Source organism: Rhineura floridana, unplaced genomic scaffold (genome assembly GCF_030035675.1).
Source record: "Rhineura floridana isolate rRhiFlo1 unplaced genomic scaffold, rRhiFlo1.hap2 scaffold_18, whole genome shotgun sequence".
Taxonomy (NCBI): domain Eukaryota; kingdom Metazoa; phylum Chordata; class Lepidosauria; order Squamata; family Rhineuridae; genus Rhineura; species Rhineura floridana.
Genome location: NW_026902515.1, coordinates 216,446 through 287,260, shown reverse-complemented (window position 1 = coordinate 287,260; position 70,815 = coordinate 216,446).

Here is a 70,815-nt window from a genome sequence, read left to right as displayed (position 1 = left end):
CTCGGGCATCATATGACGCGAATTTGAGTCGCTTTGGATACTTTTCATTTTTTTGAAAAAATCCTGACCCGCGGGTCACACTTTTTTCCTGCTTTTTCTCTCCTGAGCTGCCCTCAGGTTTCTGCAGCTTGTTCAGAATCTAGAGCAGGGAAACAGGTTCCGCAAACTTTTTCTGCCCTTTCGGATCTCGGGCATCATATGATGCGAGTTTGAGACGCTTTGGATACTTTTCATTTTTTTGAAAAAATCCTGACCCGCGGGTCACACTTTTTGCCTGCTTTTTCTCTCCTGAGCTGCACTCAGGTTTCTGCAGCTTGTTCAGAATCTAGAGCAGCGAAACAGGTTCCGCAAACTTTTTCTGCCCTTTTGGATCTCGGGCATCATATGATGCGAGTTTGAGATGCTTTGGATACTTTTCATTTTTTTGAAAAAATCCTGACCCGCGGGTCACACTTTTTTCCTGCTTTTTCTCTCCTGAGCTGCACTCAGGTTTCTGCAGCTTGTTCAGAATCTAGAGCAGGGAAACAGGTTCCGCAAACTTTTTCTGCCCGTTCGGATCTCGGGCATCATATGACGCGAGATGCTTTGGATACTTTTCATTTTTTGGAAAAAATCCTGACCCGCGGGTCACAGTTTTTGCCTTCTTTTTCTCTCCTGAGCTGCACTCAGGTTTCTGCAGCTTGTTCAGAATCTAGAGCAGGGAAACAGGTTCTGCAAACTTTTTCTGGCCTTTCGGATCTCAGGCATCATATGACACGAGTATGAGACGCTCTGGATACTTCTCATTTTTTTGAAAAAATCCTGACCCGTGGGTCACAGTTTTTGCCTTCTTTTTCTCTCCTGAGCTGCACTCAGGTTTCTGCAGCTTGTTCAGAATCTAGAGCAGGGAAACAGGTTCTGCAAGCTTTTTCTGCCCTTTCGGATCTCGGGCATCATATGACGCGAGTTTGAGACGCTTTGGATACTTTTCATTTTTTTGAAAAAAATCCTGACCCGCGACACCTTTTGCCTTCTTTTTCTCTCCTGAGCTGCACTCAGGTTTCTGCAGCTTGTTCAGAATCTAGAGCAGGGAAACAGGTTTCGCAAACTTTTTCTGCCCTTTTGGATCTCGGGCATCATATGACGCACGTTTGAAACGCTTTGGGTACTTTTCATTTTTTTGAAAAAAATCCTGACCCGCGACACCTTTTGCCTTCTTTTTCTCTCTAGAGCTGCACTCAGGTTTCTGCAGCTTGTTCAGAATCTAGAGCAGGGAAACAGGTTTCACAAACTTTTTCTGCTCGTTCGGATCTCGGGCATCATATGACGCGAGTTTGAGACGCTTTGGATACTTTTCATTTTTTGGAAAAAATCCTGACCCGCGGGTCACAGTTTTGGCCTTCTTTTTTTCTGCTGAGCTGCACTCAGGTTTCTGCAGCTTGTTCAGAATCTAGAGCAGAGAAACAGGTTCTCTAAGCTTTTTCTGCCCTTCTGGATCTCGGGCATCATATGACACGAGTTTGAGACGCTTTGGATACTTTTCATTTTTTTGAAAAAATCCTGACCCGCGGGTCACAGTTTTTGCCTTCTTTTTCTCTCCTGAGCTGCACTCAGGTTTCTGCAGCTTGTTCAGAATCTAGAGCAGGGAAACAGGTTCCGCAAACTTTTTCTGCCCGTTTGGATCTCGGGCATCATATGACGCGAGTTTGAGACGCTTTGGATACTTTTCATTTTTTGGAAAAAATCCTGACCCACGGGTCACAGTTTTTGCCTTCTTTTTCTCTCCTGAGCTGCACTCAGGTTTCTGCAGCTTGTTCAGAATCTAGAGCAGGGAAACAGGTTCTGCAAACTTTTTCTGCCCTTTCGGATCTCGGGCATCATATGACGCGAGTTTGAGACGCATTGGATACTTTTCATTTTTTTGAAAAAATCCTGACCCGCGGGTCACACTTTTTGCCTGCTTTTTCTCTCCTGAGCTGCACTCAGGTTTCTGCAGCTTGTTCAGAATCTAGAGCAGGGAAACAGGTTCCGCAAACTTTTTCTGCCCTTTCGGATCTCGGGCATCATATGACGCGAGTTTGAGACGCTTTGGATACTTTTCATTTTTTTGAAAAAATCCTGACCCGCGGGTCACACTTTTTGCCTGCTTTTTCTCTCCTGAGCTGCACTCAGGTTTCTGCAGCTTGTTCAGAATCTAGAGCAGGGAAACAGGTTCCGCAAACTTTTTCTGCCCTTTCGGATCTCGGGCATCATATGACGCGAGTTTGAGACGCTTTGGATACTTTTCATTTTTTTGAAAAAATCCTGACCCGCGGGTCACACTTTTTGCCTTCTTTTTCTCTCCTGAGCTGCACTCAGGTTTCTGCAGCTTGTTCAGAATCTAGAGCAGGGAAACAGGTTCCGCAAACTTTTTCTGCCCTTTCGGATCTCGGGCATCATATGACGCGAGTTTGAGACGCTTTGGATACTTTTCATTTTTTGGAAAAAATCCTGACCCACGGGTCACAGTTTTTGCCTTCTTTTTCTCTCCTGAGCTGCACTCAGGTTTCTGCAGCTTGTTCAGAATCTAGAGCAGGGAAACAGGTTCTGCAAACTTTTTCTGCCCTTTTGGATCTCGGGCATCATATGACGCGAGTTTGAGACGCTTTGGATACTTTTCATTTTTTTGAAAAAATCCTGACCCGCGGGTCACACTTTTTGCCTTCTTTTTCTCTCCTGAGCTGCACTCAGGTTTCTGCAGCTTGTTCAGAATCTAGAGCAGGGGAACAGGTTCTGCAAACTTTTTCTGGCCTTTCGGATCTCAGGCATCATATGACACGAGTATGAGACGCTCTGGATACTTCTCATTTTTTTGAAAAAATCCTGACCCGCGGGTCACAGTTTTTGCCTTCTTTTTCTCTCCTGAGCTGCACTCAGGTTTCTGCAGCTTGTTCAGAATCTAGAGCAGGGAAACAGGTTCTGCAAGCTTTTTCTGCCCTTTCGGATCTCGGGCATCATATGACGCGAGTTTGAGACGCTTTGGATACTTTTCATTTTTTTGAAAAAAATCCTGACCCGCGACACCTTTTGCCTTCTTTTTCTCTCCTGAGCTGCACTCAGGTTTCTGCAGCTTGTTCAGAATCTAGAGCAGGGAAACAGGTTTCGCAAACTTTTTCTGCCCTTTTGGATCTCGGGCATCATATGACGCACGTTTGAAACGCTTTGGGTACTTTTCATTTTTTTGAAAAAAATCCTGACCCGCGACACCTTTTGCCTTCTTTTTCTCTCTAGAGCTGCACTCAGGTTTCTGCAGCTTGTTCAGAATCTAGAGCAGGGAAACAGGTTTCACAAACTTTTTCTGCTCGTTCGGATCTCGGGCATCATATGACGCGAGTTTGAGACGCTTTGGATACTTTTCATTTTTTGGAAAAAATCCTGACCCGCGGGTCACAGTTTTGGCCTTCTTTTTTTCTGCTGAGCTGCACTCAGGTTTCTGCAGCTTGTTCAGAATCTAGAGCAGAGAAACAGGTTCTCTAAGCTTTTTCTGCCCTTCTGGATCTCGGGCATCATATGACACGAGTTTGAGACGCTTTGGATACTTTTCATTTTTTTGAAAAAATCCTGACCCGCGGGTCACAGTTTTTGCCTTCTTTTTCTCTCCTGAGCTGCACTCAGGTTTCTGCAGCTTGTTCAGAATCTAGAGCAGGGAAACAGGTTCCGCAAACTTTTTCTGCCCGTTTGGATCTCGGGCATCATATGACGCGAGTTTGAGACGCTTTGGATACTTTTCATTTTTTGGAAAAAATCCTGACCCACGGGTCACAGTTTTTGCCTTCTTTTTCTCTCCTGAGCTGCACTCAGGTTTCTGCAGCTTGTTCAGAATCTAGAGCAGGGAAACAGGTTCTGCAAACTTTTTCTGCCCTTTCGGATCTCGGGCATCATATGACGCGAGTTTGAGACGCATTGGATACTTTTCATTTTTTTGAAAAAATCCTGACCCGCGGGTCACACTTTTTGCCTGCTTTTTCTCTCCTGAGCTGCACTCAGGTTTCTGCAGCTTGTTCAGAATCTAGAGCAGGGAAACAGGTTCCGCAAACTTTTTCTGCCCTTTCGGATCTCGGGCATCATATGACGCGAGTTTGAGACGCTTTGGATACTTTTCATTTTTTTGAAAAAATCCTGACCCGCGGGTCACACTTTTTGCCTGCTTTTTCTCTCCTGAGCTGCACTCAGGTTTCTGCAGCTTGTTCAGAATCTAGAGCAGGGAAACAGGTTCCGCAAACTTTTTCTGCCCTTTCGGATCTCGGGCATCATATGACGCGAGTTTGAGACGCTTTGGATACTTTTCATTTTTTTGAAAAAATCCTGACCCGCGGGTCACACTTTTTGCCTTCTTTTTCTCTCCTGAGCTGCACTCAGGTTTCTGCAGCTTGTTCAGAATCTAGAGCAGGGAAACAGGTTCCGCAAACTTTTTCTGCCCTTTCGGATCTCGGGCATCATATGACGCGAATTTGAGTCGCTTTGGATACTTTTCATTTTTTTGAAAAAATCCTGACCCGCGGGTCACACTTTTTTCCTGCTTTTTCTCTCCTGAGCTGCCCTCAGGTTTCTGCAGCTTGTTCAGAATCTAGAGCAGGGAAACAGGTTCCGCAAACTTTTTCTGCCCTTTCGGATCTCGGGCATCATATGATGCGAGTTTGAGACGCTTTGGATACTTTTCATTTTTTTGAAAAAATCCTGACCCGCGGGTCACACTTTTTGCCTGCTTTTTCTCTCCTGAGCTGCACTCAGGTTTCTGCAGCTTGTTCAGAATCTAGAGCAGCGAAACAGGTTCCGCAAACTTTTTCTGCCCTTTTGGATCTCGGGCATCATATGATGCGAGTTTGAGATGCTTTGGATACTTTTCATTTTTTTGAAAAAATCCTGACCCGCGGGTCACACTTTTTTCCTGCTTTTTCTCTCCTGAGCTGCACTCAGGTTTCTGCAGCTTGTTCAGAATCTAGAGCAGGGAAACAGGTTCCGCAAACTTTTTCTGCCCGTTCGGATCTCGGGCATCATATGACGCGAGATGCTTTGGATACTTTTCATTTTTTGGAAAAAATCCTGACCCGCGGGTCACAGTTTTTGCCTTCTTTTTCTCTCCTGAGCTGCACTCAGGTTTCTGCAGCTTGTTCAGAATCTAGAGCAGGGAAACAGGTTCTGCAAACTTTTTCTGGCCTTTCGGATCTCAGGCATCATATGACACGAGTATGAGACGCTCTGGATACTTCTCATTTTTTTGAAAAAATCCTGACCCGTGGGTCACAGTTTTTGCCTTCTTTTTCTCTCCTGAGCTGCACTCAGGTTTCTGCAGCTTGTTCAGAATCTAGAGCAGGGAAACAGGTTCTGCAAGCTTTTTCTGCCCTTTCGGATCTCGGGCATCATATGACGCGAGTTTGAGACGCTTTGGATACTTTTCATTTTTTTGAAAAAAATCCTGACCCGCGACACCTTTTGCCTTCTTTTTCTCTCCTGAGCTGCACTCAGGTTTCTGCAGCTTGTTCAGAATCTAGAGCAGGGAAACAGGTTTCGCAAACTTTTTCTGCCCTTTTGGATCTCGGGCATCATATGACGCACGTTTGAAACGCTTTGGGTACTTTTCATTTTTTTGAAAAAAATCCTGACCCGCGACACCTTTTGCCTTCTTTTTCTCTCTAGAGCTGCACTCAGGTTTCTGCAGCTTGTTCAGAATCTAGAGCAGGGAAACAGGTTTCACAAACTTTTTCTGCTCGTTCGGATCTCGGGCATCATATGACGCGAGTTTGAGACGCTTTGGATACTTTTCATTTTTTGGAAAAAATCCTGACCCGCGGGTCACAGTTTTGGCCTTCTTTTTTTCTGCTGAGCTGCACTCAGGTTTCTGCAGCTTGTTCAGAATCTAGAGCAGAGAAACAGGTTCTCTAAGCTTTTTCTGCCCTTCTGGATCTCGGGCATCATATGACACGAGTTTGAGACGCTTTGGATACTTTTCATTTTTTTGAAAAAATCCTGACCCGCGGGTCACAGTTTTTGCCTTCTTTTTCTCTCCTGAGCTGCACTCAGGTTTCTGCAGCTTGTTCAGAATCTAGAGCAGGGAAACAGGTTCCGCAAACTTTTTCTGCCCGTTTGGATCTCGGGCATCATATGACGCGAGTTTGAGACGCTTTGGATACTTTTCATTTTTTGGAAAAAATCCTGACCCACGGGTCACAGTTTTTGCCTTCTTTTTCTCTCCTGAGCTGCACTCAGGTTTCTGCAGCTTGTTCAGAATCTAGAGCAGGGAAACAGGTTCCGCAAGCTTTTTCTGCCCTTTCGGATCTCGGGCATCATATGACGCGAGTTTGAGACGCTTTGGATACTTTTCATTTTTTGGAAAAAATCCTGACCCGCGGGTCACAGTTTTTGCCTTCTTTTTCTCTGCTGAGCTGCACTCAGGTTTCTGCAGCTTGTTCAGAATCTAGAGCAGGGAAACAGGTTCCGCAAACTTTTTCTGCCCGTTCGGATCTCGGGCATCATATGACGCGAGATGCTTTGGATACTTTTCATTTTTTGGAAAAAATCCTGACCCGAGGGTCATAGTTTTTGCCTTCTTTTTCTCTCCTGAGCTGCACTCAGGTTTCTGCAGCTTGTTCAGAATCTAGAGCAGGGAAACAGGTTCCGCAAACTTTTTCTGCCCTTTCGGATCTCGGGCATCATATGACGCGAGTTTGAGACGCTTTGGATACTTTTCATTTTTTGGAAAAAATCCTGACCTGCGGGTCACAGTTTTGGCCTTCTTTTTCTCGGCTGAGCTGCACTCAGGTTTCTGCAGCTTGTTCAGAATCTAGAGCAGGGAAACAGGTTCTCTAAGCTTTTTCTGCCCTTTCGGATCTCGGGCATCATATGACGCGAGATGCTTTGAATACTTTTCAGTTTTTGGAAAAAATCCTGACCCGCGAAACCTTTTGCCTTCTTTTTCTCTCCTGAGCTGCACTCAGGTTTCTGCAGCTTGTTCAGAATCTAGAACAGGGAAACAGGTTCCGCAAACTTTTTCTGCTCTTTCGGATCTCAGGCATCATATGACGCGAGTTTGAGACGCTTTGGATACTTTTCATTTTTTGGAAAAAATCCTGACCCGCGGGTCACAGTTTTTGCTTTCTTTTTCTCTCCTGAGCTGCACTCAGGTTTCTGCAGCTTGTTCAGAATCTAGAGTAGGGAAACAGGTTCCGCAAACTTTTTCTGCCCGTTCGGATCTCGGGCATCATATGACGCGAGATGCTTTGGATACTTTTCATTTTTTGGAAAAAATCCTGACCCGCGGGTCACAGTTTTTGCCTTCTTTTTCTCTCCTGAGCTGCACTCAGGTTTCTGCAGCTTGTTCAGAATCTAGAGCAGGGAAACAGGTTCTGCAAACTTTTTCTGGCCTTTCGGATCTCAGGCATCATATGACACGAGTATGAGACGCTCTGGAAACTTCTCATTTTTTTGAAAAAATCCTGACCCGCGGGTCACAGTTTTTGCCTTCTTTTTCTCTCCTGAGCTGCACTCAGGTTTCTGCAGATTGTTCAGAATCTAGAGCAGGGAAACAGGTTCCGCAAACTTTTTCTGCCCTTTCGGATCTCGGGCATCATATGACGCGAGTTTGAGACGCTTTGGATACTTTTCATTTTTTGGAAAAAATCCTGACCCGCGGGTCACAGTTTTTGCCTTCTTTTCTCTCCTGAGCTGCACTCAGGTTTCTGCAGCTTGTTCAGAATCTAGAGCAGGGAAACAGGTTCTGCAAGCTTTTTCTGCCCTTTCGGATCTCGGGCATCATATGACGCGAGTTTGAGACGCTTTGGATACTTTTCATTTTTTTGAAAAAAATCCTGACCCGCGACACCTTTTGCCTTCTTTTTCTCTCCTGAGCTGCACTCAGGTTTCTACAGCCTGTTCAGAATCTAGAGCAGGGAAACAGGTTTCGCAAACTTTTTCTGCCCTTTTGGATCTCGGGCATCATATGACGCACGTTTGAAACGCTTTGGGTACTTTTCATTTTTTTGAAAAAAATCCTGACCCGCGACACCTTTTGCCTTCTTTTTCTCTCCAGAGCTGCACTCAGGTTTCTGTAGCTTGTTCAGAATCTAGAGCAGGGAAACAGGTTTCACAAACTTTTTCTGCTCGTTCGGATCTCGGGCATCATATGACGCGAGTTTGAGACGCTTTGGATACTTTTCATTTTTTGGAAAAAATCCTGACCCGCGGGTCACAGTTTTTGCCTTCTTTTTCTCTCCTGAGCTGCACTCAGGTTTCTGCAGCTTGTTCAGAATCTAGAGCAGGGAAACAGGTTCTGCAAGCTTTTTCTGCCCTTTCGGATCTCGGGCATCATATGACGCGAGTTTGAGACGCTTTGGATACTTTTCATTTTTTTGAAAAAAATCCTGACCCGCGACACCTTTTGCCTTCTTTTTCTCTCCTGAGCTGCACTCAGGTTTCTGCAGCTTGTTCAGAATCTAGAGCAGGGAAACAGGTTTCGCAAACTTTTTCTGCCCTTTTGGATCTCGGGCATCATATGACGCACGTTTGAAACGCTTTGGGTACTTTTCATTTTTTTGAAAAAAATCCTGACCCGCGACACCTTTTGCCTTCTTTTTCTCTCTAGAGCTGCACTCAGGTTTCTGCAGCTTTTTCAGAATCTAGAGCAGGGAAACAGGTTTCACAAACTTTTTCTGCTCGTTCGGATCTCGGGCATCATATGACGCCAGTTTGAGACGCTTTGGATACTTTTCATTTTTTGGAAAAAATCCTGACCCGCGGGTCACAGTTTTGGCCTTCTTTTTTTCTGCTGAGCTGCACTCAGGTTTCTGCAGCTTGTTCAGAATCTAGAGCAGAGAAACAGGTTCTCTAAGCTTTTTCTGCCCTTCCGGATCTCGGGCATCATATGACACGAGTTTGAGACGCTTTGGATACTTTTCATTTTTTGGAAAAAATCCTGACCCGCGGGTCACAGTTTTTGCCTTCTTTTTCTCTCCTGAGCTGCACTCAGGTGTCTGCAGCTTGTTCAGAATCTAGAGCAGGGAAACAGGTTCCGCAAACTTTTTCTGCCCGTTTGGATCTCGGGCATCATATGACGCGAGTTTGAGACGCTTTGGATACTTTTCATTTTTTGGAAAAAATCCTGACCCACGGGTCACAGTTTTTGCCTTCTTTTTCTCTCCTGAGCTGCACTCAGGTTTCTGCAGCTTGTTCAGAATCTAGAACAGGGAAACAGGTTCCGCAAGCTTTTTCTGCCCTTTCGGATCTCGGGCATCATATGACGCGAGTTTGAGACGCTTTGGATACTTTTCATTTTTTGGAAAAAATCCTGACCCGCGGGTCACAGTTTTTGCCTTCTTTTTCTCTGCTGAGCTGCACTCAGGTTTCTGCAGCTTGTTCAGAATCTAGAGCAGGGAAACAGGTTCCGCAAACTTTTTCTGCCCGTTCGGATCTCGGGCATCATATGACGCGAGATGCTTTGGATACTTTTCATTTTTTTGAAAAAATCCTGACCCGAGGGTCATAGTTTTTGCCTTCTTTTTCTCGGCTGAGCTGCACTCAGGTTTCTGCAGCTTGTTCAGAATCTAGAGCAGAGAAACAGGTTCTCTAAGCTTTTTCTGCCCTTTCGGATCTCGGGCATCATATGACGCGAGATGCTTTGAATACTTTTCAGTTTTTGGAAAAAATCCTGACCCGCGAAACCTTTTGCCTTCTTTTTCTCTCCTGAGCTGCACTCAGGTTTCTGCAGCTTGTTCAGAATCTAGAGCAGGGAAACAGGTTCCGCAAACTTTTTCTGCTCTTTCGGATCTCAGGCATCATATGACGCGAGTTTGAGACGCTTTGGATACTTTTCATTTTTTGGAAAAAATCCTGACCCGCGGGTCACAGTTTTTGCCTTCTTTTTCTCTCCTGAGCTGCACTCAGGTTTCTGCAGCTTGTTCAGAATCTAGAGCAGGGAAACAGGTTCCGCAAACTTTTTCTTCCCTTTCGGATCTCGGGCATCATATGACGCGAGTTTGAGACGCTTTGGATACTTTCCATTTTTTGGAAAAAATCCTGACCTGCGGGTCACAGTTTTTGCCTTCTTTTTCTCTCCTGAGCTGCACTCAGGTTTCTGCAGCTTGTTCAGAATCTAGAGCAGGGAAACAGGTTTCACAAACTTTTTCTGCTCGTTCGGATCTCGGGCATCATATGACGCGAGTTTGAGACGCTTTGGATACTTTTCATTTTTTGGAAAAAATCCTGACCCGCGGGTCACAGTTTTGGCCTTTTTTCTCTATTGAGCTGCACTCAGGTTTCTGCAGCTTGATCAGAATCTAGAGCAGAGAAACAGGTTCTCTAAGCTTTTTCTGCCCTTCCGGATCTCGGGCATCATATGACACGAGTTTGAGACGCTTTGGATACTTTTCATTTTTTTGAAAAAATCCTGACCCGCGGGTCACAGTTTTTGCCTTCTTTTTCTCTCCTGAGCTGCACTCAGGTTTCTGCAGCTTGTTCAGAATCTAGAGCAGGGAAACAGGTTCCGCAAACTTTTTCTGCCCGTTTGGATCTCGGGCATCATATGACGCGAGTTTGAGACGCTTTGGATACTTTTCATTTTTTGGAAAAAATCCTGACCCACGGGTCACAGTTTTTGCCTTCTTTTTCTCTCCTGAGCTGCACTCAGGTTTCTGCAGCTTGTTCAGAATCTAGAGCAGGGAAACAGGTTCCGCAAGCTTTTTCTGCCCTTTCGGATCTCGGGCATCATATGACGCGAGTTTGAGACGCTTTGGATACTTTTCATTTTTTGGAAAAAATCCTGACCCGCGGGTCACAGTTTTTGCCTTCTTTTTCTCTGCTGAGCTGCACTCAGGTTTCTGCAGCTTGTTCAGAATCTAGAGCAGGGAAACAGGTTCCGCAAACTTTTTCTGCCCGTTCGGATCTCGGGCATCATATGACGCGAGATGCTTTGGATACTTTTCATTTTTTGGAAAAAATCCTGACCCGAGGGTCATAGTTTTTGCCTTCTTTTTCTCTCCTGAGCTGCACTCAGGTTTCTGCAGCTTGTTCAGAATCTAGAGCAGGGAAACAGGTTCCGCAAACTTTTTCTGCCCTTTCGGATCTCGGGCATCATATGACGCGAGTTTGAGACGCTTTGGATACTTTTCATTTTTTTGAAAAAATCCTGACCCACGGGTCACAGTTTTTGCTTTCTTTTTCTCTCCTGAGCTGCACTCAGGTTTCTGCAGCTTGTTCAGAATCTAGAGTAGGGAAACAGGTTCCGCAAACTTTTTCTGCCCGTTCGGATCTCGGGCATCCTATGACGCGAGATGCTTTGGATACTTTTCATTTTTTGGAAAAAATCCTGACCCGCGGGTCACAGTTTTTGCCTTCTTTTTCTCTCCTGAGCTGCACTCAGGTTTCTGCAGCTTGTTCAGAATCTAGAGCAGGGAAACAGGTTCTGCAAACTTTTTCTGGCCTTTCGGATCTCAGGCATCATATGACACGAGTATGAGACGCTCTGGAAACTTCTCATTTTTTTGAAAAAATCCTGACCCGCGGGTCACAGTTTTTGCCTTCTTTTTCTCTCCTGAGCTGCACTCAGGTTTCTGCAGATTGTTCAGAATCTAGAGCAGGGAAACAGGTTCCGCAAACTTTTTCTGCCCTTTCGGATCTCGGGCATCATATGACGCGAGTTTGAGACGCTTTGGATACTTTTCATTTTTTGGAAAAAATCCTGACCCACGGGTCACAGTTTTTGCCTTCTTTTTCTCTCCTGAGCTGCACTCAGGTTTCTGCAGCTTGTTCAGAATCTAGAGCAGGGAAACAGGTTCCGCAAGCTATTTCTGCCCTTTCGGATCTCGGGCATCATATGACGTGAGTTTGAGACGCTTTGGATACTTTTCATTTTTTGGAAAAAATCCTGACCCGCGGGTCACAGTTTTTGCCTTCTTTTCTCTCCTGAGCTGCACTCAGGTTTCTGCAGCTTGTTCAGAATCTAGAGCAGGGAAACAGGTTCTGCAAGCTTTTTCTGCCCTTTCGGATCTCGGGCATCATATGACGCGAGTTTGAGACGCTTTGGATACTTTTCATTTTTTTGAAAAAAATCCTGACCCGCGACACCTTTTGCCTTCTTTTTCTCTCCTGAGCTGCACTCAGGTTTCTACAGCCTGTTCAGAATCTAGAGCAGGGAAACAGGTTTCGCAAACTTTTTCTGCCCTTTTGGATCTCGGGCATCATATGACGCACGTTTGAAATGCTTTGGGTACTTTTCATTTTTTTGAAAAAAATCCTGACCCGCGACACCTTTTGCCTTCTTTTTCTCTCCAGAGCTGCACTCAGGTTTCTGTAGCTTGTTCAGAATCTAGAGCAGGGAAACAGGTTTCACAAACTTTTTCTGCTCGTTCGGATCTCGGGCATCATATGACGCGAGTTTGAGACGCTTTGGATACTTTTCATTTTTTGGAAAAAATCCTGACCCGCGGGTCACAGTTTTTGCCTTCTTTTTCTCTCCTGAGCTGCACTCAGGTTTCTGCAGCTTGTTCAGAATCTAGAGCAGGGAAACAGGTTCTGCAAGCTTTTTCTGCCCTTTCGGATCTCGGGCATCATATGACGCGAGTTTGAGACGCTTTGGATACTTTTCATTTTTTTGAAAAAAATCCTGACCCGCGACACCTTTTGCCTTCTTTTTCTCTCCTGAGCTGCACTCAGGTTTCTGCAGCTTGTTCAGAATCTAGAGCAGGGAAACAGGTTTCGCAAACTTTTTCTGCCCTTTTGGATCTCGGGCATCATATGACGCACGTTTGAAACGCTTTGGGTACTTTTCATTTTTTTGAAAAAAATCCTGACCCGCGACACCTTTTGCCTTCTTTTTCTCTCTAGAGCTGCACTCAGGTTTCTGCAGCTTGTTCAGAATCTAGAGCAGGGAAACAGGTTTCACAAACTTTTTCTGCTCGTTCGGATCTCGGGCATCATATGACGCGAGTTTGAGACGCTTTGGATACTTTTCATTTTTTGGAAAAAATCCTGACCCGCGGGTCACAGTTTTGGCCTTCTTTTTTTCTGCTGAGCTGCACTCAGGTTTCTGCAGCTTGTTCAGAATCTAGAGCAGAGAAACAGGTTCTCTAAGCTTTTTCTGCCCTTCCGGATCTCGGGCATCATATGACACGAGTTTGAGACGCTTTGGATACTTTTCATTTTTTTGAAAAAATCCTGACCCGCGGGTCACAGTTTTTGCCTTCTTTTTCTCTCCTGAGCTGCACTCAGGTTTCTGCAGCTTGTTCAGAATCTAGAGCAGGGAAACAGGTTCCGCAAACTTTTTCTGCCCGTTTGGATCTCGGGCATCATATGACGCGAGTTTGAGACGCTTTGGATACTTTTCATTTTTTGGAAAAAATCCTGACCCACGGGTCACAGTTTTTGCCTTCTTTTTCTCTCCTGAGCTGCACTCAGGTTTCTGCAGCTTGTTCAGAATCTAGAGCAGGGAAACAGGTTCCGCAAGCTTTTTCTGCCCTTTCGGATCTCGGGCATCATATGACGCGAGTTTGAGACGCTTTGGATACTTTTCATTTTTTGGAAAAAATCCTGACCCGCGGGTCACAGTTTTTGCCTTCTTTTTCTCTGCTGAGCTGCACTCAGGTTTCTGCAGCTTGTTCAGAATCTAGAGCAGGGAAACAGGTTCCGCAAACTTTTTCTGCCCGTTCGGATCTCGGGCATCATATGACGCGAGATGCTTTGGATACTTTTCATTTTTTGGAAAAAATCCTGACCCGAGGGTCATAGTTTTTGCCTTCTTTTTCTCTCCTGAGCTGCACTCAGGTTTCTGCAGCTTGTTCAGAATCTAGAGCAGGGAAACAGGTTCCGCAAACTTTTTCTGCCCTTTCGGATCTCGGGCATCATATGACGCGAGTTTGAGACGCTTTGGATACTTTTCATTTTTTGGAAAAAATCCTGACCTGCGGGTCACAGTTTTGGCCTTCTTTTTCTCGGCTGAGCTGCACTCAGGTTTCTGCAGCTTGTTCAGAATCTAGAGCAGAGAAACAGGTTCTCTAAGCTTTTTCTGCCCTTTCGGATCTCGGGCATCATATGACGCGAGATGCTTTGAATACTTTTCAGTTTTTGGAAAAAATCCTGACCCGCGAAACCTTTTGCCTTCTTTTTCTCTCCTGAGCTGCACTCAGGTTTCTGCAGCTTGTTCAGAATCTAGAGCAGGGAAACAGGTTCCGCAAACTTTTTCTGCTCTTTCGGATCTCAGGCATCATATGACGCGAGTTTGAGACGCTTTGGATACTTTTCATTTTTTGGAAAAAATCCTGACCCGCGGGTCACAGTTTTTGCCTTCTTTTTCTCTCCTGAGCTGCACTCAGGTTTCTGCAGCTTGTTCAGAATCTAGAGCAGGGAAACAGGTTCCGCAAACTTTTTCTTCCCTTTCGGATCTCGGGCATCATATGACGCGAGTTTGAGACGCTTTGGATACTTTCCATTTTTTGGAAAAAATCCTGACCTGCGGGTCACAGTTTTTGCCTTCTTTTTCTCTCCTGAGCTGCACTCAGGTTTCTGCAGCTTGTTCAGAATCTAGAGCAGGGAAACAGGTTTCACAAACTTTTTCTGCTCGTTCGGATCTCGGGCATCATATGACGCGAGTTTGAGACGCTTTGGATACTTTTCATTTTTTGGAAAAAATCCTGACCCGCGGGTCACAGTTTTGGCCTTCTTTTTTTCTGCTGAGCTGCACTCAGGTTTCTGCAGCTTGTTCAGAATCTAGAGCAGAGAAACAGGTTCTCTAAGCTTTTTCTGCCCTTCCGGATCTCGGGCATCATATGACACGAGTTTGAGACGCTTTGGATACTTTTCATTTTTTGGAAAAAATCCTGACCCACGGGTCACAGTTTTTGCCTTCTTTTTCTCTCCTGAGCTGCACTCAGGTTTCTGCAGCTTGTTCTGAATCTAGAGCAGGGAAACAGGTTCCGCAAGCTTTTTCTGCCCTTTCGGATCTCGGGCATCATATGACGCGAGTTTGAGACGCTTTGGATACTTTTCATTTTTTGGAAAAAATCCTGACCCGCGGGTCACAGTTTTGGCCTTCTTTTTCTCGGCTGAGCTGCACTCAGGTTTCTGCAGCTTGTTCAGAATCTAGAGCAGAGAAACAGGTTCTCTAAGCTTTTTCTGCCCTTTCGGATCTCGGGCATCATATGACGCGAGATGCTTTGAATACTTTTCAGTTTTTGGAAAAAATCCTGACCCGCGAAACCTTTTGCCTTCTTTTTCTCTCCTGAGCTGCACTCAGGTTTCTGCAGCTTGTTCAGAATCTAGAGCAGGGAAACAGGTTCCGCAAACTTTTTCTGCTCTTTCGGATCTCAGGCATCATATGACGCGAGTTTGAGACGCTTTGGATACTTTTCATTTTTTGGAAAAAATCCTGACCCGCGGGTCACAGTTTTTGCCTTCTTTTTCTCTCCTGAGCTGCACTCAGGTTTCTGCAGCTTGTTCAGAATCTAGAGCAGGGAAACAGGTTCCGCAAACTTTTTCTTCCCTTTCGGATCTCGGGCATCATATGACGCGAGTTTGAGACGCTTTGGATACTTTCCATTTTTTGGAAAAAATCCTGACCTGCGGGTCACAGTTTTTGCCTTCTTTTTCTCTCCTGAGCTGCACTCAGGTTTCTGCAGCTTGTTCAGAATCTAGAGCAGGGAAACAGGTTCCGCAAACTTTTTCTGCCCTTTCGGATCTCGGGCATCATATGACGCGAGTTTGAGACGCTTTGGATACTTTTCATTTTTTTGAAAAAAATCCTGACCCGCGACACCTTTTGCCTTCTTTTTCTCTGCTGAGCTGCACTCAGGTTTCTGCAGCTTGTTCAGAATCTAGAGCAGGGAAACAGGTTCCGCAAACTTTTTCTGCCCGTTCGGATCTCGGGCATCATATGACGCGAGATGCTTTGGATACTTTTCATTTTTTGGAAAAAATCCTGACCTGCGGGTCACAGTTTTGGCCTTCTTTTTCTCTGCTGAGCTGCACTCAGGTTTCTGCAGCTTGTTCAGAATCTAGAGCAGAGAAACAGGTTCTCTAAGCTTTTTCTGCCCTTTCGGATCTCGGGCATCATATGACACGAGTTTGAGACACTTTGGATACTTTTCATTTTTTGGAAAAAATCCTGACCCGCGGGTCACAGTTTTTGCCTTCTTTTTCTCTCCTGAGCTACACTCAGGTTTCTGCAGCTTGTTCAGAATCTAGAGCAGGGAAACAGGTTCCGCAAACTTTTTCTGCCCGTTTGGATCTCGGGCATCATATGACGCGAGTTTGAGACGCTTTGGATACTTTTCATTTTTTGGAAAAAATCCTGACCCACGGGTCACAGTTTTTGCCTTCTTTTTCTCTCCTGAGCTGCACTCAGGTTTCTGCAGCTTGTTCAGAATCTAGAGCAGGGAAACAGGTTCCGCAAGCTTTTTCTGCCCTTTCGGATCTCGGGCATCATATGACGCGAGTTTGAGACGCTTTGGATACTTTTCATTTTTTGGAAAAAATCCTGACCCGCGGGTCACAGTTTTTGCCTTCTTTTTCTCTGCTGAGCTGCACTCAGGTTTCTGCAGCTTGTTCAGAATCTAGAGCAGGGAAACAGGTTCCGCAAACTTTTTCTGCCCGTTCGGATCTCGGGCATCATATGACGCGAGATGCTTTGGATACTTTTCATTTTTTGGAAAAAATCCTGACCCGAGGGTCATAGTTTTTGCCTTCTTTTTCTCTCCTGAGCTGCACTCAGGTTTCTGCAGCTTGTTCAGAATCTAGAGCAGGGAAACAGGTTCCGCAAGCTTTTTCTGCCCTTTCGGATCTCGGGCATCATATGACGCGAGTTTGAGACGCTTTGGATACTTTTCATTTTTTGGAAAAAATCCTGACCCGCGGGTCACAGTTTTTGCCTTCTTTTTCTCTGCTGAGCTGCACTCAGGTTTCTGCAGCTTGTTCAGAATCTAGAGCAGGGAAACAGGTTCCGCAAACTTTTTCTGCCCGTTCGGATCTCGGGCATCATATGACGCGAGATGCTTTGGATACTTTTCATTTTTTGGAAAAAATCCTGACCCGAGGGTCATAGTTTTTGCCTTCTTTTTCTCTCCTGAGCTGCACTCAGGTTTCTGCAGCTTGTTCAGAATCTAGAGCAGGGAAACAGGTTCCGCAAACTTTTTCTGCCCTTTCGGATCTCGGGCATCATATGACGCGAGTTTGAGACGCTTTGGATACTTTTCATTTTTTGGAAAAAATCCTGACCTGCGGGTCACAGTTTTGGCCTTCTTTTTCTCGGCTGAGCTGCACTCAGGTTTCTGCAGCTTGTTCAGAATCTAGAGCAGAGAAACAGGTTCTCTAAGCTTTTTCTGCCCTTTCGGATCTCGGGCATCATATGACGCGAGATGCTTTGAATACTTTTCAGTTTTTGGAAAAAATCCTGACCCGCGAAACCTTTTGCCTTCTTTTTCTCTCCTGAGCTGCACTCAGGTTTCTGCAGCTTGTTCAGAATCTAGAGCAGGGAAACAGGTTCCGCAAACTTTTTCTTCCCTTTCGGATCTCGGGCATCATATGACGCGAGTTTGAGACGCTTTGGATACTTTCCATTTTTTGGAAAAAATCCTGACCTGCGGGTCAGAGTTTTTGCCTTCTTTTTCTCTCCTGAGCTGCACTCAGGTTTCTGCAGCTTGTTCAGAATCTAGAGCAGGGAAACAGCTTCTGCAAACTTTTTCTGCCCTTTCGGATCTCGGGCATCATATGACGCGAGTTTGAGACGCTTTGGATACTTTTCATTTTTTTGAAAAAAATCCTGACCCGCGACACCTTTTGCCTTCTTTTTCTCTGCTGAGCTGCACTCAGGTTTCTGCAGCTTGTTCTGAATCTAGAGCAGGGAAACAGGTTCCGCAAACTTTTTCTGCCCGTTCGGATCTCGGGCATCATATGACGCGAGATGCTTTGGATACTTTTCATTTTTTGGAAAAAATCCTGACCCGTGGGTCACAGTTTTGGCCTTCTTTTTCTCTGCTGAGCTGCACTCAGGTTTCTGCAGCTTGTTCAGAATCTAGAGCAGAGAAACAGGTTCTCTAAGCTTTTTCTGCCCTTTCGGATCTCGGGCATCATATGACGCGAGTTTGAGACGCTTTGGATACTTTTCATTTTTTGGAAAAAATCCTGACCCGAGGGTCATAGTTTTTGCCTTCTTTTTCTCTCCTGAGCTGCACTCAGGTTTCTGCAGCTTGTTCAGAATCTAGAGCAGGGAAACAAGTTCCGCAAACTTTTTCTGCCCTTTCGGATCTCGGGCATCATATGACGCGAGATGCTTTGGATACTTTTCATTTTTTGGAAAAAATCCTGACCTGCGGGTCACAGTTTTGGCCTTCTTTTTCTCTCCTGAGCTGCACTCAGGTTTCTGTAGCTTGTTCAGAATCTAGAGCAGGGAAACAGGTTCCGCAAACTTTTTCTGCCCTTTCGGATCTCGGGCATCATATGACGCGAGTTTGAGACGCTTTGGATACTTTTCATTTTTTTGAAAAAATCCTGACCCACGGGTCACAGTTTTTGCTTTCTTTTTCTCTCCTGAGCTGCACTCAGGTTTCTGCAGCTTGTTCAGAATCTAGAGTAGGGAAACAGGTTCCGCAAACTTTTTCTGCCCGTTCGGATCTCGGGCATCATATGACGCGAGATGCTTTGGATACTTTTCATTTTTTGGAAAAAATCCTGACCCGCGGGTCACAGTTTTTGCCTTCTTTTTCTCTCCTGAGCTGCACTCAGGTTTCTGCAGCTTGTTCAGAATCTAGAGCAGGGAAACAGGTTCTGCAAACTTTTTCTGGCCTTTCGGATCTCAGGCATCATATGACACGAGTATGAGACGCTCTGGAAACTTCTCATTTTTTTGAAAAAATCCTGACCCGCGGGTCACAGTTTTTGCCTTCTTTTTCTCTCCTGAGCTGCACTCAGGTTTCTGCAGATTGTTCAGAATCTAGAGCAGGGAAACAGGTTCCGCAAACTTTTTCTGCCCTTTCGGATCTCGGGCATCATATGACGCGAGTTTGAGACGCTTTGGATACTTTTCATTTTTTGGAAAAAATCCTGACCCACGGGTCACAGTTTTTGCCTTCTTTTTCTCTCCTGAGCTGCACTCAGGTTTCTGCAGCTTGTTCAGAATCTAGAGCAGGGAAACAGGTTCCGCAAGCTATTTCTGCCCTTTCGGATCTCGGGCATCATATGACGTGAGTTTGAGACGCTTTGGATACTTTTCATTTTTTGGAAAAAATCCTGACCCGCGGGTCACAGTTTTTGCCTTCTTTTCTCTCCTGAGCTGCACTCAGGTTTCTGCAGCTTGTTCAGAATCTAGAGCAGGGAAACAGGTTCTGCAAGCTTTTTCTGCCCTTTCGGATCTCGGGCATCATATGACACGAGTTTGAGACGCTTTGGATACTTTTCATTTTTTTGAAAAAAATCCTGACCCGCGACACCTTTTGCCTTCTTTTTCTCTCCTGAGCTGCACTCAGGTTTCTACAGCCTGTTCAGAATCTAGAGCAGGGAAACAGGTTTCGCAAACTTTTTCTGCCCTTTTGGATCTCGGGCATCATATGACGCACGTTTGAAACGCTTTGGGTACTTTTCATTTTTTTGAAAAAAATCCTGACCCGCGACACCTTTTGCCTTCTTTTTCTCTCCAGAGCTGCACTCAGGTTTCTGTAGCTTGTTCAGAATCTAGAGCAGGGAAACAGGTTTCACAAACTTTTTCTGCTCGTTCGGATCTCGGGCATCATATGACGCGAGTTTGAGACGCTTTGGATACTTTTCATTTTTTGGAAAAAATCCTGACCCGCGGGTCACAGTTTTGGCCTTCTTTTTTTCTGCTGAGCTGCACTCAGGTTTCTGCAGCTTGTTCAGAATCTAGAGCAGAGAAACAGGTTCTCTAAGCTTTTTCTGCCCTTTCGGATCTCGGGCATCATATGACACGAGTTTGAGACGCTTTGGATACTTTTCATTTTTTTGAAAAAAATCCTGACCCGCGACACCTTTTGCCTTCTTTTTCTCTGCTGAGCTGCACTCAGGTTTCTGCAGCTTGTTCTGAATCTAGAGCAGGGAAACAGGTTCCGCAAACTTTTTCTGCCCGTTCGGATCTCGGGCATCATATGACGCGAGATGCTTTGGATACTTTTCATTTTTTGGAAAAAATCCTGACCCGTGGGTCACAGTTTTGGCCTTCTTTTTCTCTGCTGAGCTGCACTCAGGTTTCTGCAGCTTGTTCAGAATCTAGAGCAGAGAAACAGGTTCTCTAAGCTTTTTCTGCCCTTTCGGATCTCGGGCATCATATGACGCGAGTTTGAGACGCTTTGGATACTTTTCATTTTTTGGAAAAAATCCTGACCCGAGGGTCATAGTTTTTGCCTTCTTTTTCTCTCCTGAGCTGCACTCAGGTTTCTGCAGCTTGTTCAGAATCTAGAGCAGGGAAACAAGTTCCGCAAACTTTTTCTGCCCTTTCGGATCTCGGGCATCATATGACGCGAGATGCTTTGGATACTTTTCATTTTTTGGAAAAAATCCTGACCTGCGGGTCACAGTTTTGGCCTTCTTTTTCTCTCCTGAGCTGCACTCAGGTTTCTGCAGCTTGTTCAGAATCTAGAGCAGAGAAACAGGTTCTCTAAGCTTTTTCTGCCCTTTCGGATCTCGGGCATCATATGACACGAGTTTGAGACACTTTGGATACTTTTCATTTTTTGGAAAAAATCCTGACCCGCGGGTCACAGTTTTTGCCTTCTTTTTCTCTCCTGAGCTGCACTCAGGTTTCTGCAGCTTGTTCAGAATCTAGAGCAGAGAAACAGGTTCTCTAAGCTTTTTCTGCCCTTTAGGATCTCGGGCATCATATGACACGAGTTTGAGACACTTTGGATACTTTTCATTTTTTGGAAAAAATCCTGACCTGCGGGTCACAGTTTTGGCCTTCTTTTTCTCTGCTGAGCTGCACTCAGGTTTCTGCAGCTTGTTCAGAATCTAGAGCAGAGAAACAGGTTCTCTAAGCTTTTTCTGCCCTTTAGGATCTCGGGCATCATATGACACGAGTTTGAGACACTTTGGATACTTTTCATTTTTTGGAAAAAATCCTGACCCGCGGGTCACAGTTTTTGCCTTCTTTTTCTCTCCTGAGCTGCACTCAGGTTTCTGCAGCTTGTTCAGAATCTAGAGCAGGGAAACAGGTTCCGCAAACTTTTTCTGCCCGTTTGGATCTCGGGCATCATATGACGCGAGTTTGAGACGCTTTGGATACTTTTCATTTTTTGGAAAAAATCCTGACCCACGGGTCACAGTTTTTGCCTTCTTTTTCTCTCCTGAGCTGCACTCAGGTTTCTGCAGCTTGTTCAGAATCTAGAGCAGGGAAACAGGTTCCGCAAGCTTTTTCTGCCCTTTCGGATCTCGGGCATCATATGACGCGAGTTTGAGACGCTTTGGATACTTTTCATTTTTTGGAAAAAATCCTGACCCGCGGGTCACAGTTTTTGCCTTCTTTTTCTCTGCTGAGCTGCACTCAGGTTTCTGCAGCTTGTTCAGAATCTAGAGCAGGGAAACAGGTTCCGCAAACTTTTTCTGCCCGTTCGGATCTCGGGCATCATATGACACGAGATGCTTTGGATACTTTTCATTTTTTGGAAAAAATCCTGACCCACGGGTCACAGTTTTTGCCTTCTTTTTCTCTCCTGAGCTGCACTCAGGTTTCTGCAGCTTGTTCAGAATCTAGAGCAGGGAAACAGGTTCCGCAAACTTTTTCTGCCCTTTCGGATCTCGGGCATCATATGACGCGAGTTTGAGACGCTTTGGATACTTTTCATTTTTTGGAAAAAATCCTGACCTGCGGGTCACAGTTTTGGCCTTCTTTTTCTCGGCTGAGCTGCACTCAGGTTTCTGCAGCTTGTTCAGAATCTAGAGCAGAGAAACAGGTTCTCTAAGCTTTTTCTGCCCTTTCGGATCTCGGGCATCATATGACGCGAGATGCTTTGAATACTTTTCAGTTTTTGGAAAAAATCCTGACCCGCGAAACCTTTTGCCTTCTTTTTCTCTCCTGAGCTGCACTCAGGTTTCTGCAGCTTGTTCAGAATCTAGAGCAGGGAAACAGGTTCCGCAAACTTTTTCTTCCCTTTCGGATCTCGGGCATCATATGACGCGAGTTTGAGACGCTTTGGATACTTTCCATTTTTTGGAAAAAATCCTGACCTGCGGGTCACAGTTTTTGCCTTCTTTTTCTCTCCTGAGCTGCACTCAGGTTTCTGCAGCTTGTTCAGAATCTAGAGCAGGGAAACAGGTTCCGCAAACTTTTTCTGCCCGTTCGGATCTCGGGCATCATATGACGCGAGATGCTTTGGATACTTTTCATTTTTTGGAAAAAATCCTGACCCACGGGTCACAGTTTTTGCCTTCTTTTTCTCTCCTGAGCTGCACTCAGGTTTCTGCAGCTTGTTCAGAATCTAGAGCAGGGAAACAGGTTCCGCAAGCTATTTCTGCCCTTTCGGATCTCGGGCATCATATGACGTGAGTTTGAGACGCTTTGGATACTTTTCATTTTTTGGAAAAAATCCTGACCCGCGGGTCACAGTTTTTGCCTTCTTTTCTCTCCTGAGCTGCACTCAGGTTTCTGCAGCTTGTTCAGAATCTAGAGCAGGGAAACAGGTTCTGCAAGCTTTTTCTGCCCTTTCGGATCTCGGGCATCATATGACGCGAGTTTGAGACGCTTTGGATACTTTTCATTTTTTTGAAAAAAATCCTGACCCGCGACACCTTTTGCCTTCTTTTTCTCTCCTGAGCTGCACTCAGGTTTCTACAGCCTGTTCAGAATCTAGAGCAGGGAAACAGGTTTCGCAAACTTTTTCTGCCCTTTTGGATCTCGGGCATCATATGACGCACGTTTGAAACGCTTTGGGTACTTTTCATTTTTTTGAAAAAAATCCTGACCCGCGACACCTTTTGCCTTCTTTTTCTCTCCAGAGCTGCACTCAGGTTTCTGTAGCTTGTTCAGAATCTAGAGCAGGGAAACAGGTTTCACAAACTTTTTCTGCTCGTTCGGATCTCGGGCATCATATGACGCGAGTTTGAGACGCTTTGGATACTTTTCATTTTTTGGGAAAAATCCTGACCCGCGGGTCACAGTTTTGGCCTTCTTTTTTTCTGCTGAGCTGCACTCAGGTTTCTGCAGCTTGTTCAGAATCTAGAGCAGAGAAACAGGTTCTCTAAGCTTTTTCTGCCCTTTCGGATCTCGGGCATCATATGACACGAGTTTGAGACGCTTTGGATACTTTTCATTTTTTGGAAAAAATCCTGACCCGCGGGTCACAGTTTTTGCCTTCTTTTTCTCTCCTGAGCTGCACTCAGGTTTCTGCAGCTTGTTCAGAATCTAGAGCAGGGAAACAGGTTCCGCAAACTTTTTCTGCCCGTTCGGATCTCGGGCATCATATGACGCGAGATGCTTTGGATACTTTTCATTTTTTGGAAAAAATCCTGACCTGCGGGTCACAGTTTTGGCCTTCTTTTTCTCTGCTGAGCTGCACTCAGGTTTCTGCAGCTTGTTCAGAATCTAGAGCAGAGAAACAGGTTCTCTAAGCTTTTTCTGCCCTTTCGGATCTCGGGCATCATATGACACGAGTTTGAGACACTTTGGATACTTTTCATTTTTTGGAAAAAATCCTGACCCGCGGGTCACAGTTTTTGCCTTCTTTTTCTCTCCTGAGCTGCACTCAGGTTTCTGCAGCTTGTTCAGAATCTAGAGCAGGGAAACAGGTTCCGCAAACTTTTTCTGCCCGTTTGGATCTCGGGCATCATATGACGCGAGTTTGAGACGCTTTGGATACTTTTCATTTTTTGGAAAAAATCCTGACCCACGGGTCACAGTTTTTGCCTTCTTTTTCTCTCCTGAGCTGCACTCAGGTTTCTGCAGCTTGTTCAGAATCTAGAGCAGGGAAACAGGTTCCGCAAGCTTTTTCTGCCCTTTCGGATCTCGGGCATCATATGACGCGAGTTTGAGACGCTTTGGATACTTTTCATTTTTTGGAAAAAATCCTGACCCGCGGGTCACAGTTTTTGCCTTCTTTTTCTCTGCTGAGCTGCACTCAGGTTTCTGCAGCTTGTTCAGAATCTAGAGCAGGGAAACAGGTTCCGCAAACTTTTTCTGCCCGTTCGGATCTCGGGCATCATATGACGCGAGATGCTTTGGATACTTTTCATTTTTTGGAAAAAATCCTGACCCGAGGGTCATAGTTTTTGCCTTCTTTTTCTCTCCTGAGCTGCACTCAGGTTTCTGCAGCTTGTTCAGAATCTAGAGCAGGGAAACAGGTTCCGCAAACTTTTTCTGCCCTTTCGGATCTCGGGCATCATATGACGCGAGTTTGAGACGCTTTGGATACTTTTCATTTTTTGGAAAAAATCCTGACCTGCGGGTCACAGTTTTGGCCTTCTTTTTCTCGGCTGAGCTGCACTCAGGTTTCTGCAGCTTGTTCAGAATCTAGAGCAGAGAAACAGGTTCTCTAAGCTTTTTCTGCCCTTTCGGATCTCGGGCATCATATGACGCGAGATGCTTTGAATACTTTTCAGTTTTTGGAAAAAATCCTGACCCGCGAAACCTTTTGCCTTCTTTTTCTCTCCTGAGCTGCACTCAGGTTTCTGCAGCTTGTTCAGAATCTAGAGCAGGGAAACAGGTTCCGCAAACTTTTTCTTCCCTTTCGGATCTCGGGCATCATATGACGCGAGTTTGAGACGCTTTGGATACTTTCCATTTTTTGGAAAAAATCCTGACCTGCGGGTCACAGTTTTTGCCTTCTTTTTCTCTCCTGAGCTGCACTCAGGTTTCTGCAGCTTGTTCAGAATCTAGAGCAGGGAAACAGGTTCCGCAAACTTTTTCTGCCCTTTCGGATCTCGGGCATCATATGACGCGAGTTTGAGACGCTTTGGATACTTTTCATTTTTTTGAAAAAAATCCTGACCCGCGACACCTTTTGCCTTCTTTTTCTCTGCTGAGCTGCACTCAGGTTTCTGCAGCTTGTTCTGAATCTAGAGCAGGGAAACAGGTTCCGCAAACTTTTTCTGCCCGTTCGGATCTCGGGCATCATATGACGCGAGATGCTTTGGATACTTTTCATTTTTTGGAAAAAATCCTGACCCGCGGGTCACAGTTTTGGCCTTCTTTTTCTCTGCTGAGCTGCACTCAGGTTTCTGCAGCTTGTTCAGAATCTAGAGCAGAGAAACAGGTTCTCTAAGCTTTTTCTGCCCTTTCGGATCTCGGGCATCATATGACGCGAGTTTGAGACGCTTTGGATACTTTTCATTTTTTGGAAAAAATCCTGACCCGAGGGTCATAGTTTTTGCCTTCTTTTTCTCTCCTGAGCTGCACTCAGGTTTCTGCAGCTTGTTCAGAATCTAGAGCAGGGAAACAAGTTCCGCAAACTTTTTCTGCCCTTTCGGATCTCGGGCATCATATGACGCGAGATGCTTTGGATACTTTTCATTTTTTGGAAAAAATCCTGACCTGCGGGTCACAGTTTTGGCCTTCTTTTTCTCTGCTGAGCTGCACTCAGGTTTCTGCAGCTTGTTCAGAATCTAGAGCAGAGAAACAGGTTCTCTAAGCTTTTTCTGCCCTTTCGGATCTCGGGCATCATATGACACGAGTTTGAGACACTTTGGATACTTTTCATTTTTTGGAAAAAATCCTGACCCGCGGGTCACAGTTTTTGCCTTCTTTTTCTCTCCTGAGCTGCACTCAGGTTTCTGCAGCTTGTTCAGAATCTAGAGCAGGGAAACAGGTTCCGCAAGCTTTTTCTGCCCTTTCGGATCTCAGGCATCATATGACGTGAGTTTGAGACGCTTTGGATACTTTTCATTTTTTTGAAAAAATCCTGACCCGCTGGTCACAGTTTTTGCCTTCTTTTTCTCTCCAGAGCTGCACTCAGGTTTCTGTAGCTTGTTCAGAATCTAGAGCAGGGAAACAGGTTCCGCAAACTTTTTCTGCCCTTTCGGATCTCGGGCATCATATGACGCGAGTTTGAGACGCTTTGGATACTTTTCATTTTTTTGAAAAAATCCTGACCCACGGGTCACAGTTTTTGCTTTCTTTTTCTCTCCTGAGCTGCACTCAGGTTTCTGCAGCTTGTTCAGAATCTAGAGTAGGGAAACAGGTTCCGCAAACTTTTTCTGCCCGTTCGGATCTCGGGCATCATATGACGCGAGATGCTTTGGATACTTTTCATTTTTTGGAAAAAATCCTGACCCGCGGGTCACAGTTTTTGCCTTCTTTTTCTCTCCTGAGCTGCACTCAGGTTTCTGCAGCTTGTTCAGAATCTAGAGCAGGGAAACAGGTTCTGCAAACTTTTTCTGGCCTTTCGGATCTCAGGCATCATATGACACGAGTATGAGACGCTCTGGAAACTTCTCATTTTTTTGAAAAAATCCTGACCCGCGGGTCACAGTTTTTGCCTTCTTTTTCTCTCCTGAGCTGCACTCAGGTTTCTGCAGATTGTTCAGAATCTAGAGCAGGGAAACAGGTTCCGCAAACTTTTTCTGCCCTTTCGGATCTCGGGCATCATATGACGCGCGTTTGAGACGCTTTGGATACTTTTCATTTTTTGGAAAAAATCCTGACCCACGGGTCACAGTTTTTGCCTTCTTTTTCTCTCCTGAGCTGCACTCAGGTTTCTGCAGCTTGTTCAGAATCTAGAGCAGGGAAACAGGTTCCGCAAGCTATTTCTGCCCTTTCGGATCTCGGGCATCATATGACGTGAGTTTGAGACGCTTTGGATACTTTTCATTTTTTGGAAAAAATCCTGACCCGCGGGTCACAGTTTTTGCCTTCTTTTCTCTCCTGAGCTGCACTCAGGTTTCTGCAGCTTGTTCAGAATCTAGAGCAGGGAAACAGGTTCTGCAAGCTTTTTCTGCCCTTTCGGATCTCGGGCATCATATGACGCGAGTTTGAGACGCTTTGGATACTTTTCATTTTTTTGAAAAAAATCCTGACCCGCGACACCTTTTGCCTTCTTTTTCTCTCCTGAGCTGCACTCAGGTTTCTACAGCCTGTTCAGAATCTAGAGCAGGGAAACAGGTTTCGCAAACTTTTTCTGCCCTTTTGGATCTCGGGCATCATATGACGCACGTTTGAAACGCTTTGGGTACTTTTCATTTTTTTGAAAAAAATCCTGACCCGCGACACCTTTTGCCTTCTTTTTCTCTCCAGAGCTGCACTCAGGTTTCTGTAGCTTGTTCAGAATCTAGAGCAGGGAAACAGGTTTCACAAACTTTTTCTGCTCGTTCGGATCTCGGGCATCATATGACGCGAGTTTGAGACGCTTTGGATACTTTTCATTTTTTGGAAACAATCCTGACCCGCGGGTCACAGTTTTGGCCTTCTTTTTTTCTGCTGAGCTGCACTCAGGTTTCTGCAGCTTGTTCAGAATCTAGAGCAGAGAAACAGGTTCTCTAAGCTTTTTCTGCCCTTTCGGATCTCGGGCATCATATGACACGAGTTTGAGACGCTTTGGATACTTTTCATTTTTTGGAAAAAATCCTGACCCGCGGGTCACAGTTTTTGCCTTCTTTTTCTCTCCTGAGCTGCACTCAGGTTTCTGCAGCTTGTTCAGAATCTAGAGCAGGGAAACAGGTTCCGCAAACTTTTTCTGCCCGTTTGGATCTCGGGCATCATATGACGCGAGTTTGAGACGCTTTGGATACTTTTCATTTTTTGGAAAAAATCCTGACCCACGGGTCACAGTTTTTGCCTTCTTTTTCTCTCCTGAGCTGCACTCAGGTTTCTGCAGCTTGTTCAGAATCTAGAGCAGGGAAACAGGTTCCGCAAACTTTTTCTGCCCTTTCGGATCTCGGGCATCATATGACGCGAGTTTGAGACGCTTTGGATACTTTTCATTTTTTTGAAAAAATCCTGACCCACGGGTCACAGTTTTTGCCTTCTTTTTCTCTCCTGAGCTGCACTCAGGTTTCTGCAGCTTGTTCAGAATCTAGAGTAGGGAAACAGGTTCCGCAAACTTTTTCTGCCCGTTCGGATCTCGGGCATCATATGACGCGAGATGCTTTGGATACTTTTCATTTTTTGGAAAAAATCCTGACCCGCGGGTCACAGTTTTTGCCTTCTTTTTCTCTCCTGAGCTGCACTCAGGTTTCTGCAGCTTGTTCAGAACCTAGAGCAGGGAAACAGGTTCCGCAAACTTTTTCTGCCCTTTCGGATCTCGGGCATCATATGACGCGAGTTTGAGACGCTTTGGATACTTTTGAATTTTTTGAAAAAATCCTGACCCGCGGGTCACACTTTTTTCCTGCTTTTTCTCTCCTGAGGTGCCCTCAGGTTTCTGCAGCTTGTTCAGAATCTAGAGCAGGGAAACAGGTTCCGCAAACTTTTTCTGCCCTTTCGGATCTCGGGCATCATATGACATGAGTTTGAGACGCTTTGGATACTTTTCATTTTTTTGAAAAAATCCTGACCCGCGGGTCACACTTTTTGCCTTCTTTTTCTCACCTGAGCTGCACTCAGGTTTCTGCAGCTTGTTCAGAATCTAGAGCAGGGAAACAGGTTCCGCAAACTTTTTCTGCCCTTTCGGATCTCGGGCATCATATGACGCGAGTTTGAGACGCTTTGGATACTTTTCATTTTTTTGAAAAAATCCTGACCCGCGGGTCACACTTTTTGCCTGCTTTTTCTCTCCTGAGCTGCACTCAGGTTTCTGCAGCTTGTTCAGAATCTAGAGCAGGGAAACAGGTTCCGCAAACTTTTTCTGCCCTTTCGGATCTCGGGCATCATATGACGCGAATTTGAGACGCTTTGGATACTTTTCATTTTTTTGAAAAAATCCTGACCCGCGGGTCACACTTTTTGCCTTCTTTTTCTCTCCTGAGCTGCACTCAGGTTTCTGCAGCTTGTTCAGAATCTAGAGCAGGGAAACAGGTTCTGCAAACTTTTTCTGCCCTTTCCGATCTCGGGCATCATATGACACGAGTTTGAGATGCTTTGGATACTTTTCATTTTTTTGAAAAAATCCTGACCCGCGGGTCACACTTTTTTCCTGCTTTTTCTCTCCTGAGCTGCACTCAGGTTTCTGCAGCTTGTTCAGAATCTAGAGCAGGGAAACAGGTTCCGCAAACTTTTTCTGCCCTTTCGGATCTCGGGTATCATATGATGCGAGTTTGAGACGCTTTGGATACTTTTCATTTTTTTGAAAAAATCCTGACCCGCGGGTCACACTTTTTGCCTGCTTTTTCTCTGTTGAGGTGCACTCAGGTTTCTGCAGCTTGTTCAGAATCTAGAGCAGGGAAACAGGTTCCGCAAACTATTTCTGCCCTTTCGGATCTCGGGCATCATATGACGCGAGTTTGAGACGCTTTGGATACTTTTCATTTTTTTGAAAAAATCCTGACCTGCGGGTCACAGTTTTGCCTTCTTTTTCTCTCCTGAGCTGCACTCAGGTTTCTGCAGCTTGTTCAGAATCTAGAGCAGGGAAACAGGTTCCGCAAACTTTTTCTGCCCTTTCGGATCTCGGGCATCATATGACGCGAGTTTGAGACGCTTTGGATACTTTTCATTTTTTTGAAAAAATCCTGACCCGCGGGTCACACTTTTTGCCTGCTTTTTCTCTCCTGAGGTGCACTCAGGTTTCTGCAGCTTGTTCAGAATCTAGAGCAGGGAAACATATTCCGCAAACTTTTTCTGCCCTTTTGGATCTCGGGCATCATATGATGCAATTTTGAGACGCTTTGGATACTTTTCATTTTTTTGAAAAAATCCTGACCTGCGGGTCACACTTTTTTCCTGCTTTTTCTCTCCTGAGCTGCACTCAGGTTTCTGTAACTTGTTCAGAATCTAGAGCAGGGAAACATATTCCGCAAACTTTTTCTGCCCTTTCGGATCACGGGCATCATATGACGCGAGTTTGAGACGCTTTGGATACTTTTCATTTTTTTGAAAAAATCCTGACCCGCGGGTCACACTTTTTTCCTCCTTTTTCTCTCCTGAGCTGCACTCAGGTTTCTGTAGCTTGTTCAGAATCTAGAGCAGGGAAACAGGTTCCGCAAACTTTTTCTGCCCTTTCGGATCTCGGGCATCATATGATGCGAGTTTGAGACGCATTGGATACTTTTCATTTTTTTGAAAAAATCCTGACCCGCGGGTGACACTTTTTGCCTGCTTTTTCTCTCCTGAGCTGCACTCAGGTTTCTGCAGCTTGTTCAGAATCTAGAGCAGGGAAACAGGTTCTGCAAACTTTTTCTGCCCTTTTGGATCTCGGGCATCATATGACGCGAGTTTGAGACGCTTTGGATACTTTTCATTTTTTTGAAAAAATCCTGACCCGCGGGTCACACTTTTTGCCTTCTTTTTCTCTCCTGAGCTGCACTCAGGTTTCTGCAGCTTGTTCAGAATCTAGAGCAGGGAAACAGGTTCCGCAAACTTTTTCTGCCCTTTCGGATCTCGGGCATCATATGACGCGAGTTTGAGACGCATTGGATACTTTTCATTTTTTTGAAAAAATCCTGACCCGCGGGTCACACTTTTTGCCTGCTTTTTCTCTCCTGAGCTGCACTCAGGTTTCTGCAGCTTGTTCAGAATCTAGAGCAGGGAAACAGGTTCCGCAAACTTTTTCTGCCCTTTCGGATCTCGGGCATCATATGACGCGAGTTTGAGACGCTTTGGATACTTTTCATTTTTTTGAAAAAATCCTGACCCGTGGGTCACACTTTTTGCCTGCTTTTTCTCTCCTGAGCTGCACTCAGGTTTCTGCAGCTTATTCAGAATCTAGAGCAGGGAAACAGGTTCCGCAAACTTTTTCTGCCCTTTCGGATCTCGGGCATCATATGACGCGAGTTTGAGACGCTTTGGATACTTTTCATTTTTTTGAAAAAATCCTGACCCGCGGGTCACACTTTTTGCCTTCTTTTTCTCTCCTGAGCTGCACTCAGGTTTCTGCAGCTTGTTCAGAATCTAGAGCAGGGAAACAGGTTCCGCAAACTTTTTCTGCCCTTTCGGATCTCGGGCATCATATGACGCGAATTTGAGTCGCTTTGGATACTTTTCATTTTTTTGAAAAAATCCTGACCCGCGGGTCACACTTTTTTCCTGCTTTTTCTCTCCTGAGCTGCCCTCAGGTTTCTGCAGCTTGTTCAGAATCTAGAGCAGGGAAACAGGTTCCGCAAACTTTTTCTGCCCTTTCGGATCTCGGGCATCATATGATGCGAGTTTGAGACGCTTTGGATACTTTTCATTTTTTTGAAAAAATCCTGACCCGCGGGTCACACTTTTTGCCTGCTTTTTCTCTCCTGAGCTGCACTCAGGTTTCTGCAGCTTGTTCAGAATCTAGAGCAGCGAAACAGGTTCCGCAAACTTTTTCTGCCCTTTCGGATCTCGGGCATCATATGATGCGAGTTTGAGATGCTTTGGATACTTTTCATTTTTTTGAAAAAATCCTGACCCGCGGGTCACACTTTTTTCCTGCTTTTTCTCTCCTGAGCTGCACTCAGGTTTCTGCAGCTTGTTCAGAATCTAGAGCAGGGAAACAGGTTCCGCAAACTTTTTCTGCCCGTTCGGATCTCGGGCATCATATGACGCGAGATGCTTTGGATACTTTTCATTTTTTGGAAAAAATCCTGACCCGCGGGTCACAGTTTTTGCCTTCTTTTTCTCTCCTGAGCTGCACTCAGGTTTCTGCAGCTTGTTCAGAATCTAGAGCAGGGAAACAGGTTCTGCAAACTTTTTCTGGCCTTTCGGATCTCAGGCATCATATGACACGAGTATGAGACGCTCTGGATACTTCTCATTTTTTTGAAAAAATCCTGACCCGCGGGTCACAGTTTTTGCCTTCTTTTTCTCTCCTGAGCTGCACTCAGGTTTCTGCAGCTTGTTCAGAATCTAGAGCAGGGAAACAGGTTCTGCAAGCTTTTTCTGCCCTTTCGGATCTCGGGCATCATATGACGCGAGTTTGAGACGCTTTGGATACTTTTCATTTTTTTGAAAAAAATCCTGACCCGCGACACCTTTTGCCTTCTTTTTCTCTCCTGAGCTGCACTCAGGTTTCTGCAGCTTGTTCAGAATCTAGAGCAGGGAAACAGGTTTCGCAAACTTTTTCTGCCCTTTTGGATCTCGGGCATCATATGACGCACGTTTGAAACGCTTTGGGTACTTTTCATTTTTTTGAAAAAAATCCTGACCCGCGACACCTTTTGCCTTCTTTTTCTCTCTAGAGCTGCACTCAGGTTTCTGCAGCTTGTTCAGAATCTAGAGCAGGGAAACAGGTTTCACAAACTTTTTCTGCTCGTTCGGATCTCGGGCATCATATGACGCGAGTTTGAGACGCTTTGGATACTTTTCATTTTTTGGAAAAAATCCTGACCCGCGGGTCACAGTTTTGGCCTTCTTTTTTTCTGCTGAGCTGCACTCAGGTTTCTGCAGCTTGTTCAGAATCTAGAGCAGGGAAACAGGTTCCGCAAACTTTTTCTGCCCTTTCGGATCTCGGGCATCATATGATGCGAGTTTGAGACGCTTTGGATACTTTTCATTTTTTTGAAAAAATCCTGACCCGCGGGTCACACTTTTTGCCTGCTTTTTCTCTCCTGAGCTGCACTCAGGTTTCTGCAGCTTGTTCAGAATCTAGAGCAGCGAAACAGGTTCTGCAATCTTTTTCTGCCCTTTCGGATCTCGGGCATCATATGATGCGAGTTTGAGATGCTTTGGATACTTTTCATTTTTTTGAAAAAATCCTGACCCGCGGGTCACACTTTTTTCCTGCTTTTTCTCTCCTGAGCTGCACTCAGGTTTCTGCAGCTTGTTCAGAATCTAGAGCAGGGAAACAGGTTCCGCAAACTTTTTCTGCCCGTTCGGATCTCGGGCATCATATGACGCGAGATGCTTTGGATACTTTTCATTTTTTGGAAAAAATCCTGACCCGCGGGTCACAGTTTTTGCCTTCTTTTTCTCTCCTGAGCTGCACTCAGGTTTCTGCAGCTTGTTCAGAATCTAGAGCAGGGAAACAGGTTCTGCAAACTTTTTCTGGCCTTTCGGATCTCAGGCATCATATGACACGAGTATGAGACGCTCTGGATACTTCTCATTTTTTTGAAAAAATCCTGACCCGCGGGTCACAGTTTTTGCCTTCTTTTTCTCTCCTGAGCTGCACTCAGGTTTCTGCAGCTTGTTCAGAATCTAGAGCAGGGAAACAGGTTCTGCAAGCTTTTTCTGCCCTTTGGGATCTCGGGCATCATATGACGCGAGTTTGAGACGCTTTGGATACTTTTCATTTTTTTGAAAAAAATCCTGACCCGCGACACCTTTTGCCTTCTTTTTCTCTCCTGAGCTGCACTCAGGTTTCTGCAGCTTGTTCAGAATCTAGAGCAGGGAAACAGGTTTCGCAAACTTTTTCTGCCCTTTTGGATCTCGGGCATCATATGACGCACGTTTGAAACGCTTTGGGTACTTTTCATTTTTTTGAAAAAAATCCTGACCCGCGACACCTTTTGCCTTCTTTTTCTCTCTAGGGCTGCACTCAGGTTTCTGCAGCTTGTTCAGAATCTAGAGCAGGGAAACAGGTTTCACAAACTTTTTCTGCTCGTTCGGATCTCGGGCATCATATGACGCGAGTTTGAGACGCTTTGGATACTTTTCATTTTTTGGAAAAAATCCTGACCCGCGGGTCACAGTTTTGGCCTTCTTCTTTTCTGCTGAGCTGCACTCAGGTTTCTGCAGCTTGTTCAGAATCTAGAGCAGAGAAACAGGTTCTCTAAGCTTTTTCTGCCCTTCCGGATCTCGGGCATCATATGACACGAGTTTGAGACGCTTTGGATACTTTTCATTTTTTTGAAAAAATCCTGACCCGCGGGTCACAGTTTTTGCCTTCTTTTTCTCTCCTGAGCTGCACTCAGGTTTCTGCAGCTTGTTCAGAATCTAGAGCAGGGAAACAGGTTCCGCAAACTTTTTCTGCCCGTTTGGATCTCGGGCATCATATGACACGAGTTTGAGACGCTTTGGATACTTTTCATTTTTTGGAAAAAATCCTGACCCACGGGTCACAGTTTTTGCCTTCTTTTTCTCTCCTGAGCTGCACTCAGGTTTCTGCAGCTTGTTCAGAATCTAGAGCAGGGAAACAGGTTCCGCAAGCTTTTTCTGCCCTTTCGGATCTCGGGCATCATATGACGCGAGTTTGAGACGCTTTGGATACTTTTCATTTTTTGGAAAAAATCCTGACCCGCGGGTCACACTTTTTGCCTTCTTTTTCTCTGCTGAGCTGCACTCAGGTTTCTGCAGCTTGTTCAGAATCTAGAGCAGGGAAACAGGTTCCGCAAACTTTTTCTGCCCGTTCGGATCTCGGGCATCATATGACGCGAGATGCTTTGGATACTTTTCATTTTTTGGAAAAAATCCTGACCCGAGGGTCATAGTTTTTGCCTTCTTTTTCTCTCCTGAGCTGCACTCAGGTTTCTGCAGCTTGTTCAGAATCTAGAGCAGGGAAACAGGTTCCGCAAACTTTTTCTGCCCTTTCGGATCTCGGGCATCATATGACGCGAGTTTGAGACGCTTTGGATACTTTTCATTTTTTGGAAAAAATCCTGACCTGCGGGTCACAGTTTTGGCCTTCTTTTTCTCGGCTGAGCTGCACTCAGGTTTCTGCAGCTTGTTCAGAATCTAGAGCAGAGAAACAGGTTCTCTAAGCTTTTTCTGCCCTTTCGGATCTCGGGCATCATATGACGCGAGATGCTTTGAATACTTTTCAGTTTTTGGAAAAAATCCTGACCCGCGAAACCTTTTGCCTTCTTTTTCTCTCCTGAGCTGCACTCAGGTTTCTGCAGCTTGTTCAGAATCTAGAGCAGGGAAACAGGTTCCGCAAACTTTTTCTGCTCTTTCGGATCTCAGGCATCATATGACGCGAGTTTGAGACGCTTTGGATACTTTTCATTTTTTGGAAAAAATCCTGACCCGCGGGTCACAGTTTTTGCCTTCTTTTTCTCTCCTGAGCTGCACTCAGGTTTCTGCAGCTTGTTCAGAATCTAGAGCAGGGAAACAGGTTCCGCAAACTTTTTCTTCCCTTTCGGATCTCGGGCATCATATGACGCGAGTTTGAGACGCTTTGGATACTTTCCATTTTTTGGAAAAAATCCTGACCTGCGGGTCACAGTTTTTGCCTTCTTTTTCTCTCCTGAGCTGCACTCAGGTTTCTGCAGCTTGTTCAGAATCTAGAGCAGGGAAACAGGTTCCGCAAACTTTTTCTGCCCTTTCGGATCTCGGGCATCATATGACGCGAGTTTGAGACGCTTTGGATACTTTTCATTTTTTTGAAAAAAATCCTGACCCGCGACACCTTTTGCCTTCTTTTTCTCTGCTGAGCTGCACTCAGGTTTCTGCAGCTTGTTCAGAATCTAGAGCAGGGAAACAGGTTCCGCAAACTTTTTCTGCCCGTTCGGATCTCGGGCATCATATGACGCGAGATGCTTTGGATACTTTTCATTTTTTGGAAAAAATCCTGACCTGCGGGTCACAGTTTTGGCCTTCTTTTTCTCTGCTGAGCTGCACTCAGGTTTCTGCAGCTTGTTCAGAATCTAGAGCAGAGAAACAGGTTCTCTAAGCTTTTTCTGCCCTTTCGGATCTCGGGCATCATATGACGCGAGATGCTTTGAATACTTTTCAGTTTTTGGAAAAAATCCTGACCCGCGAAACCTTTTGCCTTCTTTTTCTCTCCTGAGCTGCACTCAGGTTTCTGCAGCTTGTTCAGAATCTAGAGCAGGGAAACAGGTTCCGCAAACTTTTTCTGCTCTTTCGGATCTCAGGCATCATATGACGCGAGTTTGAGACGCTTTGGATACTTTTCATTTTTTGGAAAAAATCCTGACCCGCGGGTCACAGTTTTTGCCTTCTTTTTCTCTCCTGAGCTGCACTCAGGTTTCTGCAGCTTGTTCAGAATCTAGAGCAGGGAAACAGGTTCCGCAAACTTTTTCTTCCCTTTCGGATCTCGGGCATCATATGACGCGAGTTTGAGACGCTTTGGATACTTTTCATTTTTTTGAAAAAATCCTGACCCGCGGGTCACACTTTTTGCCTGCTTTTTCTCTCCTGAGCTGCACTCAGGTTTCTGCAGCTTGTTCAGAATCTAGAGCAGGGAAACAGGTTCCGCAAACTTTTTCTGCCCTTTCGGATCTCGGGCATCATATGACGCGAATTTGAGACGCTTTGGATACTTTTCATTTTTTTGAAAAAATCCTGACCCGCGGGTCACACTTTTTGCCTTCTTTTTCTCTCCTGAGCTGCACTCAGGTTTCTGCAGCTTGTTCAGAATCTAGAGCAGGGAAACAGGTTCTGCAAACTTTTTCTGCCCTTTCCGATCTCGGGCATCATATGACACGAGTTTGAGATGCTTTGGATACTTTTCATTTTTTTGAAAAAATCCTGACCCGCGGGTCACACTTTTTTCCTGCTTTTTCTCTCCTGAGCTGCACTCAGGTTTCTGCAGCTTGTTCAGAATCTAGAGCAGGGAAACAGGTTCCGCAAACTTTTTCTGCCCTTTCGGATCTCGGGTATCATATGATGCGAGTTTGAGACGCTTTGGATACTTTTCATTTTTTTGAAAAAATCCTGACCCGCGGGTCACACTTTTTGCCTGCTTTTTCTCTGTTGAGGTGCACTCAGGTTTCTGCAGCTTGTTCAGAATCTAGAGCAGGGAAACAGGTTCCGCAAACTATTTCTGCCCTTTCGGATCTCGGGCATCATATGACGCGAGTTTGAGACGCTTTGGATACTTTTCATTTTTTTGAAAAAATCCTGACCTGCGGGTCACAGTTTTGCCTTCTTTTTCTCTCCTGAGCTGCACTCAGGTTTCTGCAGCTTGTTCAGAATCTAGAGCAGGGAAACAGGTTCCGCAAACTTTTTCTGCCCTTTCGGATCTCGGGCATCATATGACGCGAGTTTGAGACGCTTTGGATACTTTTCATTTTTTGGAAAAAATCCTGACCCGCGGGTCACAGTTTTTGCCTTCTTTTTCTCTCCTGAGCTGCACTCAGGTTTCTGCAGCTTGTTCAGAATCTAGAGCAGGGAAACAGGTTCCGCAAACTTTTTCTTCCCTTTCGGATCTCGGGCATCATATGACGCGAGTTTGAGACGCTTTGGATACTTTTCATTTTTTTGAAAAAATCCTGACCCGCGGGTCACACTTTTTGCCTGCTTTTTCTCTCCTGAGCTGCACTCAGGTTTCTGCAGCTTGTTCAGAATCTAGAGCAGGGAAACAGGTTCCGCAAACTTTTTCTGCCCTTTCGGATCTCGGGCATCATATGACGCGAATTTGAGACGCTTTGGATACTTTTCATTTTTTTGAAAAAATCCTGACCCGCGGGTCACACTTTTTGCCTTCTTTTTCTCTCCTGAGCTGCACTCAGGTTTCTGCAGCTTGTTCAGAATCTAGAGCAGGGAAACAGGTTCCGCAAACTTTTTCTGCCCTTTCGGATCTCGGGCATCATATGACGCGAGTTTGAGACGCTTTGGATACTTTTCATTTTTTGGAAAAAATCCTGACCCGCGGGTCACAGTTTTTGCCTTCTTTTTCTCTCCTGAGCTGCACTCAGGTTTCTGCAGCTTGTTCAGAATCTAGAGCAGGGAAACAGGTTCCGCAAACTTTTTCTTCCCTTTCGGATCTCGGGCATCATATGACGCGAGTTTGAGACGCTTTGGATACTTTTCATTTTTTTGAAAAAATCCTGACCCGCGGGTCACACTTTTTGCCTGCTTTTTCTCTCCTGAGCTGCACTCAGGTTTCTGCAGCTTGTTCAGAATCTAGAGCAGGGAAACAGGTTCCGCAAACTTTTTCTGCCCTTTCGGATCTCGGGCATCATATGACGCGAATTTGAGACGCTTTGGATACTTTTCATTTTTTTGAAAAAATCCTGACCCGCGGGTCACACTTTTTGCCTTCTTTTTCTCTCCTGAGCTGCACTCAGGTTTCTGCAGCTTGTTCAGAATCTAGAGCAGGGAAACAGGTTCTGCAAACTTTTTCTGCCCTTTCCGATCTCGGGCATCATATGACACGAGTTTGAGATGCTTTGGATAGTTTTCATTTTTTTGAAAAAATCCTGACCCGCGGGTCACACTTTTTTCCTGCTTTTTCTCTCCTGAGCTGCACTCAGGTTTCTGCAGCTTGTTCAGAATCTAGAGCAGGGAAACAGGTTCCGCAAACTTTTTCTGCCCTTTCGGATCTCGGGTATCATATGATGCGAGTTTGAGACGCTTTGGATACTTTTCATTTTTTTGAAAAAATCCTGACCCGCGGGTCACACTTTTTGCCTGCTTTTTCTCTGTTGAGGTGCACTCAGGTTTCTGCAGCTTGTTCAGAATCTAGAGCAGGGAAACAGGTTCCGCAAACTATTTCTGCCCTTTCGGATCTCGGGCATCATATGACGCGAGTTTGAGACGCTTTGGATACTTTTCATTTTTTTGAAAAAATCCTGACCTGCGGGTCACAGTTTTGCCTTCTTTTTCTCTCCTGAGCTGCACTCAGGTTTCTGCAGCTTGTTCAGAATCTAGAGCAGGGAAACAGGTTCCGAAAACTTTTTCTGCCCTTTCGGATCTCGGGCATCATATGACGCGAGTTTGAGACGCTTTGGATACTTTTCATTTTTTTGAAAAAATCCTGACCCGCGGGTCACACTTTTTGCCTGCTTTTTCTCTCCTGAGGTGCACTCAGGTTTCTGCAGCTTGTTCAGAATCTAGAGCAGGGAAACATATTCCGCAAACTTTTTCTGCCCTTTTGGATCTCGGGCATCATATGATGCAATTTTGAGACGCTTTGGATACTTTTCATTTTTTTGAAAAAATCCTGACCTGCGGGTCACACTTTTTTCCTGCTTTTTCTCTCCTGAGCTGCACTCAGGTTTCTGTAACTTGTTCAGAATCTAGAGCAGGGAAACATATTCCGCAAACTTTTTCTGCCCTTTCGGATCACGGGCATCATATGACGCGAGTTTGAGACGCTTTGGATACTTTTCATTTTTTTGAAAAAATCCTGACCCGCGGGTCACACTTTTTTCCTCCTTTTTCTCTCCTGAGCTGCACTCAGGTTTCTGTAGCTTTTTCAGAATCTAGAGCAGGGAAACAGGTTCCGCAAACTTTTTCTGCCCTTTCGGATCTCGGGCATCATATGACGCGAGTTTGAGACGCATTGGATACTTTTCATTTTTTTGAAAAAATCCTGACCCGCGGGTGACACTTTTTGCCTGCTTTTTCTCTCCTGAGCTGCACTCAGGTTTCTGCAGCTTGTTCAGAATCTAGAGCAGGGAAACAGGTTCTGCAAACTTTTTCTGCCCTTTTGGATCTCGGGCATCATATGACGCGAGTTTGATACGCTTTGGATACTTTTCATTTTTTTGAAAAAATCCTGACCCGCGGGTCACACTTTTTGCCTTCTTTTTCTCTCCTGAGCTGCACTCAGGTTTCTGCAGCTTGTTCAGAATCTAGAGCAGGGAAACAGGTTCCGCAAACTTTTTCTGCCCTTTCGGATCTCGGGCATCATATGACGCGAGTTTGAGACGCATTGGATACTTTTCATTTTTTTGAAAAAATCCTGACCCGCGGGTCACACTTTTTGCCTGCTTTTTCTCTCCTGAGGTGCACTCAGGTTTCTGCAGCTTGTTCAGAATCTAGAGCAGGGAAACATATTCCGCAAACTTTTTCTGCCCTTTTGGATCTCGGGCATCATATGATGCAATTTTGAGACGCTTTGGATACTTTTCATTTTTTTGAAAAAATCCTGACCTGCGGGTCACACTTTTTTCCTGCTTTTTCTCTCCTGAGCTGCACTCAGGTTTCTGTAACTTGTTCAGAATCTAGAGCAGGGAAACATATTCCGCAAACTTTTTCTGCCCTTTCGGATCACGGGCATCATATGACGCGAGTTTGAGACGCTTTGGATACTTTTCATTTTTTTGAAAAAATCCTGACCCGCGGGTCACACTTTTTTCCTCCTTTTTCTCTCCTGAGCTGCACTCAGGTTTCTGTAGCTTTTTCAGAATCTAGAGCAGGGAAACAGGTTCCGCAAACTTTTTCTGCCCTTTCGGATCTCGGGCATCATATGACGCGAGTTTGAGACGCATTGGATACTTTTCATTTTTTTGAAAAAATCCTGACCCGCGGGTGACACTTTTTGCCTGCTTTTTCTCTCCTGAGCTGCACTCAGGTTTCTGCAGCTTGTTCAGAATCTAGAGCAGGGAAACAGGTTCTGCAAACTTTTTCTGCCCTTTTGGATCTCGGGCATCATATGACGCGAGTTTGATACGCTTTGGATACTTTTCATTTTTTTGAAAAAATCCTGACCCGCGGGTCACACTTTTTGCCTTCTTTTTCTCTCCTGAGCTGCACTCAGGTTTCTGCAGCTTGTTCAGAATCTAGAGCAGGGAAACAGGTTCCGCAAACTTTTTCTGCCCTTTCGGATCTCGGGCATCATATGACGCGAGTTTGAGACGCATTGGATACTTTTCATTTTTTTGAAAAAATCCTGACCCGCGGGTCACACTTTTTGCCTGCTTTTTCTCTCCTGAGCTGCACTCAGGTTTCTGCAGCTTGTTCAGAATCTAGAGCAGGGAAACAGGTTCCGCAAACTTTTTCTGCCCTTTCGGATCTCGGGCATCATATGACGCGAGTTTGAGACGCTTTGGATACTTTTCATTTTTTTGAAAAAATCCTGACCCGCGGGTCACACTTTTTGCCTGCTTTTTCTCTCCTGAGCTGCACTCAGGTTTCTGCAGCTTGTTCAGAATCTAGAGCAGGGAAACAGGTTCCGCAAACTTTTTCTGCCCTTTCGGATCTCGGGCATCATATGACGCGAGTTTGAGACGCTTTGGATACTTTTCATTTTTTTGAAAAAATCCTGACCCGCGGGTCACACTTTTTTCCTTCTTTTTCTCTCCTGAGCTGCCCTCAGGTTTCTGCAGCTTGTTCAGAATCTAGAGCAGGGAAACAGGTTCCGCAAACTTTTTCTGCCCTTTCGGATCTCGGGCATCATATGACGCGAGTTTGAGACGCATTGGATACTTTTCATTTTTTTGAAAAAATCCTGACCCGCGGGTCACACTTTTTGCCTGCTTTTTCTCTCCTGAGCTGCACTCAGGTTTCTGCAGCTTGTTCAGAATCTAGAGCAGGGAAACAGGTTCCGCAAACTTTTTCTGCCCTTTCGGATCTCGGGCATCATATGACGCGAGTTTGAGACGCTTTGGATACTTTTCATTTTTTTGAAAAAATCCTGACCCGCGGGTCACACTTTTTGCCTTCTTTTTCTCTCCTGAGCTGCACTCAGGTTTCTGCAGCTTGTTCAGAATCTAGAGCAGGGAAACAGGTTCCGCAAACTTTTTCTGCCCTTTCGGATCTCGGGCATCATATGACGCGAATTTGAGTCGCTTTGGATACTTTTCATTTTTTTGAAAAAATCCTGACCCGCGGGTCACACTTTTTTCCTTCTTTTTCTCTCCTGAGCTGCCCTCAGGTTTCTGCAGCTTGTTCAGAATCTAGAGCAGGGAAACAGGTTCCGCAAACTTTTTCTGCCCTTTCGGATCTCGGGCATCATATGATGCGAGTTTGAGATGCTTTGGATACTTTTCATTTTTTTGAAAAAATGCTGACCCGCGGGTCACACTTTTTTCCTGCTTTTTCTCTCCTGAGCTGCACTCAGGTTTCTGCAGCTTGTTCAGAATCTAGAGCAGGGAAACAGGTTCCGCAAACTTTTTCTGCCCGTTCGGATCTCGGGCATCATATGACGCGAGATGCTTTGGATACTTTTCATTTTTTGGAAAAAATCCTGACCCGCGGGTCACAGTTTTTGCCTTCTTTTTCTCTCCTGAGCTGCACTCAGGTTTCTGCAGCTTGTTCAGAATCTAGAGCAGGGAAACAGGTTCTGCAAGCTTTTTCTGCCCTTTCGGATCTCGGGCATCATATGACGCGAGTTTGAGACGCTTTGGATACTTTTCATTTTTTTGAAAAAAATCCTGACCCGCGACACCTTTTGCCTTCTTTTTCTCTCCTGAGCTGAACTCAGGTTTCTGCAGCTTGTTCAGAATCTAGAGCAGGGAAAAAGGTTTCGCAAACTTTTTCTGCCCTTTTGGATCTCGGGCATCATATGACGCACGTTTGAAACGCTTTGGGTACTTTTCATTTTTTTGAAAAAAATCCTGACCCGCGACACCTTTTGCCTTCTTTTTCTCTCTAGAGCTGCACTCAGGTTTCTGCAGCTTGTTCAGAATCTAGAGCAGGGAAACAGGTTTCACAAACTTTTTCTGCTCGTTCGGATCTCGGGCATCATATGACGCGAGTTTGAGACGCTTTGGATACTTTTCATTTTTTGGAAAAAATCCTGACCCGCGGGTCACAGTTTTGGCCTTCTTTTTTTCTGCTGAGCTGCACTCAGGTTTCTGCAGCTTGTTCAGAATCTAGAGCAGAGAAACAGGTTCTCTAAGCTTTTTCTGCCCTTCCGGATCTCGGGCATCATATGACACGAGTTTGAGACGCTTTGGATACTTTTCATTTTTTGGAAAAAATCCTGACCCGCGGGTCACAGTTTTTGCCTTCTTTTTCTCGGCTGAGCTGCACTCAGGTTTCTGCAGCTTGTTCAGAATCTAGAGCAGGGAAACAGGTTCCGCAAACTTTTTCTGCCCGTTCGGATCTCGGGCATCATATGACGCGAGATGCTTTGGATACTTTTCATTTTTTGGAAAAAATCCTGACCCGAGGGTCATAGTTTTTGCCTTCTTTTTCTCTCCTGAGCTGCACTCAGGTTTCTGCAGCTTGTTCAGAATCTAGAGCAGGGAAACAGGTTCCGCAAACTTTTTCTGCCCTTTCGGATCTCGGGCATCATATGACGCGAGTTTGAGACGCTTTGGATACTTTTCATTTTTTGGAAAAAATCCTGACCTGCGGGTCACAGTTTTGGCCTTCTTTTTCTCGGCTGAGCTGCACTCAGGTTTCTGCAGCTTGTTCAGAATCTAGAGCAGAGAAACAGGTTCTCTAAGCTTTTTCTGCCCTTTCGGATCTCGGGCATCATATGACGCGAGATGCTTTGAATACTTTTCAGTTTTTGGAAAAAATCCTGACCCGCGAAACCTTTTGCCTTCTTTTTCTCTCCTGAGCTGCACTCAGGTTTCTGCAGCTTGTTCAGAATCTAGAGCAGGGAAACAGGTTCCGCAAACTTTTCTGCTCTTTCGGATCTCAGGCATCATATGACGCGAGTTTGAGACGCTTTGGATACTTTTCATTTTTTGGAAAAAATCCTGACCCGCGGGTCACAGTTTTTGCCTTCTTTTTCTCTCCTGAGCTGCACTCAGGTTTCTGCAGCTTGTTCAGAATCTAGAGCAGGGAAACAGGTTCCGCAAACTTTTTCTTCCCTTTCGGATCTCGGGCATCATATGACGCGAGTTTGAGACGCTTTGGATACTTTCCATTTTTTGGAAAAAATCCTGACCTGCGGGTCACAGTTTTTGCCTTCTTTTTCTCTCCTGAGCTGCACTCAGGTTTCTGCAGCTTGTTCAGAATCTAGAGCAGGGAAACAGGTTCCGCAAACTTTTTCTGCCCTTTCGGATCTCGGGCATCATATGACGCGAGTTTGAGACGCTTTGGATACTTTTCATTTTTTTGAAAAAAATCCTGACCCGCGACACCTTTTGCCTTCTTTTTCTCTGCTGAGCTGCACTCAGGTTTCTGCAGCTTGTTCAGAATCTAGAGCAGGGAAACAGGTTCCGCAAACTTTTACTGCCCGTTCGGATCTCGGGCATCATATGACGCAAGATGCTTTGGATACTTTTCATTTTTTGGAAAAAATCCTGACCTGCGGGTCACAGTTTTGGCCTTCTTTTTCTCTGCTGAGCTGCACCCAGGTTTCTGCAGCTTGTTCAGAATCTAGAGCAGAGAAACAGGTTCTCTAAGCTTTTTCTGCCCTTTCGGATCTCGGGCATCATATGACACGAGTTTGAGACACTTTGGATACTTTTCATTTTTTGGAAAAAATCCTGACCCGCGGGTCACAGTTTTTGCCTTCTTTTTCTCTCCTGAGCTGCACTCAGGTTTCTGCAGCTTGTTCAGAATCTAGAGCAGGGAAACAGGTTCCGCAAGCTTTTTCTGCCCTTTCGGATCTCAGGCATCATATGACGTGAGTTTGAGACGCTTTGGATACTTTTCGTTTTTTTGAAAAAATCCTGACCCGCTGGTTACAGTTTTTGCCTTCTTTTTCTCTCCAGAGCTGCACTCAGGTTTCTGTAGCTTGTTCAGAATCTAGAGCAGGGAAACAGGTTCCGCAAACTTTTTCTGCCCTTTCGGATCTCGGGCATCATATGACGCGAGTTTGAGACGCTTTGGATACTTTTCATTTTTTTGAAAAAATCCTGACCCACGGGTCACAGTTTTTGCTTTCTTTTTCTCTCCTGAGCTGCACTCAGGTTTCTGCAGCTTGTTCAGAATCTAGAGTAGGGAAACAGGTTCCGCAAACTTTTTCTGCCCGTTCGGATCTCGGGCATCATATGACGCGAGATGCTTTGGATACTTTTCATTTTTTGGAAAAAATCCTGACCCGCGGGTCACAGTTTTTGCCTTCTTTTTCTCTCCTGAGCTGCACTCAGGTTTCTGCAGCTTGTTCAGAATCTAGAGCAGGGAAACAGGTTCTGCAAACTTTTTCTGGCCTTTCGGATCTCAGGCATCATATGACACGAGTATGAGACGCTCTGGAAACTTCTCATTTTTTTGAAAAAAACCTGACCCGCGGGTCACAGTTTTTGCCTTCTTTTTCTCTCCTGAGCTGCACTCAGGTTTCTGCAGATTGTTCAGAATCTAGAGCAGGGAAACAGGTTCCGCAAACTTTTTCTGCCCTTTCGGATCTCGGGCATCATATGACGCGAGTTTGAGACGCTTTGGATACTTTTCATTTTTTGGAAAAAATCCTGACCCACGGGTCACAGTTTTTGCCTACTTTTTCTCTCCTGAGCTGCACTCAGGTTTCTGCAGCTTGTTCAGAATCTAGAGCAGGGAAACAGGTTCCGCAAGCTATTTCTGCCCTTTCGGATCTCGGGCATCATATGACGTGAGTTTGAGACGCTTTGGATACTTTTCATTTTTTGGAAAAAATCCTGACCCGCGGGTCACAGTTTTTGCCTTCTTTTCTCTCCTGAGCTGCACTCAGGTTTCTGCAGCTTGTTCAGAATCTAGAGCAGGGAAACAGGTTCTGCAAGCTTTTTCTGCCCTTTCGGATCTCGGGCATCATATGACGCGAGTTTGAGACGCTTTGGATACTTTTCATTTTTTTGAAAAAAATCCTGACCCGCGACACCTTTTGCCTTCTTTTTCTCTCCTGAGGTGCACTCAGGTTTCTACAGCCTGTTCAGAATCTAGAGCAGGGAAACAGGTTTCGCAAACTTTTTCTGCCCTTTTGGATCTCGGGCATCATATGACGCACGTTTGAAACACTTTGGGTACTTTTCATTTTTTTGAAAAAAATCCTGACCCGCGACACCTTTTGCCTTCTTTTTCTCTCCAGAGCTGCACTCAGGTTTCTGTAGCTTGTTCAGAATCTAGAGCAGGGAAACAGGTTTCACAAACTTTTTCTGCTCGTTCGGATCTCGGGCATCATATGACGCGAGTTTGAGACGCTTTGGATACTTTTCATTTTTTGGAAAAAATCCTGACCCGCGGGTCACAGTTTTGGCCTTCTTTTTTTCTGCTGAGCTGCACTAAGGTTTCTGCAGCTTGTTCAGAATCTAGAGCAGAGAAACAGGTTCTCTAAGCTTTTTCTGCCCTTTCGGATCTCGGGCATCATATGACACGAGTTTGAGACGCTTTGGATACTTTTCATTTTTTGGAAAAAATCCTGACCCGCGGGTCACAGTTTTTGCCTTCTTTTTCTCTCCTGAGCTGCACTCAGGTTTCTGCAGCTTGTTCAGAATCTAGAGCAGGGAAACAGGTTCCGCAAACTTTTTCTGCCCGTTTGGATCTCGGGCATCATATGACGCGAGTTTGAGACGCTTTGGATACTTTTCATTTTTTGGAAAAAATCCTGACCCACGGGTCACAGTTTTTGCCTTCTTTTTCTCTCCTGAGCTGCACTCAGGTTTCTGCAGCTTGTTCAGAATCTAGAGCAGGGAAACAGGTTCCGCAAACTTTTTCTGCCCTTTCGGATCTCGGGCATCATATGACGCGAGTTTGAGACGCTTTGGATACTTTTCATTTTTTTGAAAAAATCCTGACCCACGGGTCACAGTTTTTGCCTTCTTTTTCTCTCCTGAGCTGCACTCAGGTTTCTGCAGCTTGTTCAGAATCTAGAGTAGGGAAACAGGTTCCGCAAACTTTTTCTGCCCGTTCGGATCTCGGGCATCATATGACGCGAGATGCTTTGGATACTTTTCATTTTTTGGAAAAAATCCTGACCCGCGGGTCACAGTTTTTGCCTTCTTTTTCTCTCCTGAGCTGCACTCAGGTTTCTGCAGCTTGTTCAGAATCTAGAGCAGGGAAACAGGTTCTGCAAACTTTTTCTGGCCTTTCGGATCTCAGGCATCATATGACACGAGTATGAGACGCTCTGGATACTTCTCATTTTTTTGAAAAAATCCTGACCCGCGGGTCACAGTTTTTGCCTTCTTTTTCTCTCCTGAGCTGCACTCAGGTTTCTGCAGATTGTTCAGAATCTAGAGCAGGGAAACAGGTTCCGCAAACTTTTTCTGCCCTTTCGGATCTCGGGCATCATATGACGCGAGTTTGAGACGCTTTGGATACTTTTCATTTTTTGGAAAAAATCCTGACCCACGGGTCACAGTTTTTGCCTTCTTTTTCTCTCCTGAGCTGCACTCAGGTTTCTGCAGCTTGTTCAGAATCTAGAGCAGGGAAACAGGTTCCGCAAGCTATTTCTGAACTTTCGGATCTCGGGCATCATATGACGTGAGTTTGAGACGCTTTGGATACTTTTCATTTTTTGGAAAAAATCCTGACCCGCGGGTCACAGTTTTTGCCTTCTTTTCTCTCCTGAGCTGCACTCAGGTTTCTGCAGCTTGTTCAGAATCTAGAGCAGGGAAACAGGTTCTGCAAGCTTTTTCTGCCCTTTCGGATCTCGGGCATCATATGACGCGAGTTTGAGACGCTTTGGATACTTTTCATTTTTTTGAAAAAAATCCTGACCCGCGACACCTTTTGCCTTCTTTTTCTCTCCTGAGCTGCACTCAGGTTTCTACAGCCTGTTCAGAATCTAGAGCAGGGAAACAGGTTTCGCAAACTTTTTCTGCCCTTTTGGATCTCGGGCATCATATGACGCACGTTTGAAACGCTTTGGGTACTTTTCATTTTTTTGAAAAAAATCCTGACCCGCGACACCTTTTGCCTTCTTTTTCTCTCCAGAGCTGCACTCAGTTTTCTGTAGCTTGTTCAGAATCTAGAGCAGGGAAACAGGTTTCACAAACTTTTTCTGCTCGTTCGGATCTCGGGCATCATATGACGCGAGTTTGAGACGCTTTGGATACTTTTCATTTTTTGGAAAAAATCCTGACCCACGGGTCACAGTTTTTGCCTTCTTTTTCTCTCCTGAGCTGCACTCAGGTTTCTGCAGCTTGTTCAGAATCTAGAGCAGGGAAACAGGTTCCGCAAGCTATTTCTGAACTTTCGGATCTCGGGCATCATATGACGTGAGTTTGAGACGCTTTGGATACTTTTCATTTTTTGGAAAAAATCCTGACCCGCGGGTCACAGTTTTTGCCTTCTTTTCTCTCCTGAGCTGCACTCAGGTTTCTGCAGCTTGTTCAGAATCTAGAGCAGGGAAACAGGTTCTGCAAGCTTTTTCTGCCCTTTCGGATCTCGGGCATCATATGACGCGAGTTTGAGACGCTTTGGATACTTTTCATTTTTTTGAAAAAAATCCTGACCCGCGACACCTTTTGCCTTCTTTTTCTCTCCTGAGCTGCACTCAGGTTTCTACAGCCTGTTCAGAATCTAGAGCAGGGAAACAGGTTTCGCAAACTTTTTCTGCCCTTTTGGATCTCGGGCATCATATGACGCACGTTTGAAACGCTTTGGGTACTTTTCATTTTTTTGAAAAAAATCCTGACCCGCGACACCTTTTGCCTTCTTTTTCTCTCCAGAGCTGCACTCAGTTTTCTGTAGCTTGTTCAGAATCTAGAGCAGGGAAACAGGTTTCACAAACTTTTTCTGCTCGTTCGGATCTCGGGCATCATATGACGCGAGTTTGAGACGCTTTGGATACTTTTCATTTTTTGGAAAAAATCCTGACCCACGGGTCACAGTTTTGGCCTTCTTTTTTTCTGCTGAGCTGCACTAAGGTTTCTGCAGCTTGTTCAGAATCTAGAGCAGAGAAACAGGTTCTCTAAGCTTTTTCTGCCCTTTCGGATCTCGGGCATCATATGACACGAGTTTGAGACGCTTTGGATACTTTTCATTTTTTGGAAAAAATCCTGACCCGCGGGTCACAGTTTTTGCCTTCTTTTTCTCTCCTGAGCTGCACTCAGGTTTCTGCAGCTTGTTCAGAATCTAGAGCAGGGAAACAGGTTCCGCAAACTTTTTCTGCCCGTTTGGATCTCGGGCATCATATGACGCGAGTTTGAGACGCTTTGGATACTTTTCATTTTTTTGAAAAAATCCTGACCCACGGGTCACAGTTTTTGCCTTCTTTTTCTCTCCTGAGCTGCACTCAGGTTTCTGCAGCTTGTTCAGAATCTAGAGTAGGGAAACAGGTTCCGCAAACTTTTTCTGCCCGTTCGGATCTCGGGCATCATATGACGCGAGATGCTTTGGATACTTTTCATTTTTTGGAAAAAATCCTGACCCGCGGGTCACAGTTTTTGCCTTCTTTTTCTCTCCTGAGCTGCACTCAGGTTTCTGCAGCTTGTTCAGAATCTAGAGCAGGGAAACAGGTTCTGCAAACTTTTTCTGGCCTTTCGGATCTCAGGCATCATATGACACGAGTATGAGACGCTCTGGATACTTCTCATTTTTTTGAAAAAATCCTGACCCGCGGGTCACAGTTTTTGCCTTCTTTTCTCTCCTGAGCTGCACTCAGGTTTCTGCAGCTTGTTCAGAATCTAGAGCAGGGAAACAGGTTCTGCAAGCTTTTTCTGCCCTTTCGGATCTCGGGCATCATATGACGCGAGTTTGAGACGCTTTGGATACTTTTCATTTTTTTGAAAAAAATCCTGACCCGCGACACCTTTTGCCTTCTTTTTCTCTCCTGAGCTGCACTCAGGTTTCTACAGCCTGTTCAGAATCTAGAGCAGGGAAACAGGTTTCGCAAACTTTTTCTGCCCTTTTGGATCTCGGGCATCATATGACGCACGTTTGAAACGCTTTGGGTACTTTTCATTTTTTTGAAAAAAATCCTGACCCGCGACACCTTTTGCCTTCTTTTTCTCTCCAGAGCTGCACTCAGGTTTCTGTAGCTTGTTCAGAATCTAGAGCAGGGAAACAGGTTTCACAAACTTTTTCTGCTCGTTCGGATCTCGGGCATCATATGACGCGAGTTTGAGACGCTTTGGATACTTTTCATTTTTTGGAAAAAATCCTGACCCGCGGGTCACAGTTTTGGCCTTCTTTTTTTCTGCTGAGCTGCACTAAGGTTTCTGCAGCTTGTTCAGAATCTAGAGCAGAGAAACAGGTTCTCTAAGCTTTTTCTGCCCTTTCGGATCTCGGGCATCATATGACACGAGTTTGAGACGCTTTGGATACTTTTCATTTTTTGGAAAAAATCCTGACCCGCGGGTCACAGTTTTTGCCTTCTTTTTCTCTCCTGAGCTGCACTCAGGTTTCTGCAGCTTGTTCAGAATCTAGAGCAGGGAAACAGGTTCCGCAAACTTTTTCTGCCCGTTTGGATCTCGGGCATCATATGACGCGAGTTTGAGACGCTTTGGATACTTTTCATTTTTTGGAAAAAATCCTGACCCACGGGTCACAGTTTTTGCCTTCTTTTTCTCTCCTGAGCTGCACTCAGGTTTCTGCAGCTTGTTCAGAATCTAGAGCAGGGAAACAGGTTCCGCAAACTTTTTCTGCCCTTTCGGATCTCGGGCATCATATGACGCGAGTTTGAGACGCTTTGGATACTTTTCATTTTTTTGAAAAAATCCTGACCCACGGGTCACAGTTTTTGCCTTCTTTTTCTCTCCTGAGCTGCACTCAGGTTTCTGCAGCTTGTTCAGAATCTAGAGTAGGGAAACAGGTTCCGCAAACTTTTTCTGCCCGTTCGGATCTCGGGCATCATATGACGCGAGATGCTTTGGATACTTTTCATTTTTTGGAAAAAATCCTGACCCGCGGGTCACAGTTTTTGCCTTCTTTTTCTCTCCTGAGCTGCACTCAGGTTTCTGCAGCTTGTTCAGAATCTAGAGCAGGGAAACAGGTTCTGCAAACTTTTTCTGGCCTTTCGGATCTCAGGCATCATATGACGCGAGTTTGAGACGCTTTGGATACTTTTCATTTTTTTGAACAAAATCCTGACCCGCGACACCTTTTGCCTTCTTTTTCTCTCCTGAGCTGCACTCAGGTTTCTGCAGCTTGTTCAGAATCTAGAGCAGGGAAACAGGTTTCGCAAACTTTTTCTGCCCTTTTGGATCTCGGGCATCATATGACGCACGTTTGAAACGCTTTGGGTACTTTTCATTTTTTTGAAAAAAATCCTGACCCGCGACACCTTTTGCCTTCTTTTTCTCTCCAGAGCTGCACTCAGGTTTCTGCAGCTTGTTCAGAATCTAGAGCAGGGAAACAGGTTTCACAAACTTTTTCTGCTCGTTCGGATCTCGGGCATCATATGACGCGAGTTTGAGACGCTTTGGATACTTTTCATTTTTTGGAAAAAATCCTGACCCGCGGGTCACAGTTTTGGCCTTCTTTTTTTCTGCTGAGCTGCACTCAGGTTTCTGCAGCTTGTTCAGAATCTAGAGCAGAGAAACAGGTTCTCTAAGCTTTTTCTGCCCTTTCGGATCTCGGGCATCATATGACACGAGTTTGAGACGCTTTGGATACTTTTCATTTTTTGGAAAAAATCCTGACCCGCGGGTCACAGTTTTTGCCTTCTTTTTCTCTCCTGAGCTGCACTCAGGTTTCTGCAGCTTGTTCAGAATCTAGAGCAGGGAAACAGGTTCCGCAAGCTTTTTCTGCCCTTTCGGATCTCAGGCATCATATGACGTGAGTTTGAGACGCTTTGGATACTTTTCGTTTTTTTGAAAAAATCCTGACCCGCTGGTCACAGTTTTTGCCTTCTTTTTCTCTCCAGAGCTGCACTCAGGTTTCTGTAGCTTGTTCAGAATCTAGAGCAGGGAAACAGGTTCCGCAAACTTTTTCTGCCCTTTCGGATCTCGGGCATCATATGACGCGAGTTTGAGACGCTTTGGATACTTTTCATTTTTTGGAAAAAATCCTGACCCACGGGTCACAGTTTTTGCTTTCTTTTTCTCTCCTGAGCTGCACTCAGGTTTCTGCAGCTTGTTCAGAATCTAGAGTAGGGAAACAGGTTCCGCAAACTTTTTCTGCCCGTTCGGATCTCGGGCATCATATGACGCGAGATGCTTTGGATACTTTTCATTTTTTGGAAAAAATCCTGACCCGCGGGTCACAGTTTTTGCCTTCTTTTTCTCTCCTGAGCTGCACTCAGGTTTCTGCAGCTTGTTCAGAATCTAGAGCAGGGAAACAGGTTCTGCAAACTTTTTCTGCCCTTTCGGATCTCAGGCATCATATGACACGAGTATGAGACGCTCTGGAAACTTCTCATTTTTTTGAAAAAATCCTGACCCGCGGGTCACAGTTTTTGCCTTCTTTTTCTCTCCTGAGCTGCACTCAGGTTTCTGCAGATTGTTCAGAATCTAGAGCAGGGAAACAGGTTCCGCAAACTTTTTCTGCCCTTTCGGATCTCGGGCATCATATGACGCGAGTTTGAGACGCTTTGGATACTTTTCATTTTTTGGAAAAAATCCTGACCCACGGGTCACAGTTTTTGCCTTCTTTTTCTCTCCTGAGCTGCACTCAGGTTTCTGCAGCTTGTTCAGAATCTAGAGCAGGGAAACAGGTTCCGCAAGCTATTTCTGCCCTTTCGGATCTCGGGCATCATATGACGTGAGTTTGAGACGCTTTGGATACTTTTCATTTTTTGGAAAAAATCCTGACCCGCGGGTCACAGTTTTTGCCTTCTTTTCTCTCCTGAGCTGCACTCAGGTTTCTGCAGCTTGTTCAGAATCTAGAGCAGGGAAACAGGTTCTGCAAGCTTTTTCTGCCCTTTCGGATCTCGGGCATCATATGACGCGAGTTTGAGACGCTTTGGATACTTTTCATTTTTTTGAAAAAAATCCTGACCCGCGACACCTTTTGCCTTCTTTTTCTCTCCTGAGCTGCACTCAGGTTTCTACAGCCTGTTCAGAATCTAGAGCAGGGAAACAGGTTTCGCAAACTTTTTCTGCCCTTTTGGATCTCGGGCATCATATGACGCACGTTTGAAACGCTTTGGGTACTTTTCATTTTTTTGAAAAAAATCCTGACCCGCGACACCTTTTGCCTTCTTTTTCTCTCCAGAGCTGCACTCAGGTTTCTGTAGCTTGTTCAGAATCTAGAGCAGGGAAACAGGTTTCACAAACTTTTTCTGCTCGTTCGGATCTCGGGCATCATATGACGCGAGTTTGAGACGCTTTGGATACTTTTCATTTTTTGGAAAAAATCCTGACCCGCGGGTCACAGTTTTGGCCTTCTTTTTTTCTGCTGAGCTGCACTAAGGTTTCTGCAGCTTGTTCAGAATCTAGAGCAGAGAAACAGGTTCTCTAAGCTTTTTCTGCCCTTTCGGATCTCGGGCATCATATGACACGAGTTTGAGACGCTTTGGATACTTTTCATTTTTTGGAAAAAATCCTGACCCGCGGGTCACAGTTTTTGCCTTCTATTTCTCTCCTGAGCTGCACTCAGGTTTCTGCAGCTTGTTCAGAATCTAGAGCAGGGAAACAGGTTCCGCAAACTTTTTCTGCCCGTTTGGATCTCGGGCATCATATGACGCGAGTTTGAGACGCTTTGGATACTTTTCATTTTTTGGAAAAAATCCTGACCCACGGGTCACAGTTTTTGCCTTCTTTTTCTCTCCTGAGCTGCACTCAGGTTTCTGCAGCTTGTTCAGAATCTAGAGCAGGGAAACAGGTTCCGCAAACTTTTTCTGCCCTTTCGGATCTCGGGCATCATATGACGCGAGTTTGAGACGCTTTGGATACTTTTCATTTTTTTGAAAAAATCCTGACCCACGGGTCACAGTTTTTGCCTTCTTTTTCTCTCCTGAGCTGCACTCAGGTTTCTGCAGCTTGTTCAGAATCTAGAGTAGGGAAACAGGTTCCGCAAACTTTTTCTGCCCGTTCGGATCTCGGGCATCATATGACGCGAGATGCTTTGGATACTTTTCATTTTTTGGAAAAAATCCTGACCCGCGGGTCACAGTTTTTGCCTTCTTTTTCTCTCCTGAGCTGCACTCAGGTTTCTGCAGCTTGTTCAGAATCTAGAGCAGGGAAACAGGTTCTGCAAACTTTTTCTGGCCTTTCGGATCTCAGGCATCATATGACACGAGTATGAGACGCTCTGGATACTTCTCATTTTTTTGAAAAAATCCTGACCCGCGGGTCACAGTTTTTGCCTTCTTTTTCTCTCCTGAGCTGCACTCAGGTTTCTGCAGCTTGTTCAGAATCTAGAGCAGGGAAACAGGTTCTGCAAGCTTTTTCTGCCCTTTCGGATCTCGGGCATCATATGACACGAGTTTGAGACGCTTTGGATACTTTTCATTTTTTTGAACAAAATCCTGACCCGCGACACCTTTTGCCTTCTTTTTCTCTCCTGAGCTGCACTCAGGTTTCTGCAGCTTGTTCAGAATCTAGAGCAGGGAAACAGGTTCCGCAAACTTTTTCTGCCCTTTCGGATCTCGGGCATCATATGACGCGAATTTGAGACTCTTTGGATACTTTTCATTTTTTTGAAAAAATCCTGACCCGCGGGTCACACTTTTTGCCTGCTTTTTCTCTCCTGAGGTGCACTCAGGTTTCTGCAGCTTGTTCAGAATCTAGAGCAGGGAAACAGGTTCCGCAAACTTTTTCTGCCCTTTCGGATCTCGGGCATCATATGATGCGAGTTTGAGACGCTTTGGATACTTTTCATTTTTTTGAAAAAATCCTGACCCGCGGGTCACACTTTTTGCCTGCTTTTTCTCTCCTGAGCTGCACTCAGGTTTCTGCAGCTTGTTCAGAATCTAGAGCAGCAAAACAGGTTCCGCAAACTTTTTCTGCCCTTTCGGATCTCGGGCATCATATGATGCGAGTTTGAGATGCTTTGGATACTTTTCATTTTTTTGAAAAAATCCTGACCCGCGGGTCACACTTTTTTCCTGCTTTTTCTCTCCTGAGCTGCACTCAGGTTTCTGCAGCTTGTTCAGAATCTAGAGCAGGGAAACAGGTTCCGCAAACTTTTTCTGCCCGTTCGGATCTCGAGCATCATATGACGCGAGATGCTTTGGATACTTTTCATTTTTTGGAAAAAATCCTGACCCGCGGGTCACAGTTTTTGCCTTCTTTTTCTCTCCTGAGCTGCACTCAGGTTTCTGCAGCTTGTTCAGAATCTAGAGCAGGGAAACAGGTTCTGCAAACTTTTTCTGGCCTTTCGGATCTCAGGCATCATATGACACGAGTATGAGACGCTCTGGATACTTCTCATTTTTTTGAAAATATCCTGACCCGCGGGTCACAGTTTTTGCCTTCTTTTTCTCTCCTGAGCTGCACTCAGGTTTCTGCAGCTTGTTCAGAATCTAGAGCAGGGAAACAGGTTCTGCAAGCTTTTTCTGCCCTTTCGGATCTCGGGCATCATATGACGCGAGTTTGAGACGCTTTGGATACTTTTCATTTTTTTGAAAAAAATCCTGACCCGCGACACCTTTTGCCTTCTTTTTCTCTCCTGAGCTGCACTCAGGTTTCTGCAGCTTGTTCAGAATCTAGAGCAGGGAAACAGGTTTCGCAAACTTTTTCTGCCCTTTTGGATCTCGGGCATCATATGACGCACGTTTGAAACGCTTTGGGTACTTTTCATTTTTTTGAAAAAAATCCTGACCCGCGACACCTTTTGCCTTCTTTTTCTCTCTAGAGCTGCACTCAGGTTTCTGCAGCTTGTTCAGAAGCTAGAGCAGGGAAACAGGTTTCACAATCTTTTTCTGCTCGTTCGGATCTCGGGCATCATATGACGTGAGTTTGAGACGCTTTGGATACTTTTCATTTTTTGGAAAAAATCCTGACCCGCGGGTCACAGTTTTGGCCTTCTTTTTTTCTGCTGAGCTGCACTCAGGTTTCTGCAGCTTGTTCAGAATCTAGAGCAGAGAAACAGGTTCTCTAAGCTTTTTCTGCCCTTCCGGATCTCGGGCATCATATGACACGAGTTTGAGACGCTTTGGATACTTTTCATTTTTTTGAAAAAATCCTGACCCGCGGGTCACAGTTTTTGCCTTCTTTTTCTCTCCTGAGCTGCACTCAGGTTTCTGCAGCTTGTTCAGAATCTAGAGCAGGGAAACAGGTTCCGCAAGCTTTTTCTGCCCTTTCGGATCTCGGGCATCATATGACTCGAGTTTGAGACGCTTTGGATACTTTTCATTATTTGGAAAAAATCCTGACCCGCGGGTCACAGTTTTTGCCTTCTTTTTCTCTGCTGAGCTGCACTCAGGTTTCTGCAGCTTGTTCAGAATCTAGAGCAGGGAAACAGGTTCCGCAAACTTTTTCTGCCCGTTCGGATCTCGGGCATCATATGACGCGAGATGCTTTGGATACTTTTCATTTTTTGGAAAAAATCCTGACCCGAGGGTCATAGTTTTTGCCTTCTTTTTCTCTCCTGAGCTGCACTCAGGTTTCTGCAGCTTGTTCAGAATCTAGAGCAGGGAAACAGGTTCCGCAAACTTTTTCTGCCCTTTCGGATCTCGGGCATCATATGACGCGAGTTTGAGACGCTTTGGATACTTTTCATTTTTTGGAAAAAATCCTGACCTGCGGGTCACAGTTTTGGCCTTCTTTTTCTCGGCTGAGCTGCACTCAGGTTTCTGCAGCTTGTTCAGAATCTAGAGCAGAGAAACAGGTTCTCTAAGCTTTTTCTGCCCTTTCGGATCTCGGGCATCATATGACGCGAGATGCTTTGAATACTTTTCAGTTTTTGGAAAAAATCCTGACCCGCGAAACCTTTTGCCTTCTTTTTCTCTCCTGAGCTGCACTCAGGTTTCTGCAGCTTGTTCAGAATCTAGAGCAGGGAAACAGGTTCCGCAAACTTTTTCTGCTCTTTCGGATCTCAGGCATCATATGACGCGAGTTTGAGACGCTTTGGATACTTTTCATTTTTTGGAAAAAATCCTGACCCGCGGGTCACAGTTTTTGCCTTCTTTTTCTCTCCTGAGCTGCACTCAGGTTTCTGCAGCTTGTTCAGAATCTAGAGCAGGGAAACAGGTTCCGCAAACTTTTTCTGCCCTTTCGGATCTCGGGCATCATATGACGCGAGTTTGAGACGCTTTGGATACTTTTCATTTTTTTGAAAAAAATCCTGACCCGCGACACCTTTTGCCTTCTTTTTCTCTGCTGAGCTGCACTCAGGTTTCTGCAGCTTGTTCAGAATCTAGAGCAGGGAAACAGGTTCCGCAAACTTTTTCTGCCCGTTCGGATCTCGGGCATCATATGACGCGAGATGCTTTGGATACTTTTCATTTTTTGGAAAAAATCCTGACCTGCGGGTCACAGTTTTGGCCTTCTTTTTCTCTGCTGAGCTGCACTCAGGTTTCTGCAGCTTGTTCAGAATCTAGAGCAGAGAAACAGGTTCTCTAAGCTTTTTCTGCCCTTTCGGATCTCGGGCATCATATGACACGAGTTTGAGACACTTTGGATACTTTTCATTTTTTGGAAAAAATCCTGACCCGCGGGTCACAGTTTTTGCCTTCTTTTTCTCTCCTGAGCTGCACTCAGGTTTCTGCAGCTTGTTCAGAATCTAGAGCAGGGAAACAGGTTCCGCAAACTTTTTCTGCCCGTTTGGATCTCGGGCATCATATGACGCGAGTTTGAGACGCTTTGGATACTTTTCATTTTTTGGAAAAAATCCTGACCCACGGGTCACAGTTTTTGCCTTCTTTTTCTCTCCTGAGCTGCACTCAGGTTTCTGCAGCTTGTTCAGAATCTAGAGCAGGGAAACAGGTTCCGCAAGCTTTTTCTGCCCTTTCGGATCTCGGGAATCATATGACGCGAGTTTGAGACGCTTTGGATACTTTTCATTTTTTGGAAAAAATCCTGACCCGCGGGTCACACTTTTTTCCTGCTTTTTCTCTCCTGAGCTGCCCTCAGGTTTCTGCAGCTTGTTCAGAATCTAGAGCAGGGAAACAGGTTCCGCAAACTTTTTCTGCCCTTTCGGATCTCGGGCATCATATGATGCGAGTTTGAGACGCTTTGGATACTTTTCATTTTTTTGAAAAAATCCTGACCCGCGGGTCACACTTTTTGCCTGCTTTTTCTCTCCTGAGCTGCACTCAGGTTTCTGCAGCTTGTTCAGAATCTAGAGCAGCGAAACAGGTTCCGCAAACTTTTTCTGCCCTTTCGGATCTCGGGCATCATATGATGCGAGTTTGAGATGCTTTGGATACTTTTCATTTTTTTGAAAAAATCCTGACCCGCGGGTCACACTTTTTTCCTGCTTTTTCTCTCCTGAGCTGCACTCAGGTTTCTGCAGCTTGTTCAGAATCTAGAGCAGAGAAACAGGTTCTCTAAGCTTTTTCTGCCCTTTCGGATCTCGGGCATCATATGACGCGAGATGCTTTGAATACTTTTCAGTTTTTGGAAAAAATCCTGACCCGCGAAACCTTTTGCCTTCTTTTTCTCTCCTGAGCTGCACTCAGGTTTCTGCAGCTTGTTCAGAATCTAGAGCAGGGAAACAGGTTCCGCAAACTTTTTCTGCTCTTTCGGATCTCAGGCATCATATGACGCGAGTTTGAGACGCTTTGGATACTTTTCATTTTTTGGAAAAAATCCTGACCCGCGGGTCACAGTTTTTGCCTTCTTTTTCTCTCCTGAGCTGCACTCAGGTTTCTGCAGCTTGTTCAGAATCTAGAGCAGGGAAACAGGTTCCGCAAACTTTTTCTTCCCTTTCGGATCTCGGGCATCATATGACGCGAGTTTGAGACGCTTTGGATACTTTCCATTTTTTGGAAAAAATCCTGACCTGCGGGTCACAGTTTTTGCCTTCTTTTTCTCTCCTGAGCTGCACTCAGGTTTCTGCAGCTTGTTCAGAATCTAGAGCAGGGAAACAGGTTCCGCAAACTTTTTCTGCCCTTTCGGATCTCGGGCATCATATGACGCGAGTTTGAGACGCTTTGGATACTTTTCATTTTTTTGAAAAAAATCCTGACCCGCGACACCTTTTGCCTTCTTTTTCTCTGCTGAGCTGCACTCAGGTTTCTGCAGCTTGTTCAGAATCTAGAGCAGGGAAACAGGTTCCGCAAACTTTTTCTGCCCGTTCGGATCTCGGGCATCATATGACGCGAGATGCTTTGGATACTTTTCATTTTTTGGAAAAAATCCTGACCTGCGGGTCACAGTTTTGGCCTTCTTTTTCTCTGCTGAGCTGCACTCAGGTTTCTGCAGCTTGTTCAGAATCTAGAGCAGGGAAACAGGTTCCGCAAGCTTTTTCTGCCCTTTCGGATCTCGGGCATCATATGACACGAGTTTGAGACACTTTGGATACTTTTCGTTTTTTTGAAAAAATCCTGACCCACGGTTCACAGTTTTTGCCTTCTTTTTCTCTCCTGAGCTGCACTCAGGTTTCTGCAGCTTGTTCAGAATCTAGAGTAGGGAAACAGGTTCCGCAAACTTTTTCTGCCCGTTCGGATCTCGGGCATCATATGACGCGAGATGCTTTGGATACTTTTCATTTTTTGGAAAAAATCCTGACCCGCGGGTCACAGTTTTTGCCTTCTTTTTCTCTCCTGAGCTGCACTCAGGTTTCTGCAGCTTGTTCAGAATCTAGAGCAGGGAAACAGGTTCTGCAAACTTTTTCTGGCCTTTCGGATCTCAGGCATCATATGACACGAGTATGAGACGCTCTGGATACTTCTCATTTTTTTGAAAAAATCCTGACCCGCGGGTCACAGTTTTTGCCTTCTTTTTCTCTCCTGAGCTGCACTCAGGTTTCTGCAGCTTGTTCAGAATCTAGAGCAGGGAAACAGGTTCTGCAAGCTTTTTCTGCCCTTTCGGATCTCGGGCATCATATGACGCGAGTTTGAGACGCTTTGGATACTTTTCATTTTTTTGAAAAAAATCCTGACCCGCGACACCTTTTGCCTTCTTTTTCTCTCCTCAGCTGCACTCAGGTTTCTGCAGCTTGTTCAGAATCTAGAGCAGGGAAACAGGTTTCGCAAACTTTTTCTGCCCTTTTGGATCTCGGGCATCATATGACGCACGTTTGAAACGCTTTGGGTACTTTTCATTTTTTTGAAAAAAATCCTGACCCGCGACACCTTTTGCCTTCTTTTTCTCTCCAGAGCTGCACTCAGGTTTCTGCAGCTTGTTCAGAATCTAGAGCAGGGAAACAGGTTTCACAAACTTTTTCTGCTCGTTCGGATCTCGGGCATCATATGACGCGAGTTTGAGACGCTTTGGATACTTTTCATTTTTTGGAAAAAATCCTGACCCGCGGGTCACAGTTTTGGCCTTCTTTTTTTCTGCTGAGCTGCACTCAGGTTTCTGCAGCTTGTTCAGAATCTAGAGCAGAGAAACAGGTTCTCTAAGCTTTTTCTGCCCTTTCGGATCTCGGGCATCATATGACACGAGTTTGAGACGCTTTGGATACTTTTCATTTTTTGGAAAAAATCCTGACCCGCGGGTCACAGTTTTTGCCTTCTTTTTCTCTCCTGAGCTGCACTCAGGTTTCTGCAGCTTGTTCAGAATCTAGAGCAGGGAAACAGGTTCCGCAAACTTTTTCTGCCCGTTTGGATCTCGGGCATCATATGACGCGAGTTTGAGACGCTTTGGATACTTTTCATTTTTTGGAAAAAATCCTGACCCGCGGATCACACTTTTTGCCTTCTTTTTCTCTCCTGAGCTGCACTCAGGTTTCTGCAGCTTGTTCAGAATCTAGAGCAGGGAAACAGGTTCCGCAAACTTTTTCTGCCCTTTCGGATCTCGGGCATCATATGACGCGAGTTTGAGACGCATTGGATACTTTTCATTTTTTTGAAAAAATCCTGACCCGCGGGTCACACTTTTTCCCTGCTTTTTCTCTCCTGAGCTGCACTCAGGTTTCTGCAGCTTGTTCAGAATCTAGAGCAGGGAAACAGGTTCCGCAAACTTTTTCTGCCCTTTCGGATCTCGGGCATCATATGACGCGAGTTTGAGACGCTTTGGATACTTTTCATTTTTTTGAAAAAATCCTGACCCGCGGGTCACACTTTTTGCCTGCTTTTTCTCTCCTGAGCTGCACTCAGGTTTCTGCAGCTTGTTCAGAATCTAGAGCAGGGAAACAGGTTCCGCAAACTTTTTCTGCCCTTTCGGATCTCGGGCATCATATGACGCGAGTTTGAGACGCTTTGGATACTTTTCATTTTTTTGAAAAAATCCTGACCCGCGGGTCACACTTTTTGCCTTCTTTTTCTCTCCTGAGCTGCACTCAGGTTTCTGCAGCTTGTTCAGAATCTAGAGCAGGGAAACAGGTTCCGCAAACTTTTTCTGCCCTTTCGGATCTCGGGCATCATATGACGCGAATTTGAGACGCTTTGGATACTTTTCATTTTTTTGAAAAAATCCTGACCCGCGGGTCACACTTTTTGCCTGCTTTTTCTCTCCTGAGCTGCACTCAGGTTTCTGCAGCTTGTTCAGAATCTAGAGCAGGGAAACAGGTTCCGCAAACTTTTTCTGCCCTTTCGGATCTCGGGCATCATATGATGCGAGTTTGAGACGCTTTGGATACTTTTCATTTTTTTGAAAAAATCCTGACCCGCGGGTCACACTTTTTGCCTGCTTTTTCTCTCCTGAGCTGCACTCAGGTTTCTGCAGCTTGTTCAGAATCTAGAGCAGCAAAACAGGTTCCGCAAACTTTTTCTGCCCTTTCGGATCTCGGGCATCATATGATGCGAGTTTGAGATGCTTTGGATACTTTTCATTTTTTTGAAAAAATCCTGACCCGCGGGTCACACTTTTTTCCTGCTTTTTCTCTCCTGAGCTGCACTCAGGTTTCTGCAGCTTGTTCAGAATCTAGAGCAGGGAAACAGGTTCCGCAAACTTTTTCTGCCCGTTCGGATCTCGGGCATCATATGACGCGAGATGCTTTGGATACTTTTCATTTTTTGGAAAAAATCCTGACCCGCGGGTCACAGTTTTTGCCTTCTTTTTCTCTCCTGAGCTGCACTCAGGTTTCTGCAGCTTGTTCAGAATCTAGAGCAGGGAAACAGGTTCTGCAAACTTTTTCTGGCCTTTCGGATCTCAGGCATCATATGACACGAGTATGAGACGCTCTGGATACTTCTCATTTTTTTGAAAAAATCCTGACCCGCGGGTCACAGTTTTTGCCTTCTTTTTCTCTCCTGAGCTGCACTCAGGTTTCTGCAGCTTGTTCAGAATCTAGAGCAGGGAAACAGGTTCTGCAAGCTTTTTCTGCCCTTTCGGATCTCGGGCATCATATGACGCGAGTTTGAGACGCTTTGGATACTTTTCATTTTTTTGAAAAAAATCCTGACCCGCGACACCTTTTGCCTTCTTTTTCTCTCCTGAGCTGCACTCAGGTTTCTGCAGCTTGTTCAGAATCTAGAGCAGGGAAACAGGTTTCGCAAACTTTTTCTGCCCTTTTGGATCTCGGGCATCATATGACGCACGTTTGAAACGCTTTGGGTACTTTTCATTTTTTTGAAAAAAATCCTGACCCGCGACACCTTTTGCCTTCTTTTTCTCTCTAGAGCTGCACTCAGGTTTCTGCAGCTTGTTCAGAAGCTAGAGCAGGGAAACAGGTTTCACAATCTTTTTCTGCTCGTTCGGATCTCGGGCATCATATGACGCGAGTTTGAGACGCTTTGGATACTTTTCATTTTTTGGAAAAAATCCTGACCCGCGGGTCACAGTTTTGGCCTTCTTTTTTTCTGCTGAGCTGCACTCAGGTTTCTGCAGCTTGTTCAGAATCTAGAGCAGAGAAACAGGTTCTCTAAGCTTTTTCTGCCCTTCCGGATCTCGGGCATCATATGACACGAGTTTGAGACGCTTTGGATACTTTTCATTTTTTTGAAAAAATCCTGACCCGCGGGTCACAGTTTTTGCCTTCTTTTTCTCTCCTGAGCTGCACTCAGGTTTCTGCAGCTTGTTCAGAATCTAGAGCAGGGAAACAGGTTCCGCAAGCTTTTTCTGCCCTTTCGGATCTCGGGCATCATATGACGCGAGTTTGAGACGCTTTGGATACTTTTCATTTTTTGGAAAAAATCCTGACCCGCGGGTCACAGTTTTTGCCTTCTTTTTCTCTGCTGAGCTGCACTCAGGTTTCTGCAGCTTGTTCAGAATCTAGAGCAGGGAAACAGGTTCCGCAAACTTTTTCTGCCCGTTCGGATCTCGGGCATCATATGACGCGAGATGCTTTGGATACTTTTCATTTTTTGGAAAAAATCCTGACCCGAGGGTCATAGTTTTTGCCTTCTTTTTCTCTCCTGAGCTGCACTCAGGTTTCTGCAGCTTGTTCAGAATCTAGAGCAGGGAAACAGGTTCCGCAAACTTTTTCTGCCCTTTCGGATCTCGGGCATCATATGACGCGAGTTTGAGACGCTTTGGATACTTTTCATTTTTTGGAAAAAATCCTGACCTGCGGGTCACAGTTTTGGCCTTCTTTTTCTCGGCTGAGCTGCACTCAGGTTTCTGCAGCTTGTTCAGAATCTAGAGCAGAGAAACAGGTTCTCTAAGCTTTTTCTGCCCTTTCGGATCTCGGGCATCATATGACGCGAGATGCTTTGAATACTTTTCAGTTTTTGGAAAAAATCCTGACCCGCGAAACCTTTTGCCTTCTTTTTCTCTCCTGAGCTGCACTCAGGTTTCTGCAGCTTGTTCAGAATCTAGAGCAGGGAAACAGGTTCCGCAAACTTTTTCTGCTCTTTCGGATCTCAGGCATCATATGACGCGAGTTTGAGACGCTTTGGATACTTTTCATTTTTTGGAAAAAATCCTGACCCGCGGGTCACAGTTTTTGCCTTCTTTTTCTCTCCTGAGCTGCACTCAGGTTTCTGCAGCTTGTTCAGAATCTAGAGCAGGGAAACAGGTTCCGCAAACTTTTTCTGCCCTTTCGGATCTCGGGCATCATATGACGCGAGTTTGAGACGCTTTGGATACTTTTCATTTTTTTGAAAAAAATCCTGACCCGCGACACCTTTTGCCTTCTTTTTCTCTGCTGAGCTGCACTCAGGTTTCTGCAGCTTGTTCAGAATCTAGAGCAGGGAAACAGGTTCCGCAAACTTTTTCTGCCCGTTCGGATCTCGGGCATCATATGACGCGAGATGCTTTGGATACTTTTCATTTTTTGGAAAAAATCCTGACCTGCGGGTCACAGTTTTGGCCTTCTTTTTCTCTGCTGAGCTGCACTCAGGTTTCTGCAGCTTGTTCAGAATCTAGAGCAGAGAAACAGGTTCTCTAAGCTTTTTCTGCCCTTTCGGATCTCGGGCATCATATGACACGAGTTTGAGACACTTTGGATACTTTTCATTTTTTGGAAAAAATCCTGACCCGCGGGTCACAGTTTTTGCCTTCTTTTTCTCTCCTGAGCTGCACTCAGGTTTCTGCAGCTTGTTCAGAATCTAGAGCAGGGAAACAGGTTCCGCAAACTTTTTCTGCCCGTTTGGATCTCGGGCATCATATGACGCGAGTTTGAGACGCTTTGGATACTTTTCATTTTTTGGAAAAAATCCTGACCCACGGGTCACAGTTTTTGCCTTCTTTTTCTCTCCTGAGCTGCACTCAGGTTTCTGCAGCTTGTTCAGAATCTAGAGCAGGGAAACAGGTTCCGCAAGCTTTTTCTGCCCTTTCGGATCTCGGGAATCATATGACGCGAGTTTGAGACGCTTTGGATACTTTTCATTTTTTGGAAAAAATCCTGACCCGCGGGTCACACTTTTTTCCTGCTTTTTCTCTCCTGAGCTGCCCTCAGGTTTCTGCAGCTTGTTCAGAATCTAGAGCAGGGAAACAGGTTCCGCAAACTTTTTCTGCCCTTTCGGATCTCGGGCATCATATGATGCGAGTTTGAGACGCTTTGGATACTTTTCATTTTTTTGAAAAAATCCTGACCCGCGGGTCACACTTTTTACCTGCTTTTTCTCTCCTGAGCTGCACTCAGGTTTCTGCAGCTTGTTCAGAATCTAGAGCAGCGAAACAGGTTCCGCAAACTTTTTCTGCCCTTTCGGATCTCGGGCATCATATGATGCGAGTTTGAGATGCTTTGGATACTTTTCATTTTTTTGAAAAAATCCTGACCCGCGGGTCACACTTTTTTCCTGCTTTTTCTCTCCTGAGCTGCACTCAGGTTTCTGCAGCTTGTTCAGAATCTAGAGCAGAGAAACAGGTTCTCTAAGCTTTTTCTGCCCTTTCGGATCTCGGGCATCATATGACGCGAGATGCTTTGAATACTTTTCAGTTTTTGGAAAAAATCCTGACCCGCGAAACCTTTTGCCTTCTTTTTCTCTCCTGAGCTGCACTCAGGTTTCTGCAGCTTGTTCAGAATCTAGAGCAGGGAAACAGGTTCCGCAAACTTTTTCTGCTCTTTCGGATCTCAGGCATCATATGACGCGAGTTTGAGACGCTTTGGATACTTTTCATTTTTTGGAAAAAATCCTGACCCGCGGGTCACAGTTTTTGCCTTCTTTTTCTCTCCTGAGCTGCACTCAGGTTTCTGCAGCTTGTTCAGAATCTAGAGCAGGGAAACAGGTTCCGCAAACTTTTTCTTCCCTTTCGGATCTCGGGCATCATATGACGCGAGTTTGAGACGCTTTGGATACTTTCCATTTTTTGGAAAAAATCCTGACCTGCGGGTCACAGTTTTTGCCTTCTTTTTCTCTCCTGAGCTGCACTCAGGTTTCTGCAGCTTGTTCAGAATCTAGAGCAGGGAAACAGGTTCCGCAAACTTTTTCTGCCCTTTCGGATCTCGGGCATCATATGACGCGAGTTTGAGACGCTTTGGATACTTTTCATTTTTTTGAAAAAAATCCTGACCCGCGACACCTTTTGCCTTCTTTTTCTCTGCTGAGCTGCACTCAGGTTTCTGCAGCTTGTTCAGAATCTAGAGCAGGGAAACAGGTTCCGCAAACTTTTTCTGCCCGTTCGGATCTCGGGCATCATATGACGCGAGATGCTTTGGATACTTTTCATTTTTTGGAAAAAATCCTGACCTGCGGGTCACAGTTTTGGCCTTCTTTTTCTCTGCTGAGCTGCACTCAGGTTTCTGCAGCTTGTTCAGAATCTAGAGCAGGGAAACAGGTTCCGCAAGCTTTTTCTGCCCTTTCGGATCTCGGGCATCATATGACACGAGTTTGAGACACTTTGGATACTTTTCGTTTTTTTGAAAAAATCCTGACCCGCTGGTCACAGTTTTTGCCTTCTTTTTCTCTCCAGAGCTGCACTCAGGTTTCTGTAGCTTGTTCAGAATCTAGAGCAGGGAAACAGGTTCCGCAAACTTTTTCTGCCCTTTCGGATCTCGGGCATCATATGACGCGAGTTTGAGACGCTTTGGATACTTTTCATTTTTTTGAAAAAATCCTGACCCACGGGTCACAGTTTTTGCTTTCTTTTTCTCTCCTGAGCTGCACTCAGGTTTCTGCAGCTTGTTCAGAATCTAGAGTAGGGAAACAGGTTCCGCAAACTTTTTCTGCCCGTTCGGATCTCGGGCATCATATGACGCGAGATGCTTTGGATACTTTTCATTTTTTGGAAAAAATCCTGACCCGCGGGTCACAGTTTTTGCCTTCTTTTTCTCTCCTGAGCTGCACTCAGGTTTCTGCAGCTTGTTCAGAATCTAGAGCAGGGAAACAGGTTCTGCAAACTTTTTCTGGCCTTTCGGATCTCAGGCATCATATGACACGAGTATGAGACGCTCTGGAAACTTCTCATTTTTTTGAAAAAATCCTGACCCGCGGGTCACAGTTTTTGCCTTCTTTTTCTCTCCTGAGCTGCACTCAGGTTTCTGCAGATTGTTCAGAATCTAGAGCAGGGAAACAGGTTCCGCAAACTTTTTCTGCCCTTTCGGATCTCGGGCATCATATGACGCGAGTTTGAGACGCTTTGGATACTTTTCATTTTTTGGAAAAAATCCTGACCCACGGGTCACAGTTTTTGCCTTCTTTTTCTCTCCTGAGCTGCACTCAGGTTTCTGCAGCTTGTTCAGAATCTAGAGCAGGGAAACAGGTTCCGCAAGCTATTTCTGCCCTTTCGGATCTCGGGCATCATATGACGTGAGTTTGAGACGCTTTGGATACTTTTCATTTTTTGGAAAAAATCCTGACCCGCGGGTCACAGTTTTTGCCTTCTTTTCTCTCCTGAGCTGCACTCAGGTTTCTGCAGCTTGTTCAGAATCTAGAGCAGGGAAACAGGTTCTGCAAGCTTTTTCTGCCCTTTCGGATCTCGGGCATCATATGACGCGAGTTTGAGACGCTTTGGATACTTTTCATTTTTTTGAAAAAAATCCTGACCCGCGACACCTTTTGCCTTCTTTTTCTCTCCTGAGCTGCACTCAGGTTTCTACAGCCTGTTCAGAATCTAGAGCAGGGAAACAGGTTTCGCAAACTTTTTCTGCCCTTTTGGATCTCGGGCATCATATGACGCACGTTTGAAACGCTTTGGGTACTTTTCATTTTTTTGAAAAAAATCCTGACCCGCGACACCTTTTGCCTTCTTTTTCTCTCCAGAGCTGCACTCAGGTTTCTGTAGCTTGTTCAGAATCTAGAGCAGGGAAACAGGTTTCACAAACTTTTTCTGCTCATTCGGATCTCGGGCATCATATGACGCGAGTTTGAGACGCTTTGGATACTTTTCATTTTTTGGAAAAAATCCTGACCCGCGGGTCACAGTTTTGGCCTTCTTTTTTTCTGCTGAGCTGCACTAAGGTTTCTGCAGCTTGTTCAGAATCTAGAGCAGAGAAACAGGTTCTCTAAGCTTTTTCTGCCCTTTCGGATCTCGGGCATCATATGACACGAGTTTGAGACGCTTTGGATACTTTTCATTTTTTGGAAAAAATCCTGACCCGCGGGTCACAGTTTTTGCCTTCTTTTTCTCTCCTGAGCTGCACTCAGATTTCTGCAGCTTGTTCAGAATCTAGAGCAGGGAAACAGGTTCCGCAAACTTTTTCTGCCCGTTTGGATCTCGGGCATCATATGACGTGAGTTTGAGACGCTTTGGATACTTTTCATTTTTTGGAAAAAATCCTGACCCACGGGTCACAGTTTTTGCCTTCTTTTTCTCTCCTGAGCTGCACTCAGGTTTCTGCAGCTTGTTCAGAATCTAGAGCAGGGAAACAGGTTCCGCAAACTTTTTCTGCCCGTTCGGATCTCGGGCATCATATGACGCGAGATGCTTTGGATACTTTTCATTTTTTGGAAAAAATCCTGACCCGCGGGTCACAGTTTTTGCCTTCTTTTTCTCTCCTGAGCTGCACTCAGGTTTCTGCAGCTTGTTCAGAATCTAGAGCAGGGAAACAGGTTCTGCAAACTTTTTCTGGCCTTTCGGATCTCAGGCATCATATGACACGAGTATGAGACGCTCTGGATACTTCTCATTTTTTTGAAAAAATCCTGACCCGCGGGTCACAGTTTTTGCCTTCTTTTTCTCTCCTGAGCTGCACTCAGGTTTCTGCAGCTTGTTCAGAATCTAGAGCAGGGAAACAGGTTCTGCAAGCTTTTTCTGCCCTTTCGGATCTCGGGCATCATATGACGCGAGTTTGAGACGCTTTGGATACTTTTCATTTTTTTGAACAAAATCCTGACCCGCGACACCTTTTGCCTTCTTTTTCTCTCCTGAGCTGCACTCAGGTTTCTGCAGCTTGTTCAGAATCTAGAGCAGGGAAACAGGTTTCGCAAACTTTTTCTGCCCTTTTGGATCTCGGGCATCATATGACGCACGTTTGAAACGCTTTGGGTACTTTTCATTTTTTTGAAAAAAATCCTGACCCGCGACACCTTTTGCCTTCTTTTTCTCTCCAGAGCTGCACTCAGGTTTCTGCAGCTTGTTCAGAATCTAGAGCAGGGAAACAGGTTTCACAAACTTTTTCTGCTCGTTCGGATCTCGGGCATCATATGACGCGAGTTTGAGACGCTTTGGATACTTTTCATTTTTTGGAAAAAATCCTGACCCGCGGGTCACAGTTTTGGCCTTCTTTTTTTCTGCTGAGCTGCACTCAGGTTTCTGCAGCTTGTTCAGAATCTAGAGCAGAGAAACAGGTTCTCTAAGCCTTTTCTGCCCTTTCGGATCTCGGGCATCATATGACACGAGTTTGAGACGCTTTGGATACTTTTCATTTTTTGGAAAAAATCCTGACCCGCGGGTCACAGTTTTTGCCTTCTTTTTCTCTCCTGAGCTGCACTCAGGTTTCTGCAGCTTGTTCAGAATCTAGAGCAGGGAAACAGGTTCCGCAAACTTTTTCTGCCCGTTTGGATCTCGGGCATCATATGACGCGAGTTTGAGACGCTTTGGATACTTTTCATTTTTTGGAAAAAATCCTGACCCACGGGTCACAGTTTTTGCCTTCTTTTTCTCTCCTGAGCTGCACTCAGGTTTCTGCAGCTTGTTCAGAATCTAGAGCAGGGAAACAGGTTCCGCAAGCTTTTTCTGCCCTTTCGGATCTCGGGCATCATATGACGCGAGTTTGAGACGCTTTGGATACTTTTCATTTTTTGGAAAAAATCCTGACCCGCGGGTCACAGTTTTTGCCTTCTTTTTCTCTGCTGAGCTGCACTCAGGTTTCTGCAGCTTGTTCAGAATCTAGAGCAGGGAAACAGGTTCCGCAAACTTTTTCTGCCCGTTCGGATCTCGGGCATCATATGACGCGAGATGCTTTGGATACTTTTCATTTTTTGGAAAAAATCCTGACCCGAGGGTCATAGTTTTTGCCTTCTTTTTCTCTCCTGAGCTGCACTCAGGTTTCTGCAGCTTGTTCAGAATCTAGAGCAGGGAAACAGGTTCCGCAAACTTTTTCTGCCCTTTCGGATCTCGGGCATCATATGACGCGAGTTTGAGACGCTTTGGATACTTTTCATTTTTTTGAACAAAATCCTGACCCGCGACACCTTTTGCCTTCTTTTTCTCTCCTGAGCTGCACTCAGGTTTCTGCAGCTTGTTCAGAATCTAGAGCAGGGAAACAGGTTTCGCAAACTTTTTCTGCCCTTTTGGATCTCGGGCATCATATGACGCACGTTTGAAACGCTTTGGGTACTTTTCATTTTTTTGAAAAAAATCCTGACCCGCGACACCTTTTGCCTTCTTTTTCTCTCCAGAGCTGCACTCAGGTTTCTGCAGCTTGTTCAGAATCTAGAGCAGGGAAACAGGTTTCACAAACTTTTTCTGCTCGTTCGGATCTCGGGCATCATATGACGTGAGTTTGAGACGCTTTGGATACTTTTCATTTTTTGGAAAAAATCCTGACCCGCGGGTCACAGTTTTGGCCTTCTTTTTTTCTGCTGAGCTGCACTCAGGTTTCTGCAGCTTGTTCAGAATCTAGAGCAGAGAAACAGGTTCTCTAAGCTTTTTCTGCCCTTTCGGATCTCGGGCATCATATGACACGAGTTTGAGACGCTTTGGATACTTTTCATTTTTTGGAAAAAATCCTGACCCGCGGGTCACAGTTTTTGCCTTCTTTTTCTCTCCTGAGCTGCACTCAGGTTTCTGCAGCTTGTTCAGAATCTAGAGCAGGGAAACAGGTTCCGCAAACTTTTTCTGCCCGTTTGGATCTCGGGCATCATATGACGCGAGTTTGAGACGCTTTGGATACTTTTCATTTTTTGGAAAAAATCCTGACCCACGGGTCACAGTTTTTGCCTTCTTTTTCTCTCCTGAGCTGCACTCAGGTTTCTGCAGCTTGTTCAGAATCTAGAGCAGGGAAACAGGTTCCGCAAGCTTTTTCTGCCCTTTCGGATCTCGGGCATCATATGACGCGAGTTTGAGACGCTTTGGATACTTTTCATTTTTTGGAAAAAATCCTGACCCGCGGGTCACAGTTTTTGCCTTCTTTTTCTCTGCTGAGCTGCACTCAGGTTTCTGCAGCTTGTTCAGAATCTAGAGCAGGGAAACAGGTTCCGCAAACTTTTTCTGCCCGTTCGGATCTCGGGCATCATATGACGCGAGATGCTTTGGATACTTTTCATTTTTTGGAAAAAATCCTGACCCGAGGGTCATAGTTTTTGCCTTCTTTTTCTCTCCTGAGCTGCACTCAGGTTTCTGCAGCTTGTTCAGAATCTAGAGCAGGGAAACAGGTTCCGCAAACTTTTTCTGCCCTTTCGGATCTCGGGCATCATATGACGCGAGTTTGAGACGCTTTCGATACTTTTCATTTTTTGGAAAAAATCCTGACCTGCGGGTCACAGTTTTGGCCTTCTTTTTCTCGGCTGAGCTGCACTCAGGTTTCTGCAGCTTGTTCAGAATCTAGAGCAGAGAAACAAGTTCTCTAAGCTTTTTCTGCCCTTTCGGATCTCGGGCATCATATGACGCGAGATGCTTTGAATACTTTTCAGTTTTTGGAAAAAATCCTGACCCGCGAAACCTTTTGCCTTCTTTTTCTCTCCTGAGCTGCACTCAGGTTTCTGCAGCTTGTTCAGAATCTAGAGCAGGGAAACAGGTTCCGCAAACTTTTTCTGCTCTTTCGGATCTCAGGCATCATATGACGCGAGTTTGAGACGCTTTGGATAC